Raw genomic sequence first — 72,089 nt, 5'->3', positions numbered from 1 at the left:
GGTGGGAAATTGATTACAGTGGACAATTTCCATCATGGAAGGTGTAGTGATTTGTTCTCACTGGAACAGACACATACTCCTGATATGGGTTTGCCTTCCCTGAACACAGTGGTTTTGCCAAAACTACCATCCATGGACTTATGGAATGCCTTACTCACTGTCATGTTATTCCACACATGATCCTTCTGATCAAGGAACCCACTTCACAGCAAATGAAGTGAGTGAATGGGCACATGCTTATGGAATTCTCTGGTCTTACCATATTCCCCACCATCCAGAGGGAGCTAGGCTGATAAAATGGTGGAATGACCTTTTGAAGACTCAATTATGGCTCCAACCATGGAGAAGTACCTTTCAGGACTGGGTGAGTGTTCTCCAGGAGGCTTGGTATGCTCTGAATCAGTGTCCACTCTATGGTGCTATATCTGCCATAGCCGGGATTCACAGGTCCAAGAATCAAGGGGTGGAAATGGGAGTGGTACCACACATTATCAATCCTAGTGATCCACTAGGAACATTTTGGTTTCCTAACCCTGCAGCCTCAAGCTTAGCTGGTCTACAAGTCTTCGTTCCAAAAGGAGGAGAGCTCCCATCAGGAGACACAACAATAATTCCATTGAACTGGAAGTTAAGATGCCACCTGGCCACTTTGGGCTTCTCATGCCTCTGAATCAACAGGCAAGGAAGGGGATTACTGTATTGGCTGGGGTGATTGATCCTGAGTATCAAGGGGAAATAGGATTGCAACTACACAATGGAAGTAGAGATTTCCTGGAATACAGGAGATCCCTTGGGGCATCTGTTAGTACTACCATGCCCTGTGATTAAAGTCAATGGAAAACTGCAACAACCCAATCCAGGCAGGACTATCAGTGGCCTGGAAACTTCAGGAATGAAGGTCTGGTTCACCCTACCAGGCAAAGAACCACAGCCAGCTGAAGTGCTTGCTGAGGGTAAAGGGAACATGGAATGGGTAGTAGAAGAAGTTAGTGATAAATATGAACTATGACCAAGTGACCAGTAACAGAAATGAGGACTATGATGACATGAATATTTCCTCCCTGTTTTGTTATGAGTATGTTTGCATTTTTCCATAAAAAACTTTGTTTTCCTCTCTATCTTTTATTTTTTTATTTTTTTTAATCTTCATTTTATTGAGATATATTCACATACCACGCAGTCATACAAAACAAATCGTACTTTCGATTGTTTACAGTACCATTACATAGTGGTACATTCATCACCCAAATCAATCCCTGACACCTTCATTAGCACACACACAAAAATAACAAGAATAATAATTAGAGTGAAAAAGAGCAATTGAAGTAAAAAAGAACACTGGGTACCTTTGTCTGTTTGTTTCCTTCCCCTATTTTTCTACTCATCCATCCATAAACTAGACAAAGTGGAGTGTGGTCCTTATGGCTTTCCCAATCCCATTGTCACCCCTCATAAGCTACATTTTTATACAACTGTCTTCGAGATTCATGGGTTCTGGGTTGTAGTTTGATAGTTTCAGGTATCCACCACCAGCTACCCCAATTCTTTAGAACCTAAAAAGCGTTGTCTAAAGTGTGCATAAGAGTGCCCACCAGAGTGACCTCTCGGCTCCTTCCTTCCCCTATTTTTCTACTCATCCATCCATAAACTAGACAAAGTGGAGTGTGGTCCTTATGGCTTTCCCAATCCCATTGTCACCCCTCATAAGCTACATTTTTATACAACTGTCTTCGAGATTCATGGGTTCTGGGTTGTAGTTTGATAGTTTCAGGTATCCACCACCAGCTACGCCAATTCTTTGGAACCTAAAAAGGGTTGTCTAAAGTGTGCGTAAGAGTGCCCACCAGAGTGACCTCTCGGCTCCTTTTGGAATCTCTCTGCCACTGAAGCTTATTTCATTTCCTTTCACATCCCCCTTTTGGTCAAGAAGATGTTCTCCGTCCCATGATGCCGGGTCTACATTCCTCCCCGGGAGTCATATTCCACGTTGCCAGGGAGATTCACTCCCCTGGGTGTCTGATCCCACGTAGGGGGGAGGGCAGTGATTTCACCTTTCAAGTTGGCTTAGCCAGAGAGAGAGGGCCACATCTGAGCAACAAAGAGGCATTCGGGAGGAGGCTCTTAGGCACAACCATAGGGAGGCCTAGCCTCTCCTTTGCAGCAACCATCTTCCCAAGGGTATCCTCTCTATCTTATCCCCTTATCATATGACATAAGTTGTAGTGTTCATTTTGTAGTATTTAAGTTATAGGAATATCAAGTATAAAAGTGAATGCTACCCAAGGACCTGCACCCTATTCTGGAGAGATTGTGTTTCTGGTTGTATGCAGGATGGCTGAGTACTGTTAGGCAAAACCTATGTCTGTTATTGTGTTCTAAAGATTAAGTATGGTTAAGGTGATGTGTATAGCTGCCAAGTTGAAAAGGGATGGACTATGATCACAAGGCTAATGTGTCAACTTGGCCAGGTGATGGTGCCCAGGTGTCTGGTCAAGCAAGCACTGGCCTAACCATTACTGCAAGGACATTTGTGGCTGGTTTATTAAATCATCAGGCAATTGATTGCATCTGTGGTTGATTACATCAATAAGGGCATGTCTTCCACAATGTGAGAATTAAATCAGCTGGATTTAATCCAAGCAGTTGAAGACTTTTAAGGGAGAAGAGAGAGAACTTTCATTTCTTCTTCAGTCAATCAGCCTATCCTGGAGAGTTCATCAAGACCTTCATCAGAGTTGTCAGCTTGCTGCCTGCCCTACAGCATTTGGACTCATGAATCCTGCCCTACAGAATTTGGACTTGTGCATCCACTCAGTTGTGTGAAACACTTTTATAAAATCTCATATTTACAGATATCTCCTGTTGGTTCTGTTTTCCTGGAGAACCCTAATACAGAGACTTTAGTACACCACTCTCAATAATGGATACAACATTTGGTCAGAAGATCAATAGGGAAATACAAGACTAGAATGACACCCTCAACCAACTAGAACTAACAAACATATATAACCCATCACTCAGCAAAACAGAATACACATTCTTCTTGAATGCATATGGATCATTTCCAGGATAGACTATATGTTTGGTTGCAAAAGAATCCTCAATAAATTAAAAACTATTGAAATCATACAATGTATAACATCTGATCACAATGGAAGGAAGCAAGAAAACATCAGGGAGAAAAGGAAAATACAGAAATATGTGGAAATTAAACAACATACTCTTAAACAACTAATGGATGAAAGAGAAAATCAGACATGAAATTAAGAAATAGCTTGAGTTGAATGAAAATAAAAATACAACACACCAAAACTTACAGTATGCAGAGAAGGCAGGGCCAAGAGGGAAATTTATAGCTATAATGCTTACATTAAAAAACAAGAAAGATTTCAAAGCAGAGACCTAAACTCATTACTGGAAGAACTAGTAAAAGAAGAGTAAGCTAAACACAAAGCAAGAAGAATGGAGGAAATAACAAAGATTAGAGTGGAGGTAAATGAACTAGAAAAAAAATAGAATCAACAAAACCAATTGTGCCAGTTTGGATGTATTAGGTCCCCCAAACTGCCATGTTCTTTTAGGCAATCTTGTGGGGGCACATGTATTAGTGTTGATTAGATTGGAATCCTTTGAGTGTTTCCATGAAGATGTGATGCAGTCAACTGTGAGTGAAATGTTTGATTGGATAATTTCCATGCAGGTGTTACCCTGCCCATTCAGGGTGGGTGTTAATTGGATCAATGGAGTTGTACAAAGGAATTCATAGACAGAAGGACCTCAGAGCAACTAAGAGTGACATTTTGAAGAGAAGCTGCAGCATAGAGAGGAACATCCTGGGAAAAAGCCCTTTTGAAACCAGAACTCTGGAGCAGATGCCAACCATGAGCCTTTCCAGCTAACAGAGGTTTTCCAGATGCCATTGGCCATCCTCCAGTAAAGTACCTGATTGTTGATGCCTTACCTTGGACACTTTATGGGCTTAAGACTGTAACTGTGTAACCAAATAAACCTCCTTTATAAAAGCCAATCAATTTTGGTATTTTGCAAAATGGCAGCATTAGCAAACCAGAACACTAATAGTTGGTTCTTTGGAAAGATCAATAAAATTGACAAACTTTTAGCTAGACTGACAAGGAAAGAGAGAGGATGCAAATGAATAAAATCAGAAATGAAAATGGGGGCATTACTGTCAACCCTGCTGAAATAAAAAGGACAAAAGAGGATATTATGAACAGCTATGTTTTGGTTTGCTAAAGCTGCAGGAATGCAATATAATAGAAATGCATTGACTTCTAAAATGGAGATTTATTAGCTTACAAATTTACAGTTCTAAGGCCATAAAAATGTCCAAATTAAGGCATCAACAGAATCATACCTTCTCTGAAGAAAGGGTGCCAGAGTCTATGACACCTCTGCCACATGGGAAGGCACATGACTGGCGTCTGCTGGTCCTTCTTTCCCAGATTTCATAGCTTTCAGCTTCTGGTTCCAGTGGCTTCCTCTCCCAGCTTCTGTGGGTGTGTCCTTATGTCTCAGCCTCTTTCATAAAGGATTCTAGTAAAAGGATAAAGACCCACTTTGAATGGGATGGGTCACATCTTAATTGAAATAACCTAATCAAAATCCCACTTACAACATGTCTGCACCCACAGGGATGGATTAAAAGATGCTTAGCTTCAAACTACCACAAGCTGTGTGCCAATAAAGTTGCTATCCTTGATGAAATGGACAAATTCTTAGAAACATTCTAACTGTATTGGCTCAAGAAGAAAGAGAAGATCTCAGTAAACAAGTTGCTAGTAAAGACACTGAGTCAGTTAACAATAACCTCACAACAAGGAAAAATACAAGACCAGATGACTTCAAAGGGGAATTCTACCAAACTTTCCAAGAAGACAACTCCAATTCTGGTCAAACTTTTCCAAAAAATTGAACACTCCCTACCTCATTCAACAAGGCCAACATCACCCTCATACCAAAGCTAGATAAAGAAGTCTCAAGAAAACTACAGACTAATTTCTCTTATGAATATAGAAGCAAAAATCCTCAACAAAACATTAACAAGACAAATCCAACAACATATTAAAAGAATTATACATTATGACTAAATTGGATTTATTTCTGGTATGCAAAGTTAGTTCAACATGAACTAACATTAACAGAATGAAGAAAAAGACCACATGATGATCTCAATTGATGCTGAAAAGACCTTTGACAAAATCCAGCACCACTTCTTGATAAAAACACTTAGAATACTAGGAATAGAAGGAAACTTCTTCAACATGATAAAGGGCATATATGAAAAACCTACAGCTAATATCTTACTTAATGGTAAAAGACTGAAAGCTTTCCTTCTAAGATCATGAACAAGACAAAGGTGCCCACTGTCAATACTGTTTTTCAACATTGTGCTGGAAATTCTTGTGAGAGAAATTAGACAAGAAAAAAAAAAGAAAAGACATCCATATTGGAAAGAAAGAAGTATTTTCCCTATTTGCAGATGATATTATCCTATATACAGAAAATTCTGAAAAATCCACAAGAAAGCTCCTAGAGCTAATAAATGAATTCAGCAAACCATGAGGATACAAGATCACCCCAAAGTCAGGATATTTCTATACACCAGCAAGGAACTATTAGAAGAAAAAATCAAGGAAAAAATTCATGTACAATAGCAACAAAAGAATCAAATACCTAGGAAAAAATCTAACCAAGGATGAAAGGACTGTACACAGAAAACTACAAAACATTTTCAAAAGTTATGAAGAAGACCTCAGTAAATGGAAGGACATTCTGTGTTCATGGATCAGAAGACTAAATATTGTTAAGATGTCAATCCTACTCAAAACAATTTATAGATTCAAAGCAATCCCAATCAAAATTCCAACAACCTTTTCAGAAATGGAAAAGCCAATCATCAAATTTATATGGAAGGGTAAGGGGCCCTGAATAGCTAAAGCCATCTTGAAAATGAATTAAGTTGTAGGACTCACATTTCCCAATCTTAAAACTTACTACAAATCCTCAGTGATCAACACAGCATGCACAAAGACTGACATATAGAATCAATGGAATCAAATTCAGTGCTCTTAAATTAACTCAATAAATAAATTTCCTCAACTCAACAAGAGGAAACCTTCTCTGAGGAAAGACTGCTGGCATCCAGGGATCATCTGTCAAATGGGGAGGCACATGGTGATGTCTGCTGGTCCTTCTCTCTTGGGTTCTGGTTTCAGTGGCTCTCTCTTAGCTCTTGCGGGTCCTCCTGGCTTCTCTGGGTGTTTCTCTAAACTCTCTCCAAATGTCTCTGCCTTTTATCCTCTCATAAAGGACTCCAGTAAAGAATTAATTCCCACTTGGAACAGGCTGGGGCACATCTCAATTGACGTAACCTAATTCAAACGTCCCACCCACAATAGGTCTGCACCTACAAGAATGGATTAAAAGAACATGGCCTTTTGGGGTACATAACATCTCCAAACTACCACAACTGCCAACTGATTTTTTAAAAGAAGGCAAAAGTCACTCAATTTGGAAAGAATAATTTCTTCAACAAATGGTTTGAGAAAAACTGGATCTCCATTTGCAAAAAAATGAAGACCCCTACATCACATCATATACAAAAATTAACTCAACATGGATCAAAGACCATATAAAAGCTAGGACTATCAAATTCCTAGAAGAAAATGAAGGGAAGCACCTTCAGGAACTTGTGTTAGGCAATGTCCCCCAAAATACCATGTTCTTTGATGCAATCTTGTGGGGGCATACATATTAATGTTGATGAGGTTGGAATCCTTTGAATGTTTCCATGGAGATGTGACAATCAACTGTGGGCAAGACTTTGATTGGGTAATTTCCATGGAGGTGTTACCCCACCCATTCAGGGTGGGTCTTAATTGAATCACTGGAGTCCTATAAAAGTGTTCACAGAGAGAAGGAGGTATTGCAGCCAAGAGAGACACTTAGATGAACACACAGGAGCTGAGATTGGAGCTGAAACACAACCTGGGATCAGCAGACACCAGCCACATGACTTCCCAGCTAACAGAGATTTCCTGGATGCCATTGGCTTTTCTCCAGTGAAGTTACCCTAATATTGATGCCTTCCCTTGGACACTTTATGGCCTTAAGACTGTAACTTTGTAACAGAATAAACCCCCTTTATAAAAGCCAATCCATTTCTGGTATTTTGCCTGATGGCACCATTAACAAACCAAAACAGTTTCTTAGACTTTACACCTAAAGCACAAGCAACAAAAGAAAAAAAAAAATTAATGGGACCTCATCAAAATTTAAAACTTTTGTGCCTCAAAGGACTTTATCATGAAAGAAAAACAAGAACCCATACAATGGGAGAAAATATTTGGAAACCTCATATCTGATAAGTGTTTAAGCATGATGAATGGCCATGCTTGGCAGGGCAGAGAGGGAACAAGTGAGACTGACTCCATCCCTGCATCAACATTTTGGGAAGACTTCCCTGACACCACCCCCTTTTCCCATTGGGTTAGGAACCATTTATCAGGGCTCCTAGAATACCCTTACTTACCATCTGTGGTAGGCAGAATAACAGCCCCCCAAAGATGCCCATGTCCTAATCCCCAGAACCTATGAATGCCACCTTACATGGCAAAGGAGGCTCAAGGTGGGAGATGAAATTAAGATTGCTAATGAGTTTACCTTAAAATAAGAAGAATATCCTGGATTACCATGTGCACCCATTGTCATCATAAGGGTCCTTATAAGTGAAAGAGGGGGTCAAAAAGGAGAGAAGAAAGAGAGCAGCCTGAAAAAGACCCAGTTGATGTTGCTATCTTTGAAAATGTAGGATGGGGCCATGAACCAAGGAATGCAGGCAGCTTCAAGAAGCTGGAAAAGGCAAGAAAACAGATTCTCCCTAGGGCCTTCAGAAGGAATGCAGCCCTGCCTACTCCTTGATTTCAGTCCAGTGAGACCCATCTCAGACTTCTCTAACTTCCAAAATTGTAAGATAAGAAACCTTGTTAAAAAAAAATCCTTTGCACTACACTACACAGTGAACCCTAAAGTAGTTTAAAAAGTACAATTATTAAAATGTATAAAATGTTTAAAATGTAGTTTAAAAAGTATAATTATAAAAATGTGCTATCACCAATTGTAACATATGTTCCATACCAATGCAAGGTGTTGGTCATGGTGTGGCATATGGTGTCTTTCATAGGATTTATTTACAGTTATGTAAACCCACAAATTCTCTAATATAGACAAAAAAGAACATGAGCACCCCAGAAAACCTTTCATGCCCCCTTCCAGTCCTTACTGGTCCCCAAGTGTAACCATGATCCTGATGTTTAACAACATAGACTACTGTTGCTTGGTTTTGTACCTTACTGAAATGCACCTGTGTTATTTAACAGTCATGCATTTCAGTGATAGGGAGATGTGATTAGCCCTCCTTTATAGTTGAGCAACCAGACTCAGAGAGATGGAGTAACTACTCCAAGGTTACACAATCAGTAAATGGTGGAAACTGGATTCAAACCCAGGGCCTTCTGGCTCCCAAGCCCATGTTCTCTCCTCTATAACTTTTTTTTTCTTTTTGATTAAAGTAGTTGGAGGTATACAGAAAACATGCAGAAAATACATAGTTCTCACATACCCTTATTATTAACACTTTTATTGGTGTGATACATTTGTCACAAATGAAATATTTTATTATTAACTCTGCCTGATAGTTTACATTAGGGTACACTGTGGTGGACAATCCTGTTTGTTTTAATTCTTAAATTTTTCTTCTAGTAACATATATAAAAACTAAAGTGTTCCTTTTTAACTACACTCATATATAAAAACCAATGGTGGTAATTACTCTCAAAATGTTGTGCTACCATTGCCAAAACTTTTCCATCACCCCAAACAGAAACTCTGTACCAATTAAGTATTAACTTCCCATTCCTTACCCCCAACCCAGTTCCTGGTAACCTACATTCCAGTTTCTGACTCTATGAATTTGCTTCTGCTAATTATTTCATATCAGTGAGATCATACTCTATTTCCCCTTTTCTGTTTGATTTATTTCACTAAACATGGTATCTTCAAGTTTCAACCATGTTGTTGCATGTATCAGAAATTCATTCCTTTACGTGGCTGAAAAATATTCTTTTGTATGTACAACCCATGTTTTGTTTATCCATTTTTTTCATTGAAAGACAGTTGTGTTGCTTCCATCTTTTGGAAATTGTTAATAATGCTGCTATGAACATCAGTGTGCAAATATCTGTTTGAGTCCCTGCTTTTAAGTCTTCTGGGTACATATCTAGAGATCAGATTGCCAGGTAATGATAGTGCATACTTAACTTTCTAAGGATCCACCAAATTGTTTTCAATAGTGGCTGCAACCATTTTACATTTCCACCAACAATGTACTGGGGTTCCTATTTCTCTACATTGTCAACACTTGTTATTTTCCATTTCTTTACTAATAGCAATCCTAGTGTGTGTGATGTGGTGTCTCATGGAGGTTTTGATTCATATTTTCTGAATGGCTAATGATGTTAAGCATCTTTTTTTGTGCTTTTTTGGCCATTTGTACATCTTTGGAGAAATGCCTATTTAAATCATTTGTCCATTTTTAATAGGGTTGTTTGCCTTTTCATGAAGCTGTAGGATTTCTTAACATATTCTAGATATTAAACCCTTATCAGATATGTAGTTTCCAAATATATTCTTCCATTCTCCAGTTTGTCTTTTAACTTTCATGATAAAGGCCTTTGATGCAAGAAAGTTTTTAATTTTTATGATGTCACTTTTATCTATTCTTCCTTTAATTACACATCAAATCTAAAAAACATTGCCTACCACAAGGTCCTGATGATGTTTCCTGTGCCAGTTTGGATATATTTTGTACCCCAGAAAAGCCATATTCTTTAATGCAATCTTGTGAGGGCAGACTGATTAGTGTGTTGATTAAGGTGGAGGTGGAACCTCTGAATTATTTCCATGGAGGTGTGGACCCCACTCATTCTGGGTGGGCCTTAATTAGATCACTGGAGTCCTTTAAGAGATGCTTGGGAGCTGATAAAGACATTAGGAGCTGACAAAGATGCTTAGAGAAGCTTGGAGATGTAGACAAAGGATGTTTGGAGATGCTAAGCTAAGAAATGAAGCCCAGCATTTGTCCTGGAGAAGCTAAGAGAGGACCCCCAGACACTTAGAAAGCTACTGGAATCAGAAGCTGAAAACAATGCAACCTGGGAGCAAAAGACCAGCAGACACCAGCCAAGTGACTTCCTAGCTAACAGAAGTGTTCTGGATGCCATTAGCTGTTCTTCAGTGAAGGTATCCTCTTGTTGATGCCTTAGTTTGGACACTATTATGGCCTTAGGACTGTAAATTTGTAACCAAATAAACCCCCTTTATAAAAGACAATCCATTTCTGGTATTTTGCATAACAGCAGCATTAGCAAACTGGAACATTTCCCTATGTTTTATTCTAGGAATTTTATACATTTGATTCTTTTATTTAGGTTTTTGATACTTGAGTTAATTTTTGTATATAGTGTGAGGTAGGGGTCCACCTTCTTTCTTTGGCATATGGACATCCCATTTTCTCAGTATCATTTGTCAAAGAGACTATTCTTTCCCCCAATGACTGTACTTGGCACCCTTTTCAAAAATCAATTAGGCATAGATGTGAGGGTTAATTTCTGAACTCTCAATTCAATTCCATTGTTCTTTGTATCTGTCCTTGCATTGGTATCATGCTGTTTTGTTTAATGTAGTTTTATATTAAGTTTTAAATCAGGGAAGTGTGTGTCCTACAACTTTTTTCTTTTTCAAGATGATTTTGGCTATTTGGTGCCCCTTACCCTATCATATAAATTTGATGGTTGTCTTTCCCATTTCTGCAAAGGTGGCTATTGGAATTTTTAATGGGAATGTGTTCAATCTACAAATTGCTCTGAGTAGAATTGATATCTTGGTAATAGTCTTCCAGTCCATGAACATGGAATGTCTTCCTATTTATTTAGGTCTTCTTTCATTTCTTTTACCAACGTTTTTTATATTTCTGTGAATAAGTCTTGTACATACTTGGTTAAATTAATTCCTAGATACTTCATTCTTTTTGTTGCTACTGTAATTTTTTTTGATTTCCTCTTTAGATTGTTCATTATTAGTGTATAAAATACTACTGATTTTTGCATGCTGACAGTGTATCCCACCACTTTGATGAATTCATTTATTAGGTCTAGTAGCTTTGTTGTGGATCGCTTGGGGCTTTCCATATATAGGATCATGTCACCTGCAAATAAATAAAAATTTACTTCTTCCTTTCAATATGGATGACTTTTTTTTTTCCTAATTGCTCTGACTAGACTCCCAGTACAATGTTGAATTACAGTGATGGCAGTGGGCATTCTTGTCTTATTCCTGATCTTGGAGGGAAAACTTTCAGTTTTTCACCATTGAATAGAATGTTGGCTCTGGGTTTTACATAGACGCCCTTTATCATGTTGAGGAAGTTTCCTCCTATTCCTAGTGTTCTGAGTGTTTTTATCAAGAAGGCAAGCTGGATTATGTCAAATGCCTTTTCTTCGTCAATTGAGATGAATGTGTTTTTTCCTTCATTCTAGTAAGTGGTGTATTACACTAACTGATTTTTTGATGTTGAACCAACCTTGCATACCAGAAATAAATCCCACTTGATCATGGTGTATAATTCTATTAATATGGTGTTAGATTCATTTTGCTGGTTTTTGTTGAAGATTTTTGCATCAATATTCATGAGGCTATTGTCCTTAATTTCACTTTCTTGTAGTATCTTTATCTGGCTTCAGTTTTTTTTTTTTTTAATTGAGATTGTTCATATTCCATGCAGTTATCCAAAGATCCAAAATGTACAATTAATTGTCCATGGTACCATCATGCAGCTGTGTATCCACCACAATTAATTTTTTCTGAATTTTTAGAACATTTTCATTACTCCAGAAAAGAAATAGACAAAAAAAAAAGAAAAAGAAACTCAAATCCTCCCATACCCTAACCACCTCTCCTCTCCATTACTGACTCATAGTATTAGTATAGTAATTTGTTACTGTTGATGAAAGAATGTTAAAATACTACTAACTGTAGTATATAGTGTGCAATAAGTATGTTTTTCCCTATATCCCCCTCTATTATTAACTTCTAGTAATAGTGTCATATATTTGTTCTAGTTCATGAAAGAGATTTCTAATATTTGTAAAGTTAATCATGGACAATGTCCTCCACAGGATTCACTATTTCAGACATTCCATTTCTTTAACCTCCAACTTTCCTTCTGGTGACGTACATGACTCTAAGCTTCCCCTTTCCACCACATTCACACACCATTCAGCACTATTAGTTATTCTCACAATGTGCTACCATCACCTCTGTCCATTTTGAAACACTTAAGTTCAACCTAGTTGATCATTCTGCTCATCATAAGCAACCACTCCCTATTCTTCAGCCTCATTCTATATCCTGGTAACATATATTTTATGTCTATGAGTTTACATATCATAATTATTTCATATCAGTGAGACCCTGCAACATTTGTCCTTATGTGTCTCACTTATTTCACTCAATATAGTGTCTTCAAGGTTTCTTCATCAACCCATTTTTTTTTAAGATGATGTGCCAGTTTGAATGTATTATGTCCCCCCAAATGCCATTATCTTTGATGTAATCTTGTGTGGGCAGATGTATTACTGTTGATTAGATTGTAATTCTTTGAGTGTTTCCATGGAGATGTGACCCATCAACTGTGGGTGATAACTCTGGTTAGTTTCCATGGAGGTGTGGCCCCACCCATTCAGCATAGGCCTTGATTAGTTTACTGGAGCACTATATAAGCTCAGACAAAAGGAGTGAGTTTGCTACAGCCAAGAGGGACACTTTGGAGAATGCATAGAAGCTGAGGGAGAAGCTGAAGCTTAAAGAGACATTTTGAAGATGGCCATTGAAAGCAGACTCTTGCTCTGGAGAAGCTAAGAGAGGACAAATGCCCCAAGAGTAACTGAGAGTTACATTTTGAAGAGGAGCTGCGGCCTAGAGAGGAACATCTTGGGAGAAAGCCATTTTGAAACCAGAACTTGGAGCAGACACCAGCCACATGTCTTCCCAGCTAACAGAAGTTTTCCAGACACCACTGGCCATACTCCAGTGAAGGTACCCAATTGTTGATGCATTACCTTGGACACTTTATGGCCTTAAGACTGTAACTGTGTAACTAAATAAACCCCCTTTTAAAAGCCAATCCATTTCTGGTGTTTTGCATTCTGGCAGCATTAGCAAACTAGAACAGATTTTGGTACCAGAGAAGTGGGGTGTTGGTGCTGCTGTGCTTGCAAATCCCAAAGATTTTGGAATGGCTTTTTAAATGGATAAGGGGAAGATTCTGGAATTGTGAGGAGCTTGATAGAAAAGGCCTAAACTGCTTTGAAGAGACTGCTTGTGGAAATACGGACTCTAAAGATACTTCTGATGAGGCCTTGACCAGAAATGATGGTGTGTTGTTACAAACTGGAAGAAAGGTGGTCCTTGTTTTAAACTGTCAAAGAATTTGGCAAAATTGTGTCTTGGTGTCAGATGGAATGCAGAATTTGAAAGCAACGACCTGGAATAGTTAGCTGAGAAGATTTCCAGTCTATGTGTGGAGGATGTACCCTGGCTTCTCCTTGCAGCTTACAGTAAAATGTGAGAAGACAGAGATAAGCTGTGAACTGAACTCTTGGTTTGAAAGAAACCAGAAATTGATGTCCTGGAAAACTCTGAGCTTCCAGGGGGTGGAACCCCAGAAGTTACAACCACATGGGAAGATTTAACCAAACATGGAACTTGATTACCATTTCAGTACAAGCCAAAAGTGGTGATGGAGTTACCCAGAAAGGATTTGTGGAAAGTCCTATTGTCTGATGGCTTTGACCCCTGGGTGCTTCATGTGAAGCCAACACAATTTTTGTGAGATCTTTATAGACAGAGATACTGTCAGTCTGGACTGAAGGAGACAGACAAGAAACAAATTGAAGGAAAAATTTCTTCAAACCCAGACCCGTGGAGGTTGAGGTCTGGAGTCAAGGGGTCTCAGTTTGGGAGAGCGGAGTGGCCCACACACATGGGAAGGGTGAGTTTGCCCCAGAGGTTGAGGGTGGGCCTTCCACCTCGATGTTCAGGAAAGGTGTTGCCACCTCAGGCCTCAAAGAGGGTGGAGCACATTCCCCGGGGATGGGGGAGAGCCTGGCCACCACCCCACTGTTCTGAAGGGGTTGAGCGTGTGCCCTGAAGATGGAAGAGAATACAGGTGCTGCCCTAATGTTTGAGGAGGTTGGGGCTGAGAAGGTGTTCTCCCCCATATGTGTATATGTTGGAGCACTCACCCAGTGTTTGGAGAGGAAAAGGCTGCCACAAAGGCCCCTAGGAAGGGTTACACTCCCACTCTGAAGCCCCAAGGATGCAACGTCATTCTGTAAATGACTCTCAGACTTTGAAATCTAATGGAATTTGCCCTGTGGGTTTTAGGAACTATTTTGGACATGTGAACTCTGTTTTCCTTTCAGTTTTCTCCCTATGGCAATGGGAATGTTTAACCTATGAATGTTCCTTTGTATATTGGAAGTACATAACTTGTTCTAAGTTTCACAGATCCACAGCCAGAGGGGAATTATGCCTTCGAGCAGACCAAGCCTGTAACTGATTTTGATGGGATCTTGTACTTACCTATTGTTATGGAAATGATTTAAGTTTTTCTGATATTGCAATGAGAAAAATGTATTTGTATATGGAAAGGTCATGTCATTTTGGGGTCCAGGGGATGAAATATGCCAGTTTGAATGTATAATGTTCCCCAAAATGCCATTATCTTTGATGTAATCTTGTGTGGGCAGATGTATTAGTGTTGATTAGATTGTAATTCTTTGAGTGTTTCCATGGGGATGCAACCCCCCCCCAACTGTGGGTGATGACTCTTATTGGATAGTTTCTGTGGAGATGTGGACCCACCCATTCAGCATGGGCCTTCATTAGTTTACTAGAGGACTACATAAGCTCAGACAGGAGTTAGCTTGCTACAGCCAAGAGGGACACTTTGAAGAATGCAAAGAAGCTTATGGAGGAGTTGAAGCTTACAGAGACATTTTGAAGATGGTCATTGAAAGCAGACTTGCTCTGGAGAAGCTAAGAGAGGACAAACACCCCAAGAGCAACTGAGAGTTACATTTTGAAGAGGAGCTGCGGCCTAGAGAGGAACGTCCTGGGAGAAAGCCATTTTGAAACCAGAATTTGGAGCAGATGCCAGTCACATGCCTTTCCAGCTAACAGGTTTTCTGGAAGCCATTGGCCATCCTCCAGTGAAGGTACTCAATTGTTGATGCATTACCATGGACACTTTATGGCCTTAAGACTGTAACTGTATAACCAAATAAACCCCCTTTTAAAAGCCAATCAGTTTCTGGTGTTTTGCATTCTGGCAGCATTAGCAAACTAGAAAAGACAGTTTTGTTCACAGCCCATACATTCCACCCTAAGTAAACAATCGACGGTTCCCCATATGGTCATGGATTTATGTATTCACCACCATGACTAGTATCTACATAAGAACATCTCCATTTCTTCCACAAAGGAGGAGGGAGAGCCAAAGAAGGTAGAGAGACAAAAGAAAAAGAAAAAAGGAAGAAAAAAAAAATGACAGCTAGGAAGCAACAAAAGGAAAGATAGCATTAAACTAAAGTAGAATAGAGTCAGACATCATCATCAATGCCAGAAGTGCCACACCCCTCCCTTATGTCCCCCTCTTATAGGCATTTAGCTTTGGTATATTTCCTTTGTTACATTAAAGGGAGCATAATACAATGTTTCTGTTCATTATAATCTCTAGTTTGCATTGACTGTATTTTTCCCCCAATACCACCCTATTTTTACGCCTTGCAAGGTTGACATTCATTTGTTCTCCCTTGTGTAAAAACCTATTTGTAAATTTTTTCACATTTGTTGAGCACTTTAGGTTTCACTGAGCTATACAGTCCCAGACTTTATCTTTCCTCTTTCATTCTGGTATCCCACATGCTCCTAACCTTCCTCTTTCAACCATATTCATAGTCATCTTTGTTCATTGTACTTACATTGCTGTAAGCTATCATCACCCAAAATTGTGTTCCAAACTTCTCACTTCTGTCTTTTCATATCTGTCTGTACTGCTCCCTTTAATATTTCCTGTAGAGCGGGTATCTTGTTCACAAACTCTGTCATTGTCTGTTTGTCAGAGAACATTTTAAACTCTCCCTCATATTTGAAGGACAGTTTTGCCACATATAGGATTCTTGGTTGGAATCTCTTTCAGTATCTTAAATATATCACACCACTTCCTTCTTGCCTCCATGGTTTCTGCTGAAAAATCCACACATAGTCTTATCAAGTTTCCTTTGTATGTGATGGATCACTTTTCTCCTGCTGCTTTCAGGATTCTTTGTCTTTGATGTTTGATAATCTGATTAAGTGTCGTGGCATAGGCCTATTCAGATCTATTCGGTTTGGGGTACAATACACTTCTTGAATCTGTAGTTTTATGTCTTTCATAAGAGATGGGAAATTTTCATTGATTATTTCTTCTATTATTGCTTCTGCCCCTTTTCCCTTCTCTTTTCCTTCTGGGACATCCATGACACGTATATTCATGTTTCATGTTGTCATTCAATTCCCTGAGATGTTACTCATATTTTCCCATTCTTTTCCCCATCTGTTCTTTGTATATAGGATTTAAGGTGTCTTGTTCTCCATTCCTGAGCGTCTTCTTCTGCTTCTTGGGATCTGTTGTATGCCTCCATTGTGTCTTTCACCTCGTGTTGTGCCGTTCATTTGCATAGATTCTGCCAGTTGTTTTTTCAAATTTTGAATTTCTACCTTATGTTCGCCCAGTGTTTTCATTATATACTTCATCTCTTTTGCCATATCTTCCCTAAACTTTTTGAATTGATTTAGCATTGGTTGTTTCAATTACTGTATCTCAGTTGAAGTGTAAGTTTGTTCCTTTGGGCTATAACTTTGTTTTTCTTTGTGCAGGTTGAACTTTTCTGTTGTCTAGGCATCTGGTTTCCTTGGTTACCCCAATCAGGTATTCCCAGACCAGAATGGGCTCAGATCTCAGAAGGGGGCAGTATTCAGTATCAGGTTTCCTTGAGGGTGTGTCCTAGAAGATTGACACACCCTGTGAGGCCTCAAGCCGCTGTCAGCCTGTCGCTTCTGCCTGGTGTAGGCAGTGTGACCCCCTTAGTCCTTTGTTTCTGTTTTGGCTGTTTTCCCCTAGACTCTGGGGTCTGGTTGTGAATGGGAGGCTGGTGGTAGGTCTGGGCACTACCTCCTTCCTTTTAGGGAAGATACACCCCCTAGGGAGTGATCAGCATTTATATAGGTTCTTTGTCTCTGACTCTATCTCCACCTTTGTCTGGGTCAGAAAGCTGTGAACTTAAAATGTCTGCGGCTTTCTCCACTGAGCCGCCCAGGTTGAGAGAGAGAAAAAGGCACAGAAAGCCCCCCCTTCAGGGCCAGTCCATGCCCCCCACTCCAAGCTTCACCTGCTCGCCAGATATAGTACCTGGTCCTCCAGGTCCCCTTCCTGGTACAGAGAAGTTCTCCAGCACTTTCAGGTCAGTCATCACTAAAAGCCTCTGTCTTCTTGTTGGGGATTTGTAGCTTGTATTGAGCAGTCCATGTTTGTTAATTAAAACTCCAGTTGGAGCTGGACTGAGGTATATTCACTTGTTCAGAGAGTGCTACTCTCTATCACAGTGAGGTTTTGCAGTTCGGACTGTCTTGGGGGGAGGAGGCTCTCAGCTCTGGTCTGCAGTTTTTATTTACAGATTTTATGCTGTGATCTCAGGCATTCCTCCCAATCCAGGTTGGTGTATGATGTGGGGACAGTCACAGTTGTCCCCCAGCAGTTATTCCAGATTGTTAACTAGTTGTTCCTGGTTATTAGTTGTTAGGGGAGACTAACTAACTTCCACTCCTCTCTATGCTACCATCTTTTTCAACTCCTGGCTTTGGTTTTAGGGTGATACTGTCATAGATGGTTTAGGGAGTGTATCTACCTCTTAAATTTTAGAATAATTTGAACATGACTGGTGTTAATTCTTCTTCATAAGTTTGTTAAGATTCAACAGAGAATCCATCTGGTCTTGGGGTTTTCTCTGGAGTTTTTGATTACTGATTCAATCTCTTGACTTGCTTTGGTCTGTTGAGATCTTCTGTTTCTTCTTGTGTTAGTGTAGGTAGTCTGTGCATTTCTAAGAATTTGTCCATTTCTTCCAGGTTATCTAACTTCTTGGCATATATTTTTTCATAATGTCTTCTTATATTCCTTTTTGTTGTTGTTGTTGGGTTGGCAGTAATGTCTCCCTTTCATTTCTGACTTTAGTTATGTGTATCTGTTCTCTTTTTTTTTTTCAGTCTTGCTAAAGTTTTGTCAATTTTGTTGATGTTTTCAAAGAACTAACTTTTGGTTTCACTGATTCTATTGTTGTTTATTCTTTATTTCATTTATTTCAAATGCTCTAATCTTTGTTATTTCCTTCCTTCTGCTCTCTGGTTTTTGTTTGGTCTTCTAATTTCTCCAATTGTGAGGTTGAGTCCCTGATTTGAGACCTTTCTTCTTTCTAATGTAGACATTTAGAGCCATAAATTTCCCTCTCAGCACTGCCTTTACTGCATCTCATTTTTTGGTGTGTTGTTTTCATTTTCATTCATCTCAAGATATTTCTTAATTTCCCTTGTGATTTCTTCTTTGACCCATTCATTAAGAGTGCACTTCTTAATTTCTACGTATTTGTGAATTTTCCTGTTCTCCCTCTATTATTGCTTTCCAGTTTCATTCCCTAGTGTTCAGAGAAGCTGCATTGAACAATTTAGTGATTTTTTTAATTTATTGAGACTTGTTTTGTTTCTTACCATTTGGTCAATCCTGGAGAAGGATACATGAGTACTAGAGAACAACATATATTCTGCTGCTGTTGTTATACTGTTCTGTATGTCTGTTAGCTGTAGTTACAGTGTCTTTCAAGACTTCTATTTCCTCATTAATTTTCTGCCTGGGTGTTCTATTATCAAATATGTTGTATTAAACTTTTTATTAATGTGGAATGTCTGTTTCTCCCTTCAAATATGTGGATATTTACTTCATATATTTTGGGGTTCTGCCATTAGCTGCATGGATACTTATAACTGTTATGTCTTCTTGCTGAATTTGACCCCTTTATCAGTATATATGGACCTTTTTTGTCTCTCATAACAGTTTTTTACTTAAAGTCCATTTTATCTGATATTAGTATAGTTTTCCTTTCAGTCTGAAGAACTCCCTTTAGCACTGCTTATAGAGAAGGCCAGTGGGGATGAAATCCCTCACTTTTGTTTATCAGGGAATGTCTTACACTCCCCCCTCAGTTTTGAAAAATAGTCTCAGCAGGTATAAAATTTTTGATTGACAATTGTTTTCTTTCAGCACTTTAAATATTTCATTTGATACCTTCTTGCTGCCATGATTTTTTCATGAGAAATCAGACTTAACCATATTGGGACTCCCTTGTACAACACAGGCTGCTTTCCTCATGCAGCTTTTAGAACTGTCTCTTGTGCTTGGCACTTGACAATTTGACTACTGTAGTGTCTGGACATAGTTACCTTTGAGTTTTCTTCCTTGTGGTTCACTGGGTTTCTTGAAAGTGCATATTCAGAACTTTCATTAAATTGTAGAAGCTCTCTACCATTATTTCTTACAATATTCCTTCTGCCTTTTTCTCTCTTTTCCTCTGGGAGTCCCATATAGATGTACTGATATACTTGTTGGTGTCCAAAAGGTCCCTGTGGCTATATTCACTTTTTTAAGTCCTTTCTTTTTGCTCCTCAGCCTGTGTCATTTCAATTGCTGTCTTGAGTTCACTGATTCTTTCTTCTGCCGGCTCCAATCTGTTGTTCAAACCCTCTAGGGAAGTTTTCATTTCATTACTGTGGTCTTCAACTCTAGCAGTTCTGCTTGATTCCTTTTTAAAATTTCTACCTCTCGAGATTCTTGTATTGTTCATTCATTGTCTCCCTGATATTCTTGAGTTATTTCTCTGTTTTCCTTTATCTCTTGAGCATATTGAGGAATATTTTTTAAAAGTTGTTTTGCAATATGTCCAAAGTCTGGTCCTCTTCATTGATGTTTTCTGAACTTTTATATTGTTCCTTCAGATGGCACATCATTTCATATTCATTTTTCTTGTCATTTTTTTGTTGCATACTGCACATTTTAATATTTTAAAGTGCTAATCCTTAGTTTAGTCCCTGATCTGTCTTGGAGTTTGCATCCAGCTAATGATATGACAGAGACTTCCTTGAGTGCCTGGAGCTAAAAAGACAAATGCAGAAAACACCTTTCATAGTCTTTGAAAAGACTTTGCATTTGCTGATGCTTTTCCTCAGAGTTTAGCCCTCCTATCAAGATGATCAATCAGAGGTGAATATAAACTAAGGGCCTTTCTGTCTTTTCTGAGCCTGCATCTTGCCTTGGGATTGTGCTTGCTTGTGGTCTTAGGGAATCCACTCTTTATAGGAATTTGAATGCTCTTTCTATCCCTTTGAAACAAACATTATCCCCCTTCCAGTTGCTCTGTTCTATGACGAAGCAGGTAATCCTTTGCCCCAGGCTGGTTTCATTAAATTGTTTCTTTCATCACTTCGTCTATCAGCAGGCTGCTTATGCCTACAGTGCAAGTTCTAGAAGGGGAAGTGAGAAATTATTTTCCTGTTTCAACCTTTTAGGTTGCACCCAATAGACTGGCACTGACCTAAGGCATCCCAGTATATGTACTCTCTGGAATAGTGCTATAGTCCTACAATGGGATGGCAAGATAGCTCCACCCCACACAGGGAAGTGGGTGGGTGAGTGGCCAGCAAAGGCACCAAAAGCTTCTACTATCATTTTTAAGCTTGTTTTCTTGATTCAGCACTCACCCAGGTACTGCAACCCTTTATTTTCTGGAATGTTTAGGAATACAGCTATGTCAGTTTTTGCTAGTTCAAAGATTCTGTGGGGAAATGGCAGCTTGGGGCATCTAACACCATTGGTTACTGGCCTCATCTTAACTAACAGCATCTACAAATATCCTATTTAAAAATAAGTTTACATTCACAGGACCAGGGATTAGGACTTGAATATGTCTTTTTGGAAGAAACAATTCAATCTATAACAGGTATTACGGCATGAAGGGCTAAGTGTAAATGCACAGAACCACTCCTTACAATACCAAACCAAGATAGTAGTGAAAAGCATCACCAAATACTTACAGGGTTCAGAGATTAGTGCCACCACGCCAACATGGTGATTCATACCACATTACCATTTAAATTGCCTGTGTCATCACAGGATGGATCATAGAGAATGACAGTGTAGGAACCAGAAGAGTAGTGAATAATGACAGTGGGTTCTAGCAAAGCTTAATGTGATGATGCCAATTGCAGGTGCTGTTCTAGGTGTGGTATCGTCATTGAAGCAAATTAATACAGACCTTAACACAATTTTCCTACATTCCAATTAGCAAGGAAAATCAGAAGCAGAATGCATATGAATAATAAGCCCTTAATGTCTTGTCTCAGGCTTATGCCAGTTCTGTTCTCTGTCAGACTATGGTCTGACACTGGTCACACTGGTCCATTATGGTAACGAATTATATTAAATAGATCTGATAAGCACAGAGGAAAAAGCACTCTACATACTTTGGTAAGAAATACCTCTTTGGAACTAAGGATGGTATAGCTTCCTCATTGTTAGACCTGGGTTAAAACCATTCCATGTAATTCCCCTATAACCTGCACACACATTCATAATTAGTCCCTTGTAAAGAAACACCCCCTTAAATGATTCTAACTTGAGTGGGCCATCTGTTTCCTGTTAGGGCTCTGACGTGAAATTTTTATCTCTTTTTTGGCTTCTTGCCTAAAATCTACCTGGATATTAGCATAGCCAAGCCATCTTTCCATTCGTTTTTGCATGATGGAACATTTCCATTTTTTCATTTTCAATTTTTCTGCATTCTAATATTCAAGGTATGTTTTCTAGTTTGTTAATACTGCCGGAATGCAAAACACCAGAAATGGATTGGCTTTTATAAAGGGGGTTTGTTTGGTTACACAGTTAGTCTTAACGCCATAAAGTGTCCAAGGTAATGCATCAACAATCGGGTACCTTCACTGGAGAATGGCCAATGGCGTCCAGAAAACCTGTTAGCTGGGAAGGCACGTGGCTGGCGTCTGCTCCAATTCCGGCTTCAAAATGGCTTTCTCCCAGGATATTCCTCTCTAGGCTGCAGGTCCTCTTCAAAATGTAACTTGCAGTTGCTCTTGGGGTGTTTGTCCTCTCTTAGCTTCTCCAGAGCAAGAGTCTGCTTTCAAGGACCATCTTCAAACTGTCTCTCATCTGCAGCTATTCTCTCAGCTTCTGTGCATTATTCAAAGTGTCCCTCTTTGCTACAGCAAGCTCACTCCTGTCTGAACTTATATAGTGCTCCAGTAAACTAATCAAGGCCCATGCTGAGTGGGCAGGGCCATGCCTCCATGGAAATTATCCAATGAAAAATCTCACCCACAGTTGAGTGATCACATCTCCACAGAAACATCCAATCAAAAGTCTCCAATCCAATCAACACCAATACTTTTCCTGCCCACATAAGACTGCATCAAAGATAACAGCATTTTGGGGGACATAATACATCCAAACCAGCACAGTATGCATTGAAAACAAGTTAAAGGTGTATCTTCTTAAATACAAAGTGACAGTCTTTGTCTTTTAACTGGGATAGTTGACCAATTTATATTTAATGTAATTACTGATACATGGGGCTTTAAAGGCTGCAATCTTACCAAGTTTTTTATTGACCTATCTGTTCTACCACCTTTTTTCTCTACTTTGGGATTTTCTTTTTCATTCCATTTTGTCTTTTAATAAGCTTTTAGTTTATAATCTTCTATTATCATGTATTACTTACTTTAGAAATTAAAATGTGCATCCTTGACTTCTAGAAGCCATTTTCTACATGTACATTTTTCTAATGTAAAGTACACATTAGTACTTTTACCACTTCCTTGGTAAATGTAAACACTTTAGACAACTTTAACTCTATTTACCCCTCTCCTCTCAATTTACGTTATTACTATGTTTTAAGTGCATACATTTTTAATGCAACAATATAATGACATTGTTTTATGCATGTTAGTATTCATTTAGATTTACCTATATATTTACCCTTTTCATTGCTTTTCATTTCTTTCTAAATCTCAAGAGTTCCTATCAGAGATCATTTCTCTCTGGCTAAGGTCTACTTTTTCCTTTGGGACAGCTAGGCTAGTGGTGCCTTAATTTTTGAAAGTTACATTATCTGAATAGGAAATTCTTAAGTTAGAAGTATTTTTTCAGTACTTTGAGGATCGTATGTTTTGGTTCCAGAGCAGTAGAGTTATTGTTTTTCATGTGAAGGTAATATATCTTTATCCTCTGAATGGATACAATTTTCTTCTTTTTGGTTTTTAGTTTTGCTGTGATGCAGTTGGTGTGGTTTTCTTTGCTTTTTTCTTGCTTGAAGTTTACAGTACTTCTGGAATCTGTGGCATGATATCTTTTATTTTAGACATCTCTTCAAGTATTACCTTGTTCTGGTCTCTCACTCCTGAACTTCTGGATTTTAAATTATACCTACCTAGAACTTTTTTTTATTCTATCCCATATTTCTTCTCTGATTTTTTCTTATTTTCTCCATTTTCCCATCACTTTGTTTCTCTGTAAAACTGATTTTTTTTTTCTGAACTTTCTTCCAATTCCTTGATTTTGTCTTCAGCTCTGTATAACCTGCTATTAAACCTATCCACTGGGTTTTTAATTTGTTACATCTTTCAGTGTTAGAATTTCAGTTCAGTTCTTTGTATTTCCATTCTTTGCTAAAATTCTTACTGATATTTTAAGTTCCTGAATATATTATTCATAGTCTTTATCTGATAATCCTTGTGGGTTCTGTTTTTATGGCCTACTGTTACTCTGGTTTTGTCAGAACTTCTCATATACCTCATTATTTTTCATGTGTGCTGGATATTGCATACAAAATACCGTGGAGGTATTCAGAGGCTCCATATAGCATTACTTTCCTCCACAGAGATTTTGTTTTGCTCCTATTTGGCAGCTAGACTAAGGGCATTAGCAGACTCTGACTTCTCAAATAAAATTAGGGCCTGTGAGTTCATATTATTTTCCATTCACTCTGACTCCCAGGGTGTTACCATTTAGGATATCAACTGAAAGCCTTAAGTGTTTAAGCCCCCAAACTCCATTTTTCTCCCTTCCCAAACTGCCCAGTTCTGTGAGCTTGTAAAAATCTCTGTTCAGCTTCTCAGCTGCTTTTGGAATAACCAGATGCCTCTAGGGGAAAGGGGATCTCAAATGCTGCAGGCATTTTTCCAACCTGTCATTTTTTCCTATATCCTGGTCTTGCAATCCTCACTGATTTGGTGGCTTTTCATGTTCTTAAACAGACGTGCTTTTTTTTTTTTTTTTTGGTCTAGCTTTTCTAGTTGTTCTTATTTTCTAGTTGTTCTTAGCAGAAGCATAATCAAATACACCTAGTTCTCCATTACCATAAGTGGAGATGATGAGCTTATTTTCATGTTAAAAAAAAAGTTCTAAATTTTATTGGATGCTCCCTGGGCCCTCCCTTACAAAACACAAAAGGTATTTACTGTACATTTGTTTAGTTTATAGATAAATGCTTGGTGCATAAATTTTCAGGCCACTGCAATAACTGATACTCAGGGGTTTGTAGCTCACAGAAGAGGAAGCCTGCTAAAGTCAAAGGCATAATTTCAGGGAAGTCAAAAGTATGTTCAAGGGAGCACAGGGAGCCCATATTAGAGCTTTCAAATATGGAGAAGGAAGAGAAGCAGAGAAACCCACTAGGAAGCTATACTAGTGGACAAAATATGAGGTGATGAGAGGCATCATAGTGTAATGTAAAGAATGTAGACATTGGAATCACAGGACTGGTCATTAAAGTTCTGTCACCTATGGCAAGTCACTTAACCTGTCTGATTCTGCTTCCTTATGTACATGACAGTCACTTTGTAGGCCTTCAATAAATACTTACCTAATGATGGAATGTTAGTAGCATCTGCTTAACTCACAGTGGTTATGCAAATCAACAACACAATAATAATGTTTCAAACACATAAATGTTGCATAATTTAAGGTGTAATAGGGATATGAAATCAAAGAGAAGTAGAAATGGACACTGATGAGGAAAGAGAAGAATGGAAAGACAGATTCCTCCAATATACTGAATCTTGGTGAATGGAAAAATATATTCAACCAAGCAAGCAGGTCAGTCAGAAGAGCAACCAATTTTGGAAATCAGGACAAGGTTTAGGGAGAAAATGGTGATTTCTTTTTCATAGTGGAAATGTCCAGCAGGCAGTTCTCTGTTACATATATTAATAAATTAGTTAATAATACATAGGTATTTTTTCTTGTGAGATTATTCTGTCTCCTTCTCAAAAAGTTATCTCCTGGCACTTTGTACTCTCATTTTTAATTAAGAAAAAATTTAAAACTGGGCCTGCTAACTGATTATTTTGATTAGGTTCCCTCTATTCTACCCAATTTATTGATAAAGTGATTATATACAGCATTGGCTGGTTTAAAGGCTGTTAGATCTTTCCAGTTTAACACTGAACTGCTATTTACATGCATCACTCTAAATAAATAGTTATTCCCTATGAGGGGACCTTAGTATATACTAGGACCTTAGTATAATCCAGGTGAACATTTTCTTTAACTCCTATTTGAATTCTATGAGACAGAATTAAATGCCTTAATGAAAACCATATGGATGATGTTTGCTTCTTCCACATTTTAAATGTATATGCCTTTCATTTAGACTCTAAAATTCAAGGTAGTTTCTATTCTTTTTCAAATCCTTAGCCATTTTTCCGGGTATTTTTTTTTAAAATTAAATTGCAATGGACACTCAACTTTGGCAGTAGCTTTATCTTGTGCACTAAGAATTTGTCTCACAAAGTTTAATTTTCAGTGGACTGTGGTAGTATTTTACTGAATCTGTCTGGGGACTTTACATTACCAATAACATCCAGGATCCTTGTTATCTTTAGACAAAAAGTGCTTCATCCACCTTTGAAAAGCTAATTTGGGAGTTTAGAATAAACTTTCCTCTTGTATTAACTTTTCTCCACCTCATTTTAATCTAGTTTCCCCTATTCCTATGTGAATAGAATTTTGAGTTATATACAGCTATTTGCCTTTCTTGTTTTTTGCCCATCACAATTTTTTTTTCTATTTAGCACCCTTCCTGGGCTCCTAATTAAAATAAAATTTTTAATGAATAAGCATCCTCCTTTATCCAGTAGTCAGACTTTGGCTTCTCAGCTTTGAGGAAACTGAAAACGGGAAAAATGGAGCAGCAAGGAAAAAATGTGTTGTAAGCGTTATGTTGTAGAAAAAAATATTTATCTGTTCTTGAGGAATTAAGTGTTTTATAAAAGTGAATTCTCTATGTAACTGAAACTTCAATTATCCATCATGATCAGTAAGTCAGTTCAGTTTAAAGGGCCCTATTTATCATCAGTGATGTGCTATTAAATGTTTAACAACCAGCTCTCTAGATAAAACAAAGTTCTGTTTAGTGGACTTTGCAAAATTCCCTGGGGTAAATACTCACACTATGGTTGATTTTTTTTAAGTTACCAACAGGACATCATTAGAACACAAAATTAGAAAGAGTAAACAGTAGAAACCATTAAATACTTCTACCATACAGGAACAATAACCAGAAAAGCACACAAGCGTAAAATGCAGTGAAATAACTAGTAAGTGATGAGTTTTGAGTATTATATATTGGTTTTTGTCAGTTTATATAATCAATTTTTAATAATAGCCATGTTAACAACTGGCCAACAAAATTCCTTAAAAATTTTAATTGGCATCTGTGAGCCAGTATATACAGCTCTAGCACACTACTATTCATATTCTTAGTCCTAGAAGTAACTTTGGGCCTAGCCAATAGGAATTGAGATGGTTCTGCCAGCTGATTTAAAAAAAAAACAAAAAACATTTTACTACTCAGATTTATATAGCTATCCCTTAAATTCTGCAATCTCAAATAGTAAAGCCCTTCATGTCTTTTTTTTTCTTCCCTCAATTTCAACCAATTTATTAGAAATGTCACCCAAGTGCCAGGGGTTATTCAGTACCTGAAATCTAAACCTCTCTGGGCTCAAGGAAATGTCTGGCTCAGATTTCTTTTCTTTTTCAACTTAATTTTTTTTTCTAACACTGATTGTGAGATATACATAAATAGTTCATCAAAACTTCAGTTGTCTCTGGGTAAAAATGCAATGTTCACATTTTGGGAACACTGGGAAAAATTAAGATTTTATCAGGACCCACATACTTGGTTTGGGGGACTCCAGTTCTTCGGGGTTCTGGGTTTTTTGGATTTTTGTAGGACCAGATATGGACATCTGGTAATCTCTGAAGCTGTTTTCATTTTTGTGCTCTTAGAATAATTTGATGTAATGGAATTTATCAACTCAAGATTCATAACTTTAAATTCATCTATCTTTACTCTGTGATGTAACACTCAAACTGTTTTACTTCAATGTGTAAATGTGTATACTGCCTTTTATTTTTTTTATTATGTTATATGGGAAATAATATAATAAAAAAAGTTATAACTTTCCAAGTGCAATTTAACATGTAGAGAGCAAATTTCAAAGAATGTCATGTGTAACAGTTCCACAGTTTCAGTTATTTCCTTATTGTGAAATATAACATATGCAAAAAGGTAATAACTTTCAAAATACAATTTAACAAACAGTTATATAGGAAATTTCCAAAAATGTTATGACTCATAGTACTATAGTTTCAGTTATTTCCTTATTGTGAAATATCATATACAAAAAAGTGTTAAATTTCAAATTACAATTTAACAAGTAGTTATAGAGCAAATTTCAAAGAATTCTACGGGTTACAGTTCCACCATTTCAGTTCTTTCCTTCGAGCAATTCTAATACCCTAGCAACTAAGAAAAAGAAAATTATATATTCAGTATTTACAATCCTTTGTTAAATTCCATCTTGTCTGTTACTACCCCTTCCTCCGTGTAATCGCTTTTCTGATCTTCAGGGATGTCTACGCAGTGACCATCCTAACTTGTTCATGTTGAAAAGAGGTGTCAACATTATGGGAAAAGGGGACACATTTGGTTTATATTCTTTAAGAGGCTATTGCCTCTGGGTCTTGGGACTTAGCTGGCATAGGAGCTCTCTGGAGGATTTAAGTTTCTGAAGAATAAACTTAGTGAGTGAAACTTTTTATAGAGTCTCAGGTAGGGATCTGTTATTCACCGTGTCCACATTGCCAGGAAAACTCATTCATGGGGGGGGGGGGGGTCCTGTCCCACATCAGAGGGAGGGTGATGGATTTATTTGCAGAGTTAGGCTTAGAGAGAGAAAGTCCCGATTTGAGCAATGAAAGAGGTTCTCTGGAGGTGACTCCTAGGCATATATATAGGTGGGTTTAGCCTCCCTTTTTTTTAATGCATTTTTTCATTGTGAACTTTAACATATACACATAACAGTGATAACCTTCAAAGCATGATTCAACAAGTAGAAAACAAATTTCAAAGAATATCATTGGACACAGTTCCACAACTTCAGCTATTTCCATTGCTGTAAAATATAACATGCATACAGAAAGGTGTTAACTTTTGATGTACAGATCAACAAGCAGCTATACAGGTAATTTCAAAAATTGTTATGGGTTACAGTTCCACAGTTTCAATTTTTTCATTATGAAATTGAGGGTATATACGGAAAGGTGAAGACTTTCAAAGCCCAATTCAAAATATACCTATATTTATACAAAGTTTCAGTATTCGTAGACCTTTGTTAAATCTTGTTTGTTGCTACCCCTTCCTCTCACTTAATCTCTTTCTCTATCTTCAGGGGTGTCTAGACACTGAGCACCCTAACTTGTTCATACTGAAAGGGGGTGTTGACAGTACGGGGAAGGGGGATGCATCTGATTGTTGTTCTTAAAGAGGCTCTTGCCTCTGGGTTTTAGGACTTGTCTGGCATAGGAGCACTCTGGTGGATTTAAGTTTCTGAGACATAAACCTTAGCGAGTGAATATTTTATATAATCTCAGGTAGGGACCTAGGTATTTGGAGACTACTTTTGGTAAGGGCATGGCATACTGTGGCCATTTGTGAACAGGAAGATAGGGAAGTTGATCTTAAACTCAGGAGTTCCCAATGAATTACCCTAACGAGCTGCAGTAGGCAGAATAATGTCCCCCACTCCTAAGATATCCACATCCCAGTCCCTGGAAGCTGTGAACATGTAATGTTCATGGGAAGGGGGAATTAAAGTTTCAAATGGAATTAAGGTTGCTAACCACCCGGCCTTGAGATGGGGAGATTACCAATGGTGGATAATCTGGTAGGCCCACTTAATCACCAAAACCCTTTTAAGTGGAAGAGGGATGCAAAAAGAATGTGTCAGAGTGATGCAATGTTAGGAAGAGTTAACCAGCCACTTTGAAGACTTTCAAAGTACAATTCAAAATATACATATATTTATACAAAGTTTCAGTATTCATAGACCTTTGTTAAATCTTGCCTTGTTTATTGCCCCCCTTCCTCTAAATCTCTTTCTCCATCTTCAGGGGTATCTAGACAGTGAACACCCTAACTTGTTCATATATAAAGGGGGCGTTGACAGTATGGGGAATCGCACTACATCAGTTAACCAGTTGGCTTTGAAGATGGAAAGGGGACAACAGCCAAGGAATGCAGGCAGCCTCTAGAAACTAGAAAGGGTAAGATTCTTCCATAGTCTCCAGAAAGGAATAAAGTGCTCCCAACACCTTGATTTAGTGCAGTGAGACCAATTTCAGACTAACCTCCAGAACTATAAATTGTGTTTTAAGCCACTATGTTTGTGATAATTTGTTTCAACAGCATTAAGAAACTACTACAATAGCCATTTCTAGTTTTTCTTTAAAATATAGTTGAATTTCGTGACTTTTTTATTGAGAAAGGGGTGGGAGGTTGGTGGTGGTGGTAGCAAGGAAACCAGGATACAATGATAGCTCCCTCTTTCCCCATTTTAACTACTTTCTCACTGACCTTCATATTGTCAGCTGCTTGCTTATAATCATACATAAATACTAAAGTTCTATTACCAGAAACAAAAGCCCTTACGAAAGCTTAATAGGAAACATGTTTGCTTTAGGGATAAAACTATACAGGGGTAAAAAAGGTAGACTATGAGATTATCTTTTTCCATAGTGAGCAGGGGAGAAGAGAAATCTTGTTGGTTCCTGTTAGGAAGTAATTGGTAGCAACAGTGGAGAGGACCGTGGGTGGATCAGTTTGGCATTCACAAAAGAGAAGCCAGAGCCAATTTACACAGTGACAATTGAGAAAGTTAAATTTACAGATTTCTTGATCACTGTGGTAGGCTGAATTATGTATTGTAATTTTTGAATGCTCTTAATCTTAATCTGTGTCTCCATGGGTATGAACCTATTGTAAATAGGACCTTTTCAAGATGTTATATTTGGTTAAGTTGTGGTCCAACTGAATGTGAGTGGGTCTTAATCCAATTACTGGAAGCCTTATAAAGAGAAGGCCATAGGGAGGAACCAGAAGCAGGAAATCAGTGCAACCCAGAAGAGAAAGGAGAGGACACCTGATGTGTCAGTAAAGCCAAGAAACCCTTGGAGGAAGCAAGTCTCTGAGCCTCCGAAGCTGTGAGACCATAAATTCCTATTGTTTAAGCCAACCAATTGTGTGGTATTTATCATGGAAGCCTGGAAACTCAAACACTCACCAATCTCCAACTTTTTAAAGCTTTCATCCAACCATTCAACATGAATTTACCCTCAGTCCAATCCTTCCCACTCAACTTCAGTACCTGCCCTAAGCCATAAGAAGTAACTCCTGTTGTTTGAAGCTGAGAATTTCTGCTAACATACTAAGAAGGCAGGATGAAGGACTAAACTCTTTTTTTGATGAGCAGAAGGGTAAATGGTTTCTGCTATATCAAGTTGGAACATAACACTTACAGGGATGGTAGATTTAAATAAGTCTTTGTGGAGTGACCTGGAGACCTTTTCTATAGGACATTATGTTCTAAGTTCCAAACAGGAATGAACCTTAAAATGCACTTAAAACCCTTTAAAGGCTTTCTTCTTTTACTTTTACTTAGAACCAGGTTTATTAAGTTATTTGCCCTATCTCCCTAGCATTTCTTGACTGTGCACTTAAGAGTCAAGTGTTCTAGTTTGCTAATGCTGCCAGAATGCAAAACACCAGAGATGGATTGGCTTTTATAAAAGGGGGTTTATCTGGTTTCACAGTTACAGTATTAAGGCCATAAAGTGTCCAAGGTAACACACCAGCAATTGGGCACCTTCACTGGAGGATGGCCAATGGTGTCCGGAAAACCTCTGTTAGCTGGGAAGGCACATGGCTGGCATATGCTCCAAAGTTCTGGTTTCAAAATGGCTTTCTCCCAGAACATTCCTCTCTGGCTGCAGTTCCTCAAAAATGTCACTCTTAGTTGCACTTGGGGTATTTGTCCTCTCTTAACTTCTCTGGAGCAAAAGTCTGATTTCAATGGCCATTTTCAAACTGTCTCTCATCTGCAGCTACTCTCTCAGCTTCTGTATATTCTTCAAAGTATCCCTCTTGGCTTTGGCTCCTATTCAAAATGTCACTCACAGCTACACTGAGTTCCCTTTGTTTGTCAGCTCATTTATATGGCTCCAGTGATTTAATTTAGACCCATCCTGAGTGGGTGGGGTAACACTTCCATGGAAATTGTCCAATCAGAGTCATCACCCACAGCTGGGTGGGGCGCATCTCCACCGAAACACTCAGAGAATTACAATCTAATCAACACTGATACTCTGCCCACACAAGATTACATCAAAGATAATGGCATTTTGGGGGACATAATACATTCAAACCGGCACAGTCAGACTCAACAAATTCTACTTTAGGTATATGACAAAAGGATTTTTATAACCTCTACATCAGTTTGGGAAACAATGAATTCTTTAAATTCTCTAAAGAACTGTTTTTTTTCATTTTGTGATTTCAGAAATCTATAATAATAAATGTAAGCATAATCCAGATCACCTCGATTCCCACCTATAACTAAGCACTGCCATGTGATTTCAGATTCTGTATTGTGTTTAGGCTTATGATCTTGTTTTGGCACCACATAACTTTGCCTTAGGCAAATTAGAACAGAAATAGGTAATATAATGCTTCTCTCTGGTTATGTGAAAGCCAACTGACATCAAAGAATGAACAAAAGTTTCCCAAAGATTCTAGTACAGAAAAGTGGTAGGGGAATTGAATCATGTGAAACCTGTTCCAAGTTCCAAACAGAAATGAACCTTAGTTTATTAGTATAGCCATGCTAAATTTTAAAAAGCCTAAATTGTGGCAGTTAGTTCTACATTTATCTTGCAAGACGCAATCTGATTTACCAAAAAAAAAAAAAAAAAGTAGCACATTGATATTAATTTTATTAACTTTTGTTCTTCCATATTTAAGACATAAATTTTAGTTTCATAGAACTTTAAGGGTTAAGAACATATAGAATTCAGACCAAGTATTACATTTTTTCAAGTATTACATTTTATGTAATTTTTATTAGAATATTATTCTCTTTTATTGTAATGTTTTATATATTTATATATATGGTTTTAAGAATATCCTAATAAAAAAACCTGAAGGAGATCCTTCAGAATTCTACCAAGTGTGTTTACTCCCATCCCACCCCTTTAAGAAAAAAATCTGAACTCATTAACATAGCGTGTTAAGGCCCTCAGGATCTTCAACTTCATTTCATCTCTTTGGCTCCTCTCACACACACTACACTGCAGCCACAGTACTTTCCAGTTCATCTTCTCTTCCCTTTCTTTCATTTGTTTTACAACTTATTTCCTCAAAGAAACTTTTCCTGACTATCCCAGCTAAGTTACGTGTTTTAATATTGCTCTGCACAAACATTTATGTCATTGAACACAGTATGGTGATTGTCTGATCCATATTGGTCTCTCCCCAATTAAGTTTCTTGAAGGTGATGGCTGGGTCTTTTATCTATGTATCTTTGGCACCTAGCAGAGTGCCTACCACATAATAAGGCATTTCATAATTTTAAAATAAATGAGCATTTAGGAAAATGGCAGTGATTCTATCAATAGATCTGTATTATCTTAACATTCTTTGGCTAAAACATGAAAATCCCCACTTAGCCTAGTAACTGACTGACACACTCTTTGTCCTGCCTCGCCCTACATCAAAAGTCCTATATTACAAAGGATGCTTTTAAAAACTGTTGTTTGTAAATAAGCAGGCTTTTTGGAAGGCAGAATGTATTACTATACGTGAACAATGTTATAGTGATTAGATTTTAGGTTAGCAAGTACAAAAAGCCAATTAAGTTATGTGTAACTGAACCACCAGAATGGTGCTAGCCTGAATTACGTACTCTAGAGTAGGTGATCCTGTTATGTTTAACAGGACAAAGTAGAAAGTTTTCTCCTCAATCCCAATTCACAGTGCTTACCCCAAGAACAGTTAAGTTTGCCTTTGGCATTTTCCTCCCCACTTCTTTCTGTACACCTCTCCATCTGGCCTCCAATGTCCTCATCTTGCCTTTCGCCCCTAATGACAGCCCTATCCAAGTCAGAGGCAGGCATTGTTCCCTACCCCTAAAATGTTCCAGAGTAATCTTCCCCTTTTCTCCATCAGTGCAAAACAGTAAAAAAGGAAAACAAGAAAAAGCTAAATTCACATCAATCTATGAATGTCTAATATCTTAACTCTCTTGGGGTTTTCTGTCTGCATTTTTTCTAAGATGGGAAATCCTTATCATACTATTCTCTTACCAGCTATATACAGGAAAGCCCAATTCCACCTATAATACATATTCACTAACTTTGAGATTTGATACTTGATATGCTTTGCTGTAGGGGTATCTCTGAAATTGTCACACATCTTCAACACCAAAAGAGCCAAATTCTTTGAATGTGTATTTTTTTTAAGATGTAGTGGAAAGTTTAATAAGTTTCATTCCTTCTTTTAGTGCCATGTGGGTGCCATGTGGTAAATTACAGCTTCTGTGCCAACAAAAAAATCTTCAATGGCTACTAGATAGTATGTATTAAAAATTAAGTCTCATATAAGTAGCTCCAGTAAGCCACTTACATACTGTATAGGTCTGATCCTTTAGAACCATTATGTACAGCATTCCCATAGTCCTAACTTAATGTTCTTTAATGAAATAAGTAAGCTTATTATGATTATCTTACTAAAGAATTCTCACATAGGTATTTAAATGATCAAACCCAATATTGTTATAAAAGCAATCATTCCTGATCTAAATTACACCCTAGCTCCTTTCACTTTAGATTTTTATATCTTACTGAAGCAAGAAATATTATGATTATGTTAAGGAAGTAATCTGAATTGGAATTCCTTATTTGTAGTTAAGTATCTACCAAATCCTTATCTAGAATGTTTTCCCCTACTTTCAACTTACTTGATTTCATTTTGAAATTTTAAAGAAATTTTTCTATACTATGAGTGTGCCAAAATTGGATATATTCTTCTATTTCTGGTCATGATTATGAACATTTATTTTCAATGAAATACAATGCTATTTAAGTTAGTTTTTAATCACTGTTTTACCAAACAAATAATATTGATGAAAATACCTCTAAATTTAAGACTGACAGCAAGTGTTTATTATCATATTAAAATCAAATCTAAATTACAATATTGTTTCTACTGAAGGAAAAAACGCTTACTGGCTGTAAATTTTCCACATTTGTCAGTGTGAAATCAGTGCTGTACCTGATTTATCACCAGTAACGTGAAGTACTATGAGATACTTAAAATATTTACTAATAAGCTTCCAGACTGATTTCACATTTCAATTCTAACATTTTTTCACACATTTTTTTAATTATTAAATTTAACGTATATACATAACAGTGATAACTTTCAAGGTACGATTTAACAAGTACTAACATTATTTTCAAAATAACATCTATATCAAAATAATTCACATACCAGAAATTTCAACATTTTAAAGTGCACAATTCAGTGATTTTTAAAGTACATTCACAGAGATATGCAAACATTATCATTGTCTAATTTTAGAACATTTCATCATCACCAAAAGAAACACCATACACATTAGCAGTCACTCCCCATTCCCACTGCCCTCCTGTCCCTGGCAACCAGTAATCTCCTTTCTGGATTTGCCTATTCTGGTCATTTCATATAAATGCAATCATACAGTACGTGGCCTTTTGTGCCTGGCTTCTTTCATTTAGCACAATGTTTTCAAGGTTCATCTATGTAATAGCAGGTTATTAGTATTTTGTTCCTTCTTGATGAATAATATTCCACCATATAGGAATATCACATTTTGTTTATGCATTTATCAACTGATGGACATTTGGGTTGTTTCCACTTTTTGACTATTATGAATAGCATTGCTCTGAACATTTGTAAATATAAGGTTTCTGTGTGGACAAATGTTCTCATTTATTTTTAGGTCAAAGATTTGTGAATGGTTAATTACATGACAAATTTAAAGTCAAAATGATGTTCTTAGCATGAAATAAAGTACACTTCCCTAAACCACATTAATTTGGCTTGATCATAAAAATGATACTCTGAACCAGTAAGGGACAAAAACTGGTTTGATTTTTATGTAAATAATATGAAGTAACATTTTGCTGACTTGAGCTCCAAATAACCTATTGCAAGCATAATATGTAAACTTGCATTCTTGAATGTTAAACCTGGAACACAGTATTTAAAATTTAATTAAATTTTAAGATGTCATAAACTGTATTAGAGTGAGTGTCCCTGGTAAGCTATAAAAAAACTGTGACAAAATTATAAGTATCTGAAAATATAGAGCAATATTAATAACATAAGCATATATACTAATCTATGTTAATTATATTTATTCACACATTTTAATTAACTTCTGTTCATAAGTTATTATAAAAATGTATATTCACATACTAGAATCCTGATACATCACTATTCAGGTTAGTTATTTTACTACCATTTTTATATACTTTTCCTGAGTCTTTGTATTTTTCTCATGTTTTATGCCAACTCATGCAAGAAAATCTTACCTAATATAATCAGAAAGTTTTTAAAAGCTTTAATATAATATTCATTAAGAAGGGTTTGGGGTTTCTTTGCTCATTATGTTTTCAACATGTTCTATACCTTTTTTTAAATAACTGAAAGTAAATGTTTCTTACAACATATTTTTTTCTTCTTACAATATTTAAAACCAGAATATTTTATTTTTTAGCAGATCCCAAACTGCAATATAAAACACATGATTATTTTCCTTTCTTCAGACGGAAGCATTTCTACAATTCAATCTGTAGAATTACATATCCAATTCAATTACAAATCAATTTCTGTAATTCAACCAGGTCAAATGAAAGTCAGTTTTAACTTTATGTGCACCTGTAAAGTAGAATTTCTATAATACTAAATATGTGAATAGAGTTTAAATGGTGCCTTATCTTAGACATCAAAATGCTTTTGGGCTAAATTTCCTTTAACTTTTATCTTAGCAAAATGTGAGTAAAAATATTAATCTGATAGTGCAAATATGAACAACCAAATAAACAGAAAGCCTGATCAACCAATAAATTCACTTCAGTGCCAAACGAAAATGAATTTGGGATTAAAAAATCATTTTTCTTCTTTAAGCATGGATAATCTAGCACTCTGTATATTAGGATTTATTTACATCATTTCTTGTATACGGTCTTGATAGTGGTCAATGCAAAAGATACAGTGGCACTATCAAAAAATAAAACGGACTAATGCAAACTATGATTTCAGATGGAGGGCAAGAAAAGGTATGAACGGATTTCTTCATCTTCTAGGCAAAACTTCAAAACAATTTCTGTGAAACAAAACTACTTTTCAATCCCAACTCATTTAAAAGTGGTGCTGTATATAATCAATTCCACTGCAAAGGAAGAATTTGGAAAATTCCTTTTAGTCACTGAGTGGGATTTTATTTGGAATACTAAGGAGTACATAAACATTTACTTAAATCTCTGAGCACCACAGATGTGGCCTCTATCTCTAAGCCCACTTGGCAGATGAACTCACTACCCTTCCCCATATGTGGGACGTGACACCCAGGGGTTCAAATCTTACTGGCAACGCGGGAAATGACTCCTGGAGATTAGCCTGGACCCAGCACTGTGGGATTGAGGATTTTCTTGACCAAAAGGGGGAAGAGAGATGAAACAAAATAAGGTTCCAGTGGCTGAGAGATTTCAAATGGAGCCAAGAGGTCACTCTGGAGGGTATTCTTATGCTCTATATAGATACCACCTTTTAGTTTTTGGTGTGTTGGAATGGCTAGGGGGAAATACCTGAATCTGTCAAACTGCAACCCAGTGACCTTGATTCTTGAAGACAACTGTATAACTATGTAGCGTGCATAGTGTAACTGTGTGATTGTGAAAACCTTGTGGCTCTCACTCCCTTTATCCAGTGTATGGACAGATGAGTGGAAAAACGGGGACAAACATTAGATGAAGAATAGGGTGGGATGGAGGGGATGGAACATTTTGGGTGTTCTTTTTTGCTTTTATTTTTATTTTGGAGTAAGAAAAAGGTTCAAAAATTGATTCTGGTGACGAACGCACAACTATATAATGGTGCTGTGAATAACTGTACACTGTGGATGACTGTAGGGTATGTGAATATATCTCAATAAAACTCTATTAAAAAAAATCAGTCTTTTGAGCCACAAAGTAAATCTAAATTAATTTCAAAAAGAAGACACCTCAAAGGATATATTCCCTTAAAACTTGGAATTAAAACTAGAAATTAAAAAAAAGGGGGGGGGGGGCGGGAGAAAAGCCCCAGAGAAGCCAATCTGTATTACCCTAATATAAATGTTTCATTATGAAAGTATAATGGAACAGATTAATGCTCCAATTAACATTTATTCTAAAAAGGGCTCCTGAAGAAGTAAAACAAATAGAAGAAATAAGTCAAATAAAACTAGATTCAGATGGCATTTAAAATAGAAATGTAAAACATTCTACTCTTCTACTTTCTAAATTAAGAGGCAATATGAAACTTCAATAAATATTTAGTAGTTAACTGCATGGGTTCAAATTCTACTTTGGCCACTTATTAGCTGTGACCTTGGGGGATCACTCTCTAACTCAATCTATGTGGGTCAATTTATTTGGGGGTGGGTGTTAACAAGCACAGTACCTTGTACGTGGTACGTGTTCAATTCATATTACCTGTATTTAAATTACTACACATTTGTTTCACCTTATAGCCAGTTATTTTCTTACTGGTTACTAATAACTTACATTTATAAGAATTGTAGAGTCTACAGTGTCCTTTCACACATGACATTTGAACCACACCATAACCCTTTGAGAAAGGACACCTATTATTATGCCTGGTTTAGTGTTGAAGAAACAAGACTCTGAAGATAAGTAACCGGATGAAGGTCACATACTGGGAAGCAACGGAGCAAGAACTCAAACCTGGGTTTTTTCTCTCAAACCCCATGCCTAATCCTGTGCTTTTACTGTATTATGCTGGCTAGGAGAGAGGAAAACAAAAGAAAGATTATTCAAAGAGGGAGGCAGGGGCTAAAGTGCCCAGAAACCCATGGGGTGAGCACTTTAGTGCCTTGCTACTCACAAGGCCGTCCTAGGACTAGAATAATCTATATCATTCGGCAGCTTGTATTACCAGGGCTCCAACCACAGCCTACTTAAAAAAAAAAAAAAAAAAAGGAAAAAAGAAAAGCCCCAGACAAGCCAACCTGTATTACCCTAATCTAAACAAGTTGCAGTATGAAAGTATAATGGAACACATTAATGCTCCAATTAATATTTATTCTAAAAAGGGCTCCTGAAGAAGTAAAGCAAAATCAAAGTGTGCATTTTGAACAAAATCTTCAGGTGATTCGTATGGACAGTAGGGTTTGAGAAGCACTATTTCACTAATTGCTCTAGAGACACTACAGTCACTTGAACAGCATGTACTAGACCCATTTATCACAGCCCAGTAACGTATACTTTCTGTAACGGTAAACGGCTTGATGCTTCCCTTTTTGAAAATTAAGGATATTTTAAACACAGGTCATTTTTCCAAGAGATTCTTAAGTACTTCCACTTCGGTAATGTGGATTCATTACGGAATGTCAGAAAACATTCAATTCCTTTCCCGCCTCTAAATTCATTTCAAAAATTAATGCTTTACTATCCTTTGCCCGAAGGCAACAATGCACAGCAAAATCACCCTCACCAAGCTTTACCCCGGCAGATTACAACACGCCAATCCTATCCTTTTATTTCCCCTCGGGATATTCCAGTAAATATTGAACTTTTCTGACCCAACACTACCAGATTTCTTTACTGGATTTCGCCCCTTTCTGGCTCCAGCAACTGAAACATAACAAGAGGAAAAGCATTACGTTATTAAACCCGTTGTCACAACTAAACTGCAGTGACGGTGGCCGCTGATTATAGAGATATACTGTGGGCAAGAAAGCCCACCCTATCTCCTTGTCTTCCACCCGATTCACAGTTGACCGTGATTCAGAGGCTGCTCTAAACGTGGCCACCGATCTATGGGCCTACTCTTCAGTACTGATCATCTAGGATCAGACAAGCAGCAGTTTTCAGCACGTGGGAGCGCTGATCATCATTCAGCTTGTTTCTATTTTAATTTACCATTCCCATTTGGAAAGGTGCCTCCTCCCACTAGTTAACCGGCCCAGACTAGCGGGCGAGTAAATACTGCTCACCTGCTCAACCGGAAACCTCAAAATCTTGTCTACCTCGACTAAAGGTACCTAGTAATTAATTCATGGTACCTCCCACCGCACATTCAGGATTGGGCGCGTGAGCAAGAGGGATGTGTCGGCGCGCTGTTTTACCAGGCTGGGGAATTCCATTTCCTCTCCCTCCCACCAGCATCAGCATTTCAGGGCGGTGCTTCCCCGCCCGTGCCCCATTGCTTCTCGCGAGAATTTGTGGGTTTGGGGGCGGACTCCTGTCAGGAAGAGAACACAAAACTATCCTTAAGTCGCCGCGGAGCTACAGTTCCTGTTAGCCGGCCACGAAGTTATCGCGAGATTCGCCTCAATAACAAGTGAGGAAACTGGGGGATCCTGCTGGGAGGGGCAATGGGGATCGACCGCGCAGCCGCCGCTTCTGTTACCTTCCTCCCATGGTCTCCTTCCGGTTCTCGATGCTTCTCTCAGTCTAAGGGTTTCCGCTGCTCGTCTACCCTTCCCCCACCTCATGACCCGCCTCCGGCCCCCGCCCTTCCAGTCCAACCTCCGATCCATTTAGTAAAAAGGTGCTGTTCGGCAAAGGAGAAAGAATAGGGGGTGGCACAGATACAGTCGGCCCTGGACGTGCGAAGTAAACCGTCCTCCTTCACTCTTACATTCATCCTGTGCTTGGGACGGCGGCGTTGGCGGACTGATACGCGGCGGTGAAGAGGCAGGAGGAGGGGGGAGGGGCGGAGCGTGGCAGCTGGCAGTAGTTCCGTCAGAGCGGACATCTTGTGGCTGTGTCGTGCGCGTGAGCCCCGTAGGGCCGGGGAGGCACCAGCTGCCGCGCGGGGAGGAGGCCGAGGCCGCAGCTTGAGGGAGGCCCCGGCCCCTCTGTACGCGTGGGTGTGGACGGCTAGGGGAAGGGAAGGGAGGCCGGCCCACTGGCCGGCCTGGTAAGAGGGGCAATACGGGTCTGGGTTGAGTTGAGTGACCAGCCGGTTGACTTGGGTGGGGTGGGAAGGCTGAAGAAGCCGGGGCCTCTCCTGCTTAAGTGGGAGGGGGAATGGGCGCGTACTCGCGCCTAAGCTGGAGCCTTAGGGGCAGCGCGGGCGCGTGGTGTCGGTGGCTGGGCGGGCGCGCGCGGGAGCGCGCTGGAAGGCGGAGAGTACGGTGGCGTCAGGGGCGACTCAGAATAGCCCTAGCTGCGGGGACAGCAACACACATCAAGCCTCTCTTCCTTTATTTCTTTCTTCTCCCCGGCTGCACCTTTGAGCAGAAACCGAAAGAATCCTGGCATTAGTCCGGAGTTTCCTGGTCCCCCCTCCCCTCTTGCCTTTCTTTGCCCTAGTGACGCCGGCATAGCGCCGACTAGGCCCCGGCTCCTCCTCTGTTGGGTTCGGGACCCTGCCCCGCACCCACTCCTTTCTTTTACGCCTCTTCCTCTCCCACTGGGTCTCTTCCTCTCGAGAGGCCGGGAAGTCAAACTTGTAGTCACTCCCCTGCGCTTCCCGTCACCCTCGTCCCCATTTCGGGCCGAAGCACGGCATAGAGGCTGTTGGTGGCTCTGCCACCCCACCCACCCCGGATCGCGACCGTTTTAAGGGACCTGGATTCATCAGGGTCTCTTCAGGGCCTGTGCGAGTGCTGATCTGCTCCGTTTTTGCAAAAGGCGCCTGTGTCTGGCAGAACCGGTGTGAGACGAAGATACAATCCTTCCCCGCAACCCTGATAATCAAGAGTTTTGGCCGGACCTTTGAGCGCACACCGAGATAGTGCGGAGCCAGACGAAAACCACAGACTATGGCGCTGAAACGGATTAATAAGGTAACCCGTGGGGCTGACGGGAATGAGGTTATGGGAGGAAAGCGTGGGGGTGGGGGGGGAGTAAAATTCTGAAAATAATTATCTTTGGGTCACTTTTTCCAGTGGGGGATGGGGGACGTGGATATACATTATGAAAAAATGAATTTTAAACCTAGGGAACAGAACACTTGTGAGAAGTGAGATGTTATCCTGAGTATGTTTCAGTGGAATCGGTAGAAATTAGAGGTGGGGGAGAATGTAGCTGCCCTTTTATTTAAGGCGCCTTGATTTTATAGTTCTTAAGGGTCAGTCCTGTTTGTGGATCGGAATTGTCGAGAGACGCTCTGGTTTATGTCATGGCGTTTTCCTTTCTTGGTACTTGAGAACTTTGAGTTGTAAGATCAAAGCTCTAGGTTTTCTAGAGGGAAGAAAGGTAGGAAATTCGGAAAACATCACAGAAATCTGGCGGTCTCGAACTTGCACTTTGAGGATCGGGGTACAATGTTCTTGCCAGCGGAAAGGGGGAATGATCCATCCAGAAATTCTGTCATCGACCCTGGGCAGGTTACACAAGAATAAGTGGGTTGGGAGGAGATGGGCTGACACAATGTTGCCGCTTCCTATGTTTTGTAGCGTCAGCTTTTCACCCAAAGATGTATATCAGAGAGACACTGGAAACTGATGTAAAAGCCCTCTGGAAGCTCCCTTTTTCTTTTGACCGGGGGGTGGGGTGGGGGGAGAGTGATAAGGTGAGCTAACGTCAGTACGGGATAACCAGGAGTACCCATTTTTTGCCTCGGTCCATTTAATAACACCCTCGAGGAAGATTGTTTTGCTGCTTAGTACGTAGTTTGACAGTAAATGATCGATCTAAGTTGAAAAAGAAACTAGGGTTTTTCGAGGCTGGGGGGTTGAGCGGAGCCTCCACCTCCGGTTGTTTAGTCTCATTTTCTTGCTCTAACTTCTATCCCGCATTTTAAGATGGCGGCTGCTTTAACTGGTTCAGGCCCTTTCCGGCATCTCCTTTCATAATAATGTGAAATAATATTCTATGTTAAATGTTAGTTTTTGCATCAGGTTGTACGCTCTTCTAAGACCCTTTTCTCGAGATGTATTTAAATTCAAACTCGGACTATATTTCCCGTTTTTCTAAGTTGTGTATGTGTGGTATGTTTGGTTCTTGCACAATCGAGGAGGGTGGAGTATTTACAGCTAACTTGAAAAAAATGTCATGGAATAAATTCAGACTTACCAGAAACTAGGGGAACGGAAGAGGTTGTACGTTAGAATTTGATTTTTATAGGTTACTTTTTAAACAGTTCTGTCTGGAAGGAATGGCAAGGACTTTAAAAGCAGACCTGATGCTTGCTTAATTTTGCAACTTTAAATGAGTGTGATTTGGGGAGTTATTTGGCAAAACTGAGATTTTATGGAAGAAGGAGGTTTAGATATTCACTCTTGAAATATTGATGCTGAAATCTTGAATTTGTGTTAGGCCATCGTTGGCATTGTCACTGTGGGTCTATACAAAATATGAACTTAAATCTTTGCCTTTTTGAGACGTGGAAATGGAGAGGAAGAAAAACTTTTAAGAGTTAAGGCAAAGTGGAAAGGATTAAACACCCCTTTCTGTGACCATTTTGAAGCCAGCAACACATTGAAGAAGCACAGTTGAAATATTTTATACCATGGTTAATACAAAGAACCTAACATTCAGTACAAATCATCTTTAGGCCACTAAGATGTAGAATAATTTCAAATCCATAACTTTTTATGCATGTGGAACAGAACACTTAAAGGAAGGTCTCATTGATTTTTTCTTCTTCTTTTACAGGTAACACCCAGCTGCTGTGATACCACTTTAATGATATAAAAGCTCTAGAGAGGCCACATAACATAATGGTTAAGGCTGTGAATGTTGGTGTAGAAATGCTCCTTAGAATTCTCTAATAGTTCAGTATGTACCAGGCACTGTTTTAGATGCCAGGTATACAGCACTGCTGCAGTGACCAAAACAAATTTTAAATCTCTAGGGTTTTTTATTTATTTATTTTTTTTTTGAAGTAAATGGGGTAGTAAGTAGTTTGAACTATTGTTTTAATATCGCTATTTAATTCTGAAAAGCTTTTGTAAGAAAGAACATTGACTTTGCTCTAGTACTCTCAGTTAATACCAGATTGTCTTCTGTTGTAAATATTTTGAGGATTTATATGTTATAGAGACGTGGAACAATAACGTTTTCCACATTGGAAAAAACAGTGTTTATTTGAGACATTAATGATTCAACCTATCGACAGTTTTTGACATGTGCTTGTGGTTTGGTTTTCAGCTGTTGTTAGGGTCAGAATTACATTGGGAAGCTTTTTCAAGTATACTCCAGATCCAAACAGAATTTACTGAGTGGATAATTCTGGGGGGTGGGAGGGTGGGGGGATGTGTGCTCTTTATTTTCGGCACCTGTGTTCTAAAAATATAGGGTCAAGTAGGCATTGATGTCAGTATGGTATTTCTTGTGTCCTGTACCAGTTTATTCCCAATTCCTTCTTGTCTGAAGGCCCCAAATTTCATATAAGTTATGTCAGTATTCCTCACTAATGTTTCATTGAAATGATTGTTGTTGAAACACTTTTGATCTTTAGTAATAGTTCATTTGATCAGGCCTTTGAATTTATATTTTTTCTTTCCTCTTCTGTTCTTGTGGTTTTTCTTGAGTATATCTTAGACCAACAGCCTTATCAAACCTTATTCTTTGTTTTTTCCTGTATTCTTGATTTGGACAAGCTGTAGTGTGATTTTATGGGATTATTAACAAGAATCAAATGTGAACTAAAGTTGATTGGTGGTGTTTGGAAACCATAGACAATTTTATCGCTCCTATTAGTGTTTTGGGGATACTGATGACTATAGTTACATTTTGGGGAAGTTTGACGAGAACTTGACATAAAATCTAATGTGAACCAAGCCCAAAGTAATTGCTTGCATTTTGAGTGTTTGCAGTATGTCAGAATTGTTCAAAGTTCTTGTATTAATTGATCTAATCTTTTAACAATCCGAGGAAGTAGGGATTATTATCCTTGTTTTGAGATTAGAAAACTGGCATAGATTTCTAGGATTATATTTTGCAGAGTTGGGATTAGAAGCCAGGACAGTCTGACTGCAGAATCTATGCTTTTAGCCACTACTACACTTTCATGTCATCCTTTAGCTTTTTTGCATTCAGAAAGGTTTTCTTTTGCGTATGTTTTACTGGTCTGTTACTGGTGATAGCCAAGGGTTAATACTGCATTTTCTGTGTACCAAGTACCATTTCTAAGTGTTAAAACTCATTTAATCCTTGCAGTCTTAATCTTGAGGTAGATGCTCTCAATCCCATTTTACAGATGAGGAGAATGAAACAGGTTGTCACTTGTCTGTAGTCATATAGCTAGTTAAGTGACTGTTGAGATTCAAGTCATGTTTGCCTCTTGGACTCCCATGTTGTACTACTATTTTGAACCATTTCACTGTGTATTTTATTGTTAGGTGAATTGCTGTAATTTTTGCTTTTGCTACTGAAATAAGTTTCTCTGCCTTGCTTTGTGTTTAATTAATTGGGATTTAGCTTTATTCTAAGATTGTATTTAATTTGTGAATTAAGATTTTAGCTGATAGGTGATTTGGAAGTAGCAGTACCTTTAATCCTTTCTTGTTAGTCTTCTCAAAGACTGTAGGAACTCCATGTGCCAGTTAAGTGCTAAGAGTATCCTAAGTGAACACAACACATTTCTTGGTCCTCAAAAGCCTGCAGTCTGGGTAGATAGCAGATTTTTACTGTGTAGGATAGTTGTGTAACTGAGGAATGCTGATCATATAATGACCTCAGTACTTAGTTAATTTGCATGATACTGACTGACTTTGATACTGGATGATTTTCTTTCATCATCGTGTTCATGCACGATGTTAATTAATTCTAGTTTTTATTATTTATGCAGATGTAAAGTTGACTGAATACCCTTGCTTAGGACAGACAAAAACTACTAGTGTCACTAGATTATTCCATCAGGTTTTATACTTTAAAAATGGGTTTAGGTATCACTTACTATCCAGGATACAGTTTATTCTTTAAGATTTTCCAAAGCATTTTACTATGTAGTCTTACAGGGTTTTACAGGGACTATTCTTTCTGATTACTAGTTTAATGAAATCGTTCTGATCCCAAGGAACTAGATTCCTAACTGAGATAAAAATGCTTGCAATTCGGTTGGAAGTCAAGTCCTAGACTGACTTTTGCATCCTTCAGTTTTATAGTAATTTCTTTTATCCATTAATGTATAATAAAAGTTGACTATAAATCAGTAAGTTTTGATATGTTGCTTATCAGAATGTTCAATAGAACTTTTAAAAGTTTTAAAAATTTAAAAATTGGGTCTTGCCATACTTAGCTAATCACTGTCTTTCAAAACAGGCATAATTTTGTAATGTTACCTAGGTGATTCTGAAGCCCATTTTTGATTAAGAATCACAGATAGAAGAGACAGTCATGAAAGGAATACTTACTGAGGTCCTTCTCTGTGTTAGGCACAGTAGTCTAAACCTGACAGATTAAAAAAATGAGGAAGACTTGTTACCCACAAGAATCTCTGCCTTGAGTGGAACAAACAAGCTATGAATGCATGAATAGGTGTTTGTCACTTTATACAACTTACTTTTCAAGAATATAAATCTGGTAGGGAAACTGTTTAAAAGAAATTATGGTGACTCTTGATACATACCAGTTTGCCTGTTTTCTTTAAAGATAGGTTTATCTAAATGTCTTTTCCTGCGTTACATTCTCTCGCCAAAACAAACCAGTTATTTGAAGGAAGCAAACTTTATTTTCATTTCTTTAACTTGAAATTGTATGGTCTTGGTTTTATTACCTTAGTAATGATTTTATTTCAAAATTGAATAGTAATTAAAAGTGGGTGCATTTATGAGTATCTTGACATTTTAGGTCTCCCAGTTGTGATTCACTAATTCTTGGTTACTTGTTCATTTTCAGGAAGGCATATTTGTTCACATTAATCCTAGCCTTGCTATAATATGGCTGATGTATAATTTGATATTTTACACCACTGGACTGCTGTTAATTTTTGTCAGTTACATAAATGCCTTATTTGTGCTCATGGATCCAAGCTTAGAACCTAAATTTGGCTTTCTTTCTCCATTTCAGATAATGTTTACAGAACAGCTTTGAATAATCTTAAATAACTTACTTGTAATGTTCTAAAGAAAAAAGTATATTCATTCAAGTTATTCTTGGGCTCTTTTCTTATGTATAAGCACAGCATAGATGTCTCATCTATAATTACAACTAAACAGGAAGTGAATATCTTGTTAGTGATGTAATGAAACGTGTGCACACCTACTTGTTAATCCTTAAGATAAACTTCCAGGATTTTTTAGAGGAAATTACAAATTCCAAACTAAAATGGGTTTTACAGGGACTATTCTTTCTGATTACTAGTTTAATGAAATCGTTCCGATCCCAAAATCTTGACCAACGATCCTTCTCTTGAAATAACTACTGGTACCCTTACATCTCTGAGATGTTTGTTGTTTCCTTCCTTGTTATTTGTATCAACATATGATATATAGAAATTACAAAGCATTTAAAGTTCATAAAAATTTGTTTTCTTCACAGTAAACCTGAAATGATCTTTATATGAACAATTAGAACAGCCGTTGTCTGCCGAATTGGACAATTGATTGTACTGCATTTTTATTTTTTTTCCTATCATCAGTCTGAATATATACCTTTATATTTTACTACCTTTAAAGGCTCTTTGAGTGATTATCTCAGATTTCTTAAAAAGACAGTCCCTTGCTTCCCACCTCAAGCCCTCATTTCATCCGGTTCCCAAGGTAGTGTTTTATATGTGGTTTAGTGTAAAGTTTAGTTTTGAAGGAAATAAACTTTCAATAAAATGTGAGAAATTAACTTGTCATTATATGATGAGCTTTGTTTTCCCAAAGTGCTAATAGGAAATGAATCTGCACCACCTTCCGTATCCTCATTATGACCTTTGTGTGATAATTTGCAAGATAGATGGCAGAAATTGGGAAAGGAAATGATTAAGTTTTGGCAGGTTTTTTTGGGGGAATGGTAGAACTTGAACAAACCAGAGTAAGTTATTTGGGAAGTTACACTTTAATAGCAAGTAGATAGTAGAACCTGTTTTCGTAAAATGCTGTCTTTTTGGTTATATTGATATGATATATAGGTAGTGTAAAGTGTTGTTGCTATCACTGAAAGATAGTTTAGCAGAATGCTTATTTTATAGGCTGGTTTAACTTGGCTGCTCTGTAGCTTTGTTATTCATAAATAGTTATTTTAAAATTTCCATTGATCAGCTTTTTGAAGGAAGGTATCGTTTTTTTGTACTTCATACTTTTGGGCCTTTAATATTTTAGATACTTTGGTCTCTTGTTCTTTGTAGTCTCTGGTTGATCACGTCACTGCTAGCACCACCCATCATTAAATGAGGAAGCTGTAGCGAGAACAGAGAAGCAGAAGCCAAATATTTTAACAGTATGTGTAGACATTTAGGCCGGTGTTTCTCAGCCTTTTCCTGTTTTATCTCCAACAGTTTTTCTTCTCAGATCCTGCATCCCACAGTGACTGAAGCAAAGATCTTCCTCGAAATAAATTGTTCATAGGCTTTGTCTTGAATACCACCCGAGGAAGGTTTTCTGAATAAAAAAAATATGGTGGTCAGTCCAGTTATTGTGTTTAATCATGTACCTCCAGATGACAGCACTCACTGGCTCAAACTGTAAACTGTACCTTTTGGTTCCCTTCAGACATTTGCTTGGTGAACAAACAACCTGAATCCTACCCCATTTTTTCCCTGGTGCCCATCAGATCTTCAGGAAATAGGCAAGACACTTCAAGCATGTGAGGTGTGTTGTGGCCTCAGATTCTTGAACAGTATTTTAACCTGATGAGGTGAATTACACCACATGAGAGCTTTGATGAACTCATTTTCTTCGATAAGAAGAAAAGAGAGTGGTCTCCTTGGCCCCTTTCCTGTGGATCTATTTAGACATGTAAAGGGAAAATAGAAGCTGTTTCACCTTACTACACTAGCCATCTGTAGGAAGTTTCAGGGGAAACAATGTAGAAGATGATCCTAAAAGAAAATTTCCCAAAAGTGCACACCATGAAAAAGAAATATCTAGCCTTTTGTTCTTTTTACAGTTCAGTTTTATGTACAGTTTCTTAGCAGTGAACCCTAATTATGTGTCCTTTATCCATTTTAGCATCTTTTCAAGTTGTTTGGTGTCTAGCAACTCCTGATGTGTGTCAGTAACACTCCCCCTGCTGGCTGCTGTCTTCCTATTTCAGTGGTCTTAATAGCCAAAAACCTGCCGGAGTAATAAGCTGTTCTTGGGGATTGCAGGGGTATGGTTGGGGATTGTGTTTAGTCAACAGATTTTGAAAACGTTACAGGTACCATATGTGAGCTGTTGTTTCTGGTCCTTGCCACTGTTCCTGTCTATTAAGAAGTAGTGAACTGACAATTCATTTCTTCAAATAATTTTTAAATTGCTTTTGTTCCTGAAACCTGTGAAACACTTAGGCTCTGAAGTCATTTCATAAGGTGAAAATCATAGATAAAATTACTTTTGAAAATTCTTTGAGTAGGTGCTTCATTGGAAATTAACTCAAGCCCAGTAAATAATTTCCTTTTGCTTTAGAACAGGTGATTTTCTCAGTTGGCTTTTATTTTAGAGACTAATTTGAAAAATAGATAACATTAGACTCACTAAGTATGGAGAGATGCAGACTAAGAGTGGATAGTTGTGAGGGGGAACTTGCCCTGAGAAATCATCAGTTTTCCATATCTTGTGTAATCTGGGTCATTGACTCATTGATTGGAAAGGAGAATTGGTTTGGTATGATTGAAATTTTGTTCTCCCATTAGCCAAATACTGCATTAAATTCTTAAATACCCCTTTAATGCAAAGGAACCTTATTGAGAAAGGAATATTGAAATGTATACCTAGATCTTTCAAGTTGTCTAATGGAGATACACCAGTTTGCTCTCCTGCCCATCCTGAACATATCCAACATATCTTGCATTTGAACTCATAATCTTTTCCTTTCCCCTAAGAAGTAACTAAAGAAGTGAAGAAAAGGCATATTTCCATAGGTGGTTGTAAGGGTTAAATGTTTGGTGTTTTAGCTCTTTTTGTCCCTGTCCATTTTCATCTCCAATGACTTAGTTCATCATCTCTTTGCTGTTGTGTCCAAATGGGGTCATTTACTCATCTGTCCTCAACAGCAGGAATTCCTACAACATAAGGGTGAGGTGGGTCTCAGACACCCACAAAAATAGCTAAAATTTCGTGTGGGGATATGTGTATTTAGGGGTAGTTCATCCAGTTCTTTTTAAGTCCTTGTCACAAACAGGATTAACAGTGTTCTGAATGGTATGTCTATTTTTTGCCATATAAAATTTGAAAACCTGCAAAACATTGCTATAAAGATAAATATACGGTAATATCTGAAGATGTATAGAAATGACAAAAATCAAATTTGGGATAATTAGGATACCTCTTGGGGTGGTGGAGGAAAATCGGTTTGAAAGTCGTGGGAGAGCTTCAGTTATGTCTGCAACATTTCTAAAAGTCTGAAGGAAATACAGTAAAAAGTTTCAATCAAGCTGAGTGCACAGATAACATAGATGCATATACATTAAAAAAACAAAACAAAACACCCAGGTTTGATCTTTTACCTGCTTAGTGTGGCTTCCCGTTGCTTGGAGATAAAATTCAAGGCTTTATGGAGCTGTAGTCAATCCTTTCCAGCTGCATCTGCCAGTCCCTTACCTGTACCCTGTTCTGTCTCTGTATACCAAACTAAATGTTACTTCATTTTAAAACGAGACAAAGTTAGTAGTTACAGGATTCACATAGTATTTAAATACCTTTTTTTTTTTTTTTGGCTTGGGTTGGGTTTTTTTTGTGGTTGTTTTTTTTTTTTTTCCTCCCTTGTTCCACCTTCTTTTAGCTCAGTTTATGAGGGAGGGGAGGCATTCATGTTTTATTTTTCTTGGTATTTTCACACCTAACACGCTTGGTACCAAAAAGGCAGTGTTTATATGAATGAATAAATGAATGGTGAAAACTTTAGCTAATAGCTAATATTTAACACTTTTCATTTTAGAAGTGAATTTAAATTAACCTTTGGCTCCTATGACTAAATTGAAAGTTAACTCTTATTAGACAGGAGGTAGATCTTCTGGCTATGCCTAGTTTAATTTTGAGACTGCTGTTTCAATTTTCTTATGTGTCTTCCAGCAAGTCTCAAAAGTTACATTGCTATAATGGTATAAAAGTACTTTGCTTAGACTAGGTCCCTCCCCACCCCCTTGTTTTTTTCCTTCTTGGTGTGATCCATATCAAATAAGGGTGTAATGGGTAATTAACAATCAAAGGAATAGCTACAGGAACCCCAGGGACTGAAATTGCTAAATGCTGAGTTGGCTCTTTATCTCTGCTGCAATTTGTGGTCTCTTTTCTTTTGCTTCACTATGTAATTCCAGTACGCATACCTGCCAACAGCTCTGGGTCACAGCCTTATAGCTCCTAGTTAGAGAAGGAAGAGTATTTCTTCCCAGGTTCAATTTGGAAAATCTCAGAGGGGAAACCGGTCAGGTCACACCTGGGCTTGTTACTTTCCGATTCCTTGAGGTAATCACTGAAGCTGATAGAGTAATATTCTGTGATTAACCTTGTCTAACTAATTGGTAAATGGTAGGTGACAATCACCAAACAATCACATTTTTGGAGGAAGGGATAAGCAGTTGCTTGGAAGTAAGGTTTTTTTAAGGCAAAATATTAGCTACATAGAAGAGCATCTGAGATGACTTATCCTGTTCCTGACATATTTCCCCCTAAGATATATTGTTTTATCTTCTCATTTCCTTATCTGGGCATAATAATGTCAGACTTTTTTGGAATTTTAGTGCTAAATGCTGGTACAGGATTGATTCCCATTGGGTTCTATTTTAAAGGACATGGGAGAAAAGTGAAATTAGAATGGCTCCTTTTTCTATGTTGAATTTTAAAGTAGATTTTAGTACAAGTTTATTGGCATAATTTTAGTTGATTATTACTTCATAGGTGTCTTGATCATGGAGAATTTAGAAAATAAGGCATTAGAACTGATCGGGAGTAACAAGAGCCTGAAATTCATCATTAACTAGCTGAAATTTATACTCTCTAAAGGAATGATATTATTAGCATTTAAAGGCTTAGTGATCCATAAATACTAGTTTGCAAAAAACACGTCTTCTTTAAGAAATGTTTTTACGGTCATAATGCAGATGTGTTACTTTCAAGTTAGTACATTAATATATTCTGGATGAACTTTATAGTTTTGGTTTTATTTATACTAAATGAAATTGTTGCAGCCTGATCATTGGTTGTTTTGCTTAGACCAGCCATCATTGAATTTGTTTTTATTTTAAAATAACTGTTGGATACTTTTTCTCAGTCATTTTAACAAATCTTCTTAAAAATTTATGTCCAAAAAACACTTTAGGTAATTTGGGGTAGATCAGTGTAAGAAACTTAGATGGTGTTGACAACTCTTTTTTTGGTTTGTTTTTGTTTTTAAGCCCTTCTCCCAATATTTGAATTCATTTGCTTATCAGACATTTAGGTAGAACTATGTGAAATTGCAGTTTTTGTAGTTCAAAATTGTCAAATATTGGTAATTTCAAGCGGCTCAACCTAATACCAAGGTTTCTTTAAAACCCCATCAGTAAACATGCCTTGAATTACTGACTTTGTGCTATTAATTTGTTAATAGCATGGCAGTATAATTGCTAGATGACCATGTTACAGACACCTAAGCATAAGGATTCATCAGATAGGCAATATTGAAAGAGACCTAAATGAAAATGAGCTAGCACTATAACATATAGCCTATTTATGAAGCTGTTTTGCTTTTGTTTAGTAAATTAATTGAGAGGCTACCCAAGAAATCTTGCCTTGAAGACAGGTGATCTACAAGTGGTTCGCTTGTTGAGTACCTAGTACTAAGATAGTGTAGCAGAGTGCTTTAAGTCTCATTTCATCTTCTCAAAAATCCTGTAAATACAGACATTCCTATTTTAGAGATGAGGAAATAAGCCTAGTAAATAGTGGGTCAAAATCTGACTAAAGGTGAGACTATAAACTGATGCTGTATTGGGGGAGGTACATACTCATGTCCTCATTTCATTATGCTTTCTTTGAGAATTTGCATTGCATTATTTGTCTACATAAGATTGCTTTTGGTTTTAACAGCATGTTTTTCAAACTCAGCTCTTTATCCTCTATGTTCTGTGAGAAATCAGGAAGGGATTGTTTGGAACCAAGTAGGTATTTCACCATAAAATACTTTTTTTGGACTTGTGCTTCTTAAGGAAAGAGGGACTTAGACCGCACAAGTTCTTTAGCCTCTGGTTTGTTATTTTAAAATTTTTTTCTGGGACCAGTAAGCACAACTTGTTATAGGAGTTTTGGAACATAGAAGAGTTCCCTGTTCATATGGATTAGACTGTGCTTGATCCTTACCTACAATAAAGGCTTGTAGTAGATTGCTACTAAAAAGTTTGGGTTATCATGGAATTGCAATTGGGTGTTATATTTGTTTAGATCTGGCCTATAAAAATGTTATTGCTCAGTAATGGTTAGTTGATTGATTCAAGCTGTCAGTACATTTTTTATTTGAAATCTGTATTTTTCAGATACTGACTTAGCTCAGAATTTAATGTTTTGGTTTTGTTTGGTATGCTGTATTATTTAGTATATAAAGTTTTTTGAAAGCTCAAAGCATGCATAGTTTTTTTAAACGAATTGTTTGAATCTGAGAAGCAAGTTTCTGTAACTCCTGTTCAGAACCAAAAATGTTTGGAAATAATTTTCTCCCTCTTTGGAGGGTATGTTTACATAAGCAAGCATAAAGGCCTGAAGGTCTGAACATCATCATTTTAAAATTGTGAATCCTTGGATCTCTGACCTCATTTATTATATAGCCATCTAAGCAATTTGTTGTGATGAGTTTCAGGAATAAGTTTGCAGTGGGTATCAGGACAATTCTTAATATCTACTGCATTGTGTTTTTTTTTTGTTTTGTTTGTTTTTGTTTTGTTTTTAACGGACTGAATTTAGACTGATCATTCCTAAGCAGTTGGCCATTTTCTGAAGTGTAACTTGACCATACGTCTTTGCACTGGTTGTTCTTCCTGCAGTGTTGTTATTTTTCCCTGACTTTTATTTTGTTAGAAGCCCATTGTCTCATGGATCTGTAAATAACTGGCCCTGCTTATTGTGGCCAAATGTTAGGTTCGGTTCATCTTACTTGATATGTTAGCCTTAGATGCCATTGATCACCCCTTCCTTACAGTCCTTTTTTCTTCACCTAGCTTTCAGGTACCAGTCTCCTTTACTGGTTTCTTTATAAGTGTTGGATTATTCTGGGGTTCACTCCTGGGACCGTTCCTCTATCAATACTTTTTACATCACAAGTAGCTCTTGAATAGTCTCTGGGATATAAATGCCATCTTATATATTAAATTTGTCCCCAGCCTGTCCACCCCAACCTAGACTTGTATATGTATATGTTTATTTGACTCTCCACTTGGATGTCTAAATGTTATCTTTCCCAACTGCTTCACCTACAGCTTTACATTTTACTTAAGGCTGACATCATGCTTTGTTTACTCAGGCCAAAACTCCTTGCATTATCCTTTATTCTTCTCACACTAAGTCAGTTTAAAAAAAAAAAAATACTTTTTTGGAATATATATTTTATTGATCAATATATAAAAACCACTATTGATTTTTGTGTTGATTATCTGAACATTTTAAAAGGCAGAATAATATTTCTAGGGCTTATTTGTGTGCTTTAGTTTCTTAGCCCTCTTCATGTCAATGCTGTTTTATTCTAGACTTATTCTAGGCTTTTTATAAAATTGTAATTTTATTCAAAGTAGCTGTTTTTTTGTTTTTTGTTTTGTTTTTGGAGGTCAGTAAGGTTGAGACTAACCAATGTCCATTGACTCTAGTATGTAAAACCATAGTTTTTTAATTGGGCAAATATCCTACACAAAGCTAAGGTACCCTATAAGCTTAGAGCAAGTCTTGTTAAATGAAAGATAGTCTCAGTTTTTTTTATGTCTACACATATAAGTATTTCAGCCCAGATATTTTCATGTGCACTTTTTTTGCATGTATTTGAATTGCTTTTCTTCAGCAAATATTTTTTACAAGACAAAACCCCTTCATAATCAGTCTGTAATCTTTTCACAATGTTTAGCCAAATTTGAATCTTTCTAAATTGTAAGCCATCAATTTCATTACATTCTATTACAAAAGACTATTGAATTAGAAATGACTCCATTAAAAGTGCTTTCCCACAAATTGAAATATTTAAAGTGCATCGTTTAATTTGTTCAGGTCCTCAGTTTTGTGGGGATAAATTTCAACATTTTCCTGTTTTCAAGCTATATTTCCAGCAATTCCAGTTTAGTCCAAAAGCTTATTTATTTGCCACTTTATTTTTATTTTTATTTTTATTTTTTTAAGATTTCCAACTGATTTGAACAAAATGTGAGTAAAATTTAGAGGACTCATTTACCTTATCACCACCCCCAAAATCAGTGCTGTAGTGGGACTCTTAAGTCATTTATTTTACTTAGTTCCTCAAACACTTGAACATTTCTGAAATCTTAATGACAGACAACAGAGAGTACTTATTATCAAAACTGGGGGGGTTTGTATTTATGGTCAGATTCTCTCACATTTCGTAGTGCAGTTACTCAGTATGTGTATTTTTTAATTGCGGTTTTTGATAGCCATGGCCTCTTTTTGTCGGTATCCACCATAACCAATCCAAGAACGTTTCTACTCCAGTGATTTCTTTATTTACAGGAATATTTTACCTGTATGTAAACTGGTATCAAAACTGATACTAATTAAACAAAACTTCATCTTCATTTTTGAATTTGATTTTATAATAGCATGCACAATAAAGTCATAATTTATCTTTGCCAAAAGAATCTTAGAAAAGTTTTATTTTGATTCCATAGAGTGAATGAAAAGAATCGAGTCATTAGAATTATTTGTAGCATCTGAAACTGATCTAAAACTGTCCTTAAACTGTTTGTAAAGTTCTTGTTCTGCTGATGGAGTTAACATAGTAAAACCGTTAACTTAGTTTTTTCATATGAGACCTTGCAATTAAAAGATATGAAAAATTTGGAACTACAGTCAACTGGATCATTAGGAAATAATGAAATAGTTGTAGATTTACACCATTAAAGAGCATTGACTATTTCTCAAACTTGTAATTTTCCATGTTTACCCATAACTCTGCCAACTCTCAGCCCAGTGGCCACTACTGCAGCACCAAAGTGGCTCTCAGAAACAGCAAGTTTGAATCTTAGATCACCCATGGCTCATAATAAGGCCTTCCTTATTATGTATCTGGGCATACTCAATATAACAAAGAATAAAAATACATCCATAAACCCAAAAGGGGAGGTCTCCTTTACCTTTTGTCTGAAAAGGACCAGGAAAAGATAGATACATTTTTGCTGTTGTTTGTTTCAGATTTCATCATGTTCACTGCACCTGCATTTTTGCATTAGATAAGGCCCAGGTAGAATCTGGATACAAAGTGAAGGTCTGCTAAACCCATTCCAGCTCATTTAACATAGCTAATATCTGCTTTAAAAAAAAAAAAAAAAAATCCAGAACAATGGCTATTTGTTGTCATACTAGGGCAATTGGTGAGTGAAAACTGGGACCCAGGCAAACAAAGGCCTTAGGGATACCTTTTAAGTTCTTTGGAGGTTTGATTTAGGCTTCTCAGGATCCATTGACTTCGGTGAATTTAAAGCTGTATACTTTTAATGAATTAAAAGCTATGTAACTTTCTGCTGGTCTTTTGGAATTGGATTCATAGGTCATGATTAACAAGATCATAAAAAATGGTGGCCCACCTTTTGGTCTTATCAAAGTTTTCTAACAAAACTATTTTAGTATTTCCTAGAAAACCAATGCCATTCTTAATACATCTGTTCCTTGGCTGGAGTGCCCTCTGCTTAAATACCTGTCAGAATCCTTTTCTTTTTGGATATCATCTCTAATTCTATTGCCTACCACATGTGACATCTAGATTTCTGATCCTATATTTATTAGAATGAATATATTTATTTAAAGTATTTAATAAATGATGAAATCTCACTTGAGGTCTGAGAATCTTTCTCATTTGTATCCCTAGTGTCTAGTACTTGGAATTTCAATAAATACATGGCTGATGCGCACGTTTTCAGTCTCTATGTACCATCAAGAGATTAGGGCTATTTTTTTAGTGATGTATAGAAACTGAAAAGTACCTGGTTTTCCAGAACCATAGAATAAAAGTTAGGGTGTGTGTATGTGTGTTCTGATGCAATTTGTTCTTTGGTGGTTATAGCTTACATATTTCCTGTCTTAGTGAATGCTGCAAGTTATTACTTTCTTTCATGAGGCAGTTACTATTCTGGAATTTAAATTGAGGTATTTAACTCTTCTGTTACCTTGCACCCTTCTGTTATTTGACATTCTGGATTTTATATCCTTGACTTTGCACTAAAATCAAAGGTCAGAGTTGAAAGAAAATGAAGACGATTGTATAAAAATGTAGCTTATGAGGGGTGACCATGTGGTTGGAAAAGCCATATGGACCACACTCTCCTTTGTCCAGTGTTCGGATGGATGAGTAGGAAAATGGGGGCAAAAAAAAAAAAGGCACCCAGTGTTCTTTTTTACTTTAATTGTTCTTTTCACTTTAATTTTTATTATTATTATTTTTGTGTGTGTGGTAATGAAAATGTTCAAAAATTAATTTTGGTGATGAACACACAACTATATAATGGTACTGTGAGTAGCTGGATGTACGCTTTGTATGACTGCATGCTATGTGACTATATCTCAGTAAAATTGAATTTAAAAAAATGAATAACCAATTTGGAAATTTATTTCCATTTAATTCCTTGATTATACTACAGAGTAAATTTTTCTAGTAGACTAAATGTAGAAGATAATATGTTTCAGAGTTACACATTATAGATGCATTGGTGTTGTGATAGCTGGTTTGTTGATTCTGGGCAGACTATACTGTATCTTTTATTTAGGCATTCATCCATCTGTTTTTCTAGTACTTAGTCTGCTGTACGTAAGTGGTCTATTTTGTTGTTCAAACTGCATCCTAAACGTTATCCCTGATCATTATTCCTGCATTTAGACAAGAAGGGGGATAAAGAAGTCATTGAAATGATCCCTGGGCTAAGATGTATTTGTTCTTAAAGAAGTGGTCTTTGGTTCTTAGTGATTTGTGCCATTGACTAACCTTAAGAAAAACTATTAAATTTGAAAATGTGAAGGCAGTAGTGCATTAATGTTGGTTGAGTTTATCTCATTTTTAGTTTTTGATGAGTAGACATTGGTGTCATCGTTGGTAAGATGGAGCCATGTTTTCATAAAGCAAGTAAAGAAATGACTTCATCTTCATACTATAGATTAGCCATGTGTTTTATGCACAAGTCGTGGAAGGGATGAAGTGGATGTTTGGAAATAATAGTTCAGATAGAATGCATAATGCGGAAACTGCAGTTTTTTGTAAGAATAAACTGCTTGGAGAGGTAGATTCTTCCAGAGTTGGAACTTCAAGAATAGTTAAAAATGGACATTGAGTTAAAAGAGAAGATTAAATTCAGGCAATAGATAGATTAAACTGAAAAAAGTACCTACTCCTGAGAGATTTTTCAAGTAAAATGAGTTCAGTGGATTTGAGAGGGAAGTATGGTTCAGAAAGCAAAGGATTTAAGACTGGAAATGAGGGCCTCTGAGATAGTCTGTCAGTTCAGCAAATAACATGAATATTGATAATGACTTTGTTTAAGTTCTTAGGCTATGAAAGTATCTCATTACAACTACCTCAATTTGGAAGAGAACAGATTTTCATCTAATAAAAATTTTCATATCAGTGTGTATATACGTCTTTGAACCCTAATTAAGATCATCTCAGCATCAAACAGCTGAACCTATCATATTCCAGCTAATAGACTATAATTTATATCTTCTAATGGAATGTATTGTTAGTATGAATTGGGATTGCATGTCCCTTAAATTATGGGGTGAAAGAAACTGGAAGCAGGTGACTATTTGCTTGCTTGTGTTTTCTATTAAGGTTTACATGACCCATCATTTTCTGTCTTGGTGTAGGAACTTAGTGATTTGGCCCGTGACCCCCCAGCACAGTGTTCTGCAGGTCCAGTTGGGGATGATAGTAAGTAATTTTCAAGTTGGTTTTTATGTCTAATTTTAAAAGAGCTTGTGCATTTTTAGATAATAACAGGTGTTTTTCTTTTTCCAGTGTTTCATTGGCAAGCCACAATTATGGGACCTGTAAGTATTGAGTTTTAAACTTTTTATTTTAATAGAAAATACAGGATTGATCTGATTATAATTTTTTACTTAGTCTTTAGATTTATTTTATTATGTAGTAATTTTTCTATTTTGGATATGCCATAGTTGTAGTGCTTTTGAAAGAAGTAGAATTTAGCAAAGTAGCCGTTTGTTACATGTACTGTGTTTGTTCTTGTGTTCAGTTTCTCATGTGCTGGTAGCATCTTTGACACCGTGTATCTCTTGGTTTCAGTCCAGTTTTCCTTTATAGCAGTGTAAAGCATTATCACAGAGCTTCCTGTTATTTATAGAGCCGGTTAATTTACTGGCTCTGATCATAAAATGAGTCAAGTGTTACTCAGAGATCTTGACCTATTCCTGTAGCTACCAAAAATCTAGTTTTAGTTGCATTGTTCTGGTATTTAGTTCTTTCAGACTTTAATTTTATAGAGAATTTGAATAGTTTTAGGTAGAAAATGATATTTTTAATATAGCAAGAATCCTTTCTATCCTGGAAGTAGCTATACCATCTCAAATTAAGAAATGCTGATTATAAATACAATTATAGATATCATATAAGAATTTCAGAGAATTGGCACAGTAAAGTATCCAGGATTAGGACTGTATCATACCCAATACTTAACATTTCTTTGATGTGGAAGGCACTTCAGGATATCTATTCTAAATTATATGTATATTACTGAAATTTTTCTGCTTTCTTCTCTTTTGGTGGTTTTATCTCTATATACATGGCAGTAATGTGTTAGATGAGATAATGCCCATCAAAAAGATGTTCATAATTCTTACGTAGGATGGGTTGGATCAACAGGTATTTATTTAGTAGTTCTGAGTTTGCTCACGTTAATCTTTTTTTCCTATCTCAACAAATGTGAGCATCTGCTGGGTGCCACCTGCTATGTGCCAGGCATTAATAATACAAATGGAAGTAATGGACATGATCTGGCCTCATGTTTAAGGAACTTGAAATCTATTGGAGGAGTCAGACAGTAAAACCAGCGTTGAAAGTAAAGTGTTAAAGTTAGGAAATAAGTGGTATGTGAATGAAGTGCTAAGTACTAGAAATTTATGGGAGGTCATAGCAGGCATAATTGACTTAGTAAATAAAGTCTTAATGAATAAAGTAGGATGGTAGTAGGAAGGTAGAAAGATTGTGAGTCATACATTGGGAGCATGTGGAGAGGGAAGTGGGATATTTAATTTGAAATATGTCTGGATTAATTCTAATAAAAACTACAAACTTGAAAGTTTCAGTTATATCAGGCTTTTTGTTGTTTTAAAATTTATTTTTAATGTGCTTTCTTATTCTTATTTGGTAACAAAGTAGTGATCTCTAGTATACATAGTTAACTACTTGGTATGGCCCACCCAATGTTTGAAAGTGGGGTGTCTTCACGTACAAGTCCTCAAACTGGGCTCTCATGACCCAAATGATAATGACTTGGAATGAGATATCAGCTGCTTCTCTTTTTTAAATGGGGCACGTGTCTGTCACAGTACCTACCAGGTCAACTACGTTTGCTTTTGCGGCCTCTATAATTTTCCCTTTATGGGTTACCAAATTTCAAAGCAAAGAATTCAAACAAAAGACCTTACCATACCTGTACCAAATAAAGCCCATCTTTGATTCAGAGGATACTTCAAGGTAGTTTCATTATAATAATTAGTTGTCAATATTAATAAAATACACAAGTGTTGGTAAACGAGCCTTCAGATTGAATAGTGGGCAGAATAAACAGTTCTTTAAGTACATGATAAATTTTTCTGCTTAACTTTGAGACATCACTGAGACTTCACTTTTTTTTAATTGAACAATATGGTCTTCCTTTCCAAAAGGTAAGGATTATTCAGTAAATCAAAGTGAAACATGAATGAGGAGTTTGTTTTGAGAACTTTGGCATCTAGAATGCTGGTAATTTTCCAGAGAATAGAAAGTAGCTAATGCTGACATATCTTTTTAGCTGACTATTTACTTAATTTGCTTTTATTTTCAGAAAACATGTATTCATTTTTTCATATGTATCTCAGTTGATGGCTGTTCCATACTAAATTATTAACACTTTAATACATACAATGACTTAGCATCATGATCTCATTTTCTGCTTTTAAAACAAAAATCTGTAATTTTGAGAACTATTTAAATATTCCCTGATTTGCAAAAACAAGGAGTCCTTGTATTTATGCAACAACTGCAGTTTTGCTTTGGTAGCAGTATTCACTGATAAGTACTTATTTTCTACTGAGAAGGTTTTTACTATGCTCACTATTGGTTGGATAATTTCAGGCAGGAGTCAAAAGTTACAAAAACCCATCCAAAGTCAGATCTTTCTACATAGGTAAGCACATAGATTTAGATGCCAACTTGTAAATAGTTAGCTTATTATCCTTGCTTGGAGTGCATCGATGAAATAATTCATTTAAGTTATTTTGGCTTTTGAGTGCATCTTTGAGGCTAAGCATCAAAATGTGATTAAATAAATATTAGCTTGTATTATGAGTATACTTAATCCTATTTAGCATGCAATTATGACCCAAAACAATAGGGCTAGTGGTAACATAACCCATAAAATGCAGATTTACTACAAAAATGGACTGGTAATCCATTAAAATGATGGACAGTGCCACAGAATTAAAAATCATTGAGTAGTACGTAATTTATAAACATAGCATTTGTAGTGCATACTGCAGAATTAATGTCAATAGCTATTTAATTTTAGTTACTCATGGTTTAGTATCTAAAAAGTAATATGTAGAACTTTTAATTTGAAGTCTTAATACAGAGTACCTGGTGAATTTTAGTGTGTTGTAGTGGGAAAATGTTCTTGATCATTGAAGTTGTGAGGTAGAAATGCTTGCTTTTAATAATCCTATGTGGTTGTTTATGTGTTTTCTGAAGATAAGATACTTTGAAAGCACAAATATTGATGAAAGTTAAGTCTTTGAAAGAATTGAAAAAGAGTATTGCTACTCAAGTGGTTGTAAAAGTATGTTTGTCAGGGTTTTTGTACTATATTACAAGTAATTCCCAATAAGAAATGAGGCAGTCAGGAGAAATGGAAATGAACTTTTTTTCCTATTGTTTCTGATATTTACTTGCTTAATTTTTCTGTAATTGGAAATGAAGCTGGCAGAAAGAGATAACATTGAAATTATTTGGAGAAGCACACTAACTTCCACCTGTCTGTGACATAATCATGAAAAAAAGTAGTACTGCATCTGAATAATGTAACCTTTGGCAACCTGAGCAGAATCAGTTACAAAGAGTTAAAGTAATATAATTTGTCCAAAGGTGTTACTTTTTGGCCCATAAAGGTTATGGATTATTTTTTTCAATATGTGTTAAGAATGTTATGTCATTGACTACAAAGGCTAATAAAACATGCAAACTTTATTTCCCTTTGTACCTTACTCTTTATGGAACTTTTTAAGTTTATGGAAGAAGGAGATATAAGTAAATAAACTATAAATCTGGTGGGTAATGGTGTGTGCATAAAGAGCTCTCAAAGAAGAGCAGCCAGCAGATTGAACTAAAGGAAGGGCTTTATTATTTATTTTTCTATGACATTTAAGCTTGAAATAGATCCTACAGTGTGCAGGTAGGGTCCTGAAGATAATGAAAATAAGGAAGCAGGTAAGAAAGAGTATTCCAAGAAGGGAAAATAATAGGAGGAAAAAGAGGTGTGAAGGAGTTATGCACATAATACAGTAACAGAGGATGTTCTGGAGAAAAGGTGGAAGATGAGACTAATTAGATTGGTAGGAACCAGATCATAAATTGGAGGGGAAAGCTAGCAGAGTGGAGGCAGTCATATAAGATATAGAACTAGATAAAGTAGTAGCAAGTGAGCATCAAGTAGAGGGGGCTGTAGGGATCTTTAAGATTTGGTAACCAGTGTGGCTCTGAGAAGATTAAATAGGAAGAGTCAAAGATGAGATCCTGATTTGTGGCTTGAATGGTTTACTGAGAGATAGGAAAAATGAGTTTATGGCAACCAGTTTGAATTTTGAACACATGAAACATTCAAGAAGAAATAATCAGCAGGCAATTGAATATATACATCTGAAGTGAATAACTAAAGTAGAGAAAGAATTGAGACATACCAGAATACATTTGGCAGGAGATAGAAGCAAAGGATGGATCTGTAGGAACACCAACGTCTTAGGGTTGCCATAGGTGAGGAAGGGGGGTACATGCACTAAGAAGGAACAACTTTGTAGAGCAAAACCAGGGGAGAATGTTTCCAAAGAAGAGAGCCAGTATAAATTCTGGATTTCTTAGATACAGGTCGATTTGCTTATCAGTATTCCTTATTGTTTTCTTTGTTATATTTTCTGTTCACTGCCAATTTATAGTAAATCCAAACATAGAGCCTCATTTTTTCTATATGGCTTCATTTGACTATCTCTGGATCTTGTAGTTTTATCAGTTTTTCCACTTTGAACATTGAAATATTTTCTTCCCTTAAGTTTGTTTTTTGTTTGTTTTTTTTTGAACATGGGAAATGAAATTTGGCCTTATCTAAATCTCATCATTAGGTTGCCTTTATTCAAAAAAAAAAAAAATTGTGTGAAGCTTGGAATGAAAGCGTGAACAACTTTTGGAATTGGGTTTTATCACAGTCTTTATTGTTTGAGATTATCTTTAAACTCACACCACATTCTGATGCCTTGTTTTGGTTTATGTTTTATTTCTTCATCAATAAATTGGCCTTTCTCCTTTGTACCCCAGGTATATCGTATTCGTTTTCCATACCATTTGTAACATTTAATTGCATTCACTTTACATGGCTTTCTTACCAGTCTAGATGCCCATTAAGATAAATTATTTGTGGTCTCTCTGTGCTTTATACATACACGCATAGATTAATTCACATAGATTAATTTCATGTACACGTAGATTAATTCAGCTAATGTTTAATTATTTTATAGAGTTAGGGTGGGGATTAAATGAGCTAAATTAAAATACCAGACCTGTAGAGGTTTATTTGCATTTACCATTTGTACACTTGACTAAGTTCCTTCAAGTCTCTCTTTATCCATTTGTAAAACTAGGACAGTGTTTCCTGGTATTGATTAAATTAAAATGTGAAACTCTTAGCAAGTAGTTTCCCCCAAGTGTTAAGTTTATACTAGCATTATATAACATTACTTATTAAGAGACTTCTTATTCTCAAACTGGCTATAGCTTGAAATTTTATATTTTACTGTTGAAATGGAAAAACAAAACATTCCATATGTTTTTTCCAAATCTCAGTCCTGTGTTTGCATTGATTTGCTGTGGATAATTCAGTATGCTTTGTGAGGAAAAGCTTTCATAGTCTTAAATAAGAATTTGGGGGAGCTGGATAGGAATTAAACTTTCTTAGACCTAGCTTGTTAATGGTCTGCTTACTTTTTGAAGTGGTTGTATGTTACCTAGAGTAGCTGGCATTTTGGTTTGCCAGTAGACAGAATGGTCTGTTGAGATGCAGAACCATTTGAGACATATCTGGCCTATTGTTAGAAGAAATAGTCTACAAATACAAGATCTTATTTTCAAATCATAGTTTAATTGATATGTAATACCATATGTAGATTTTATTGGTAAGTGTACTTTTTTCTTTGAATCAGATTTTTATGAGAAATTTTCTCAAACTGTGGTTACTTATATAAATTTAGATTTAAGTAAATTTGGCCTCATTACTGTAGAGTAAATATAAACTGGATTTTCTTGAAATAATTTAGATCTTTATTGCAGTATAATTAGATAATTTGGGCTTATTAGAGAAATATTTTTAAAAGCAGAAGTCTTAAATAGATAATTTGGCAATATTTCAAATGTCAGAGTTAAGCAGATATTTCTTTTCACAGAATGACAGCCCATATCAAGGCGGTGTATTCTTTTTGACAATTCATTTTCCTACAGACTACCCCTTCAAACCACCTAAGGCAAGTATTTTTTTCCCCAAAATCTATTAGTATAGATTTATGCATTATTTCAGAGGGATAGATCATTCTTAGAAATTAGTTTGCGTAATTGAGGCTGAATTGGTATATATAATGAATACAAATAATTGAAGCTAAATATATATATATACACACACACACACACACATGAATTGAGTCAATTCAGTGGTCTGCTTACCTTGTTGAAGTGGTTGTGTTACCTGGAATAGCTGGCATTTTGGTTTGCTAGTAGACAGAATTAATACAGATTAAAGAATTCTAGCTCAACCTTTAGTTAAGAGCTAGACTTAGATTTGAACTTTGTAAATGTGGATAAGATCTACATTATCCTTAGAGTTGCAAGGCTCAAATATACTGTATGGAAGCTTTTTTATTTTTACATAATTGTGCTTATAAAGATTTGGATTCTTAACTCTAGTGTCCTGTACACAGTAGACATCAGAGATGTTCACCTTCAGTATGTATTTGCATATATTGATACAACTTAAACTGTGCTCATATTGCAGTTTAGACGCATTATGACAAACATTTTTTACTTGGTTGGGGTTTGGGTTTGTATACATAACTGAATAAAGTTATCCAAACTTCGAGTGGCTTAGTACCGAGGTGACTGGTTTACGCATGTTTTTAAAAGCATATGGTCCTTCACTTCTCAGAACCAATAACATAAATTCACCTATGTGAAGAACTATGGAAATAATATGCATAGGATACTGTCAGTTCCAAAGATTGTAAATGTCTTTGGAGTTTCTTTTCACAGTCTTGTTATATAGGTGCAATGTAACAGTTCCCTTTAGATGAAAAATTCCTTGCCGATATTCAAATTTGCATTTTATGTACAGTGGAAATACAGATTCAAATACATACCTGTATGACTTAATTATACCTTAAAGTTAATAAAATGCACTAGTCGATAAATTGTGGTTACCTTCAGAAGTTTATTTTTTAATGAATGTATAAAATACCCTTTACGTTGCATTGCTCTTTGATACTTAGGAAATGGTAGAGTCAAAGGTAACCTTTAGAACTTTCCCCGATATCAATAAGGAAATCATAGCCCCAAAGTCATATTTTTCATTCTAAATTAAAAGAGGGTGCCACACGAGGGATCTTGGTATGAATTTTAAAAAATGGTTCCATTAATGTTGGGTCCTTGCTTTTATGTGTATGCGTTACGCATTTGTGTATGCATTAGGTTTTAGCCATTTGATCTTTAAAAGTTGTGACAATTTTTTTAAGCCTAGCTAAGTTTAGTAATGCTTATTTTTATTTGGGAAAAATATCTAAAGATTTTTAATGTGTTTTAGGTTGCATTTACGACAAGAATTTATCATCCAAATATTAACAGTAATGGCAGCATTTGTCTCGATATTCTAAGATCACAGTGGTCTCCTGCTTTAACTATTTCTAAAGGTAAAATACTTTTAGAGAATATTCTTGAACTGCTCTGATTCCTTTAATAAGTTAACGGAGTTTCATTCTTGAACCTACTTATTGAATCTTTTTTATTTTGATGTCACGTGTTTAGTAAGAGGCCAGAAAGGGATAATTTAGATCATTTTGCTCCTTTATCAGTATTGATTAAAAAGGTTTTGTGAGAAGTTAAAATTAAAATTGGGGTTGGTGTGTGTGTGTTGGGAAGTTGGGTGGCAAATGCAAATACAATACAAATGCAGTAAAGTTGATTTTAATAGAGCTCTCGTAGTATTTTCAAATACAAATCACTCTTAACACATCTCACTTTCATCTTGCCATTTAGCTAGAATGATATATGCCTAAACTTGAGGTTTCCTTTGTAGGAAAATGGTGGTTTTGGTTTCCTGTGTTTATTATTTAGATAAAACCCTTTAAAAAAATCTTTCATGTTGTGTGAACATGGTGTGTTCCTGCCTAATAACAGTCTTGAAACAGTCTCTAGATGAATTCTGGTCCTCCAGCTTTAATGTTGACACCTAACAGGTTGTCCATTCTCTGCATGAATATCCTGAATGGAGACGGAGTTCCTCTCCATCTCTTTTCTCCTTCTGAATGACTGATGACTTGCACACAAAAAATAAAAATACCCTACCTGCACACAAAACTATTTAATGGGAAGGAAGTATGCATACTAATAATTTTCAGTTTTTGGTGTTAGCGTAGCATTCCTTAGGTACACAGAGTTAGTTATATTGCCAATTGTGCATTGTTTCAGATATATTAAGATAGCAGTTATCCACCTCTTCAGCATTCCCATTTTCTTGCTGAATTCTTACAGTGCAGCAGTTCTCAAGCTGTTTATTGTAATAGCTGATATTTTACCAAAAAATGTTTTATGAGTTTTATAAATACAAGTTTTTTTGGTTTTTTTTTTTTTTTGGTTTTTTTTTTTCTTTAAACAGGACATCATAAGGCCTTTTCTATGCTTATACAATGCATTTGAAACTACTAGAGTGGCTCCGTAGCATTTCCCAAACTTGTCTTCAGTAGAGTCACTTTTGGCGGAAGAAAACAAAAACGGTTTGGGAGAATGCAGTCTTAATTCTTTCAAAGTGTTAAAATGTCAACATAAGTTTAGATCTGTTTTTCAGTCTCTTGGATAGCATTTCAGTTTCTTTCTATTTAAGGCTCCCAAGATTTTTACCATTGCTGGGAATGCACGCTATTTATTCATTATATCATAAAATCTTACAATAACCCCTTGCACAGTGACTGGTATATAACAAGCACTCAAAATAAATTAGATAGATACCCCATTATACAAGTCTACCCCCTCAGAATATGAAGAAAATACTTAAATTCTAATACTATTTACCTGTTTGTTTGTTTTTTTAATAAACTAATATGGCATCGTTTGGGTATCTTAGAGCTCCTGAGTTTGGCAATATTTTTATAGCTAGTCAGTACTGAACATGATGCCAACAAAGCTCTATTTTTAGCACTTATTTACCAAGAGCTTATCTCCTGTGAAATAAAATCTCTGTAAAGCTTTGTCTTGTTGAAATTAAGATATAAACTGATAAAATTTCTTTTGAGGATTAAAGTTTATAATATGTGTTTTTAAATCTTCTTGATACTTATTTATCCAAATTCCTAACGTTAGGTAACACAAATATTTGGTTTTTTGCAGTTCTTTTATCCATTTGTTCACTGCTATGTGATCCAAACCCAGATGACCCCCTAGTGCCAGAGATTGCACGGATCTATAAAACAGACAGAGATAAGTGAGTATGAAATAGTTTAGGAAATAATATAAGAAGTGGTTTTACTTAAATGAGTTACATGTATGTTCTTTCGTAAGTTGAGGCAATTTCAAGAAGACTTGAAGCTTATTTTTGGTAAAGATGATAGTTGAAATGTGCAGAAAGCTAGGTTATGGTGGTTTTTAAAAATATCCCTGGGTTTTAACATGTGTGTTATATTTTTCTAATGTGTTAAACACTTTGTCACTTGTTTTCAAGTTTTGGTGAAGAAAGCAAATTTTTCTCCACCCCAAATTGTTTTTTAAAAGTATGTTAGTTGTAGAAGTAAAATTGGTCAAATTTCTGAAATATTTGAATTATCTTTCTGTTAGACTTCACAGTTTTAATTTTCATATGTTATCATTAATGCTAAGTATACTTGTTCAAATAGGTACAATAGGTTAGCAAGAGAGTGGACAGAGAAATACGCTATGTTGTAGGGTAAGAAGATTTGCACTCCCGTGCGCTTATTCATGGTACTGCCGGCACTTGAGTGCTGCATGCTTTAAGGCACTATATTAACTAACAAAAGGTAACAGATGTGGCAGTTTAAAAAAAAAAAAAAAAAAAAACGAAAACTACGTTTAACTGCTTGATCTCTGTTAATGTGTAAGTAGTCGTTATTGCTTAAAATATTTTTGCATGGCAAAGCAGGTACATAGCACTAGTAAGTACCAGTAAGAAATGAAATTTAAGTGGTATCTTTTTCAACCTACCATAGTATTAAATTTTAGCTTAAAGTCTGTAACAATACTACATGGAATAAGGTAATTTAGTCCAACTTTTTCCAGGAGGTAGTGACTTTAGGGGGTAAAACTTTTAAGCCTAAGCCTCTGAACTAAATATTTATTACTGACAAGCATGCATTAGTGTCAGCTATACGTTGTGGCTCCCTGTATGCTAAATGAGCCTTTGTTTTAAAGTGCTGGCTTTTTGAGAGGCTATTTTTAAATGAGATAGCCATGAATAGGTAGAAAGAATTTACATTTTCTTATAGCTTAGAAAAGTGGTTGAACCATATTTAGTTTCCGGTTTGAAGTGAAGCTTTTAAAGTTCAAACTGTTAATATAAATTTAAAAGTTCTCCTGTGCCCTTTTCTGTATATTCATTTCCTCAGGTTATCTCTGTCTTCTGTTAGGATAAACAGACTATGGCATGGGTGTACTCTAGAGAGAATGTGATAGCATTTATGGGTGTTAATGACCTTCCTCAGTAATAACCTTGCTTGTGTGTGAATTACCTATTGATCTTTTTAAACAAAAGTGCCTGGGTTTTACTACTAGAGAGTACAGTTCAGCAGGGTTTTAGTGGGGCTTATTAGCTCCAATCCACTACACTTTTCGAGTTACTTATATCTACTCTTTCTTGAAAACCACTATTCTTACTACCCTCCCCAATGTCTTACTCTTGCCTATACCTTAATTTCAAAGGCATTTTCTCTTCTGGTAATACTCAGGGCCAGATGAAATTTTTTAGTAACTGTTTGGTTCTGACTTTGATGGAACAGAACATACACAGTGTGCATACTGTTCTAACAGGTCTGTGCTGAAATGTAAAAGGATTTTTTAAATGTTAAAATTTGTCAGGAATGGATCATTAGTTTCTAATCAAACGTTAGCTCAGTGGTGGAAGGGGAGAAAGGTTCTTTGATTTTTGTTCACCTCCCCAATCTTCATTGCCACCTTGTTGTATTTATTAAAATACTATTGCTTTCAGAGCATAGAGCTCTCATTTCCCACATTGGTTGAGTACCAATGCTGTTTCCCCCTTGCTGGTTTTGATTCTAATCATATGTATTGGACAGGGAATCCATAATAAATCTGGAGGTTAAAGAAAAAAAATTCTTTCCTTCCCTTTATTTAAAGAATTTTTTTTTAATATTAAGATTTATTAACTTTATTTTTATTTTTTAAATAACATCTTGTTTGTTTACAGGTACAACAGAATATCTCGGGAATGGACTCAGAAGTATGCCATGTGATGCTACCTTAAAGTCAGAATAACCTGCATTATAGCTGGAATAAACTTTAAATTACTGTTCCTTTTTTGATTTTCTTATCCGGCTGCTCCCCTATCAGACCTCATCTTTTTTTAATTTTATTTTTTGTTTACCTCCCTCCATTCATTCACATGCTCATCTGAGAAGACATAAGTTCTTCCAGCTTTGGACAATAACTGCTTTTAGAAACTATAAAGTAGTTACAAGAGAACAGTTGCCCAAGATTCAGAATTTTTAAAAAATGGAGCATGTGTATTATGTGGCCAATGTCTTCACTCTAACTTGGTTATGAGACTAAAACCATTCCTCACTGCTCTAACATGCTGAAGAAGTCATCTGAGGGGGAGGGAGATGGATGTTCAGTTGTTACATCAAAGGAAGCAGCATTACTCTATAGCAGCATCCATTCTTGTTTGAGCCTTCCACTGTTAGAAATTTGAGGTTACCATGATATACTTTATGCTCATAACTGATGTGGCTGGAGAATTGGTGTTGAATTTATAGCATCGGCAGAACAGAAAATGTGATGTATTTTATGCATGTCAATAAAGGAATGACCTGTTCTTGTTCTACAGAGAATGGAAATTGGAAGTCAAACACCCTTTGTATTCCAAAATAGGGTCTCAAACATTTTGTAATTTTCATTTAAATTGTTAGGAAGCTTGGAGCTATTAGTTAATCTATCCTCCAATACACTGTTTAATATAGCACTGAATAAATGATGCAAGTTGTCAATGGATGAGTGATCAACTAATAGCTCTACTAGTAATTGATTTATTTTTCTTCAATAAAGTTGCATAAACCAATATGAGTTAGCTGCCTGGATTAATCAGTATGGGAAACAATCTTTTGTAAATGCAAAGCTGGTTTTTTGTTTTGTTTTGTTTTTGTTTTTTTGTATATACTGTTGGGATTTGCTTCATTGTTTGACATCAAATGATGATGTAAAATTCAAAAGAGTGAATATTTTGCATTGTTCATTTAAAGTGCACAGTCTGTTACAGGTTGACACATTGATTGACCAGATTTATGCAGAATTAGTAAGCTAATCAGATAGTGTAGCTGTAGTATGCTGCACATGATACTGGCAGCCCTAGAGTTCAAAGAAGGACTTGGGACCCAGCAGTTTTGAAACCTGTATATGGAGTTTAAGAAATTTATTTTCCAGGTGCAACCCCCATTTAAAATTTTTCTTCACCTTGTACATTTGACAGATGATACAACCATAACATGGGAGTAATAATGGGTCAAAATTTACAAAATAAAATACTGTTTTGGTGTGGGAGTTGTGATGAGGCTGTGTTGAAGTGACTTCCTATGTGGGATATTGAGTATCCATTGAAATGGATTTGTTCAGCCATTTACATTAATGAGCATTTAAATGCACCAGATATTTCAGGTGACTTAACATGAATGAATAAAAGTCAATGCTATTGGATTATTTTTGCTTGACAAGTGCTATCTGTGCCACTGATTTAACTTCTGTAGTAACAAGGGCATTATCATTCTTCACCCTTTCTAATTCTGACCCTGTAGTGTTACTTTTTTTCTTATTTTGGTTTGTCCATTCCTTTATTTCTTACAGTCCTGTATTCAATTTCTAACACGTCTGTGACTTTTCTCCAGCTCCACATTTTTGCACTGCTTACATTTATGTGCAATCTTATTCCTTGTCTGCACACAGATGTGGAAAGCTAGATATAAAA

At 36.7% G+C, this 72,089-nt stretch overlaps 1 protein-coding gene across 5 annotated transcripts; it reads left to right on the top strand.

The window, feature by feature from the left end:
* Positions 1 to 40,190: 40,190 nt before the first annotated feature.
* UBE2D3 (ubiquitin conjugating enzyme E2 D3) lies at positions 40,191 to 71,824 on the top strand. Of its 5 annotated transcripts, none has more exons than XM_037830358.1 (8): positions 40,191 to 40,301; positions 41,600 to 41,754; positions 59,020 to 59,083; positions 59,171 to 59,202; positions 65,071 to 65,148; positions 66,474 to 66,579; positions 68,273 to 68,366; positions 70,320 to 71,824. In XM_037830358.1, the coding sequence occupies exons 2-8, from the start codon at positions 41,731 to 41,733 to the stop codon at positions 70,363 to 70,365; spliced, it is 444 nt and encodes a 147-aa protein (XP_037686286.1). In that variant the 5' UTR covers positions 40,191 to 40,301; positions 41,600 to 41,730; the 3' UTR covers positions 70,366 to 71,824. The 5 variants fall into 5 exon arrangements, with proteins under 5 accessions (XP_037686286.1, XP_037686287.1, XP_037686285.1 ...); XM_037830359.1 differs by lacking the exon at positions 40,191 to 40,301 and adding an exon at positions 40,412 to 40,511; XM_037830357.1 differs by lacking the exon at positions 40,191 to 40,301 and adding an exon at positions 40,504 to 40,576.
* Positions 71,825 to 72,089: the final 265 nt, after the last annotated feature.

Source organism: Choloepus didactylus, chromosome 3, assembly GCF_015220235.1.
Source record: "Choloepus didactylus isolate mChoDid1 chromosome 3, mChoDid1.pri, whole genome shotgun sequence".
In the NCBI taxonomy this organism is placed as follows: Eukaryota; Metazoa; Chordata; class Mammalia; order Pilosa; family Megalonychidae; genus Choloepus; species Choloepus didactylus.
The sequence above is the reverse complement of the archived record's forward strand: the minus strand, read 5'-3'. Positions and strand labels throughout refer to the sequence as shown.

Bases quoted from the DNA above. Each gene is read 5' to 3' on its own strand.
- UBE2D3 (XM_037830358.1), top strand. From the start codon at position 41,731: ATGGCGCTGAAACGGATTAATAAG. The intron at 66,580-68,272 runs GTAAAATACTTT...GGTTTTTTGCAG, and splicing joins TGCTTTAACTATTTCTAAAG to TTCTTTTATCCATTTGTTCA. The intron at 68,367-70,319 runs GTGAGTATGAAA...GTTTGTTTACAG, and splicing joins TATAAAACAGACAGAGATAA to GTACAACAGAATATCTCGGG.